Source organism: Pelophylax lessonae, assembly GCF_965119305.1.
Source record: "Pelophylax lessonae genome assembly, chromosome: 4".
NCBI classification, from domain to species: domain Eukaryota; kingdom Metazoa; phylum Chordata; class Amphibia; order Anura; family Ranidae; genus Pelophylax; species Pelophylax lessonae.
Window position 1 is genome coordinate 649,649,069 of NC_138771.1, and position 72,089 is coordinate 649,721,157.

The following is a 72,089-nucleotide window of genomic DNA, read 5'->3' on the forward strand; positions in this document are numbered from 1 at the left end:
CTGGGACACTTGTCATTAGCAAATAGGGTATTTTGTGTAAACATAAAAAGGGGCTTAATTAGTAGCTTAAGTAGCTGCAGGGGGGCTGTTTAATATGCAGGTGGTGTGTGTAGGGGGGGCTGTGTAATATGCAGGGGGGCTGTGTTATGTGCAGGGGAGCTGTGTAATCTGTAGGGGGAGGGTGTGCAATGTAAAGGGGTACAGAGGTATGAGGCTGTGTAATGTAAAGGGGTCCAGAGGTGCGGGGGCTGTGTAATGTAGAGGGGTGCAGAGGTGTGCGGGCTGTGTAATGTAAAGGGGGCCAGAGGTTCGGCGGCTGTATAATGTAAAGGGGCCAGAGGTGCTGGGGGTTGTGTTATGTAAAGTGGGCCAGAGGTGCGAGGGTTGTGTACAGTAAAGGGGACCAGAGTAGTGAGGCTGTGTAATGTAAAGGGGTCCAAGGGAGCGGGGGCTGTATAATGTAAAGGGGTCCAGAGGTGCGGAGCTGTGTAATGTAAAGGGGTCCAGAGGTGCGGGGGCTGTGTAATGTAGAGGGGTCCAGAGGTGCGGGGGCTGTGTAATGTAGAGGGGTCCAGAGGTGTGCGGGCTGTGTAATGTAAAGGGGGCCAGAGGTGCAGGGGCTGTGTAATATAAAGGGGTCCAGAGGTGCAGAGGGCTGAGTAATCTAAAAAGGGCCAGAGGTGCAGGGGCTGTGTAATGAGAAAGGGGCCAGAGGTGCGGGGGCTGTGTAATGTAAAGGGGTCCAGAGGTGCGGGGGCTGTGTAATGTAGAGGGGTCCAGAGGTGTGCGGGCTGTGTAATGTAAAGGGGGCCAGAGGTTCGGCGGCTGTATAATGTAAAGGGGCCAGAGGTGCTGGGGGTTGTGTTATGTAAAGTGGGCCAGAGGTGCGAGGGTTGTGTACAGTAAAGGGGACCAGAGGTGTGAGGCTGTGTAATGTAAAGGGGTCCAAGGGAGCGGGGGCTGTATAATGTAAAGGGGTCCAGAGGTGCGGAGCTGTGTAATGTAAAGGGGTCCAGAGGTGCGGGGGCTGTGTAATGTAGAGGGGTCCAGAGGTGCGGGGGCTGTGTAATGTAGAGGGGTCCAGAGGTGTGCGGGCTGTGTAATGTAAAGGGGGCCAGAGGTGCAGGGGCTGTGTAATATAAAGGGGTCCAGAGGTGCAGAGGGCTGAGTAATCTAAAAAGGGCCAGAGGTGCAGGGGCTGTGTAATGAGAAAGGGGCCAGAGGTGCGGGGGCTGTGTAATGTAAAGGGGTCCAGAGGTGCAGAGGGCTAAGTAATGTAAAAGGGACCAGAGGTGCAGGGGTTGTCTAATGAAAAAGGGGCCAGAGGTGCGGGGCTGTGTAATGTAAAGGGGTCCAAAGGTGCAGAGGGCTGAGTAATGTAAAAGGGGCCAGAGGTGCAGGGGCTGTGTAATGAAATAGGGGCCAGAGGTGCGGGGGCTGTGTAATGTAAAGGGGTCCAGAGGTGCGGGGGCTGTGTAATGTAAAGGGGTCCAGAGGTGCAGGGGGCTGTGTAATGTAAAGGGGTCTAGAGGTGCAGGGGGCTGTGTAAGGTGATCTTCATTTATTAGCAAGTGAGTGCGGCCTTCCATGCATTCACATACATTGAATCCGGCCCTTAAGTGGAAAAAGGTTGCTGACCCCTGCGCTAAGGGGTTGTTTGCTTCTCTTGTTTCTTTTTAGACATGCAGACCAGCCATGCAGGAGGCGTTGTCAAATGTGATCCCCAAAATATTAAAGGCTCACCATAGCATAAAATCCTTAAAACTTTATTCCAAATAATCAAAAATATTGCACTTACATCATAAAAATGTAATTTCACCTTTAAAAACAAACAAGCCCGCCAGCAGATTAGCAGCAACCCATCCTTTCCGGGACTCGAGGACCGCGGTGACGTCAGCACATTGCTCCGCCCGATGGTGGTGACAGGCATTGACATTGGATAGAAGCAGGAAGTTTCACGCCACACCTGCGGAAGTGACGCCCTTGGGAGGAATCGAGAGCCGGATGTGAGATTGTGCTAGGTTACATGCTCGGAGCCTACAGAAGGAGCCTATTATAATAGTAGAAGTAGCCTAGCACAACCTCACATTTGGCTTTCATCGGATTCCTCCCGATGACGTCACATCCGACGGTGCTTTCTACGCTGGTTGCCGTGGACTTCCTGCTTCCATCAAATGTCCATGCCTGTCACCAACATCGCCCAGCTACCCAGACCACCTTATGAAGCCTGCGGGAAATGGGTGAGCCGTTGAACACCAACACATGATTAGCAACTTACATCCTGTCAGTGTTTTTTAATCTTGTCAATAAATATTTAAAGAGTAAGTAAAGTCTGCATTTTTTTTTTCTTTTTTTGTAACCTGCTAAGTAAAGGCATAATGTGCTAGTATGCATCTACCCAGACCACCTTATGAAGCCTGCGGGAAATGGGTGAGCCGTTGAACACCAACACATGATCAGCAACTTACATCCTGTGAGTTTTTTTAATCTTGTCAAGAAATATTTAAAGAGTAAGTAAAGTCTGCTTTTTTTTTCTTTTTTTGTAACCTGCTAAGTAAAGGCATAATGTGCTAGTATGCATCTACCCAGACCACCTTATGAAGCCCGCGGGAAGGGGATGGGCCGTTGAACACCAACATATGATGCACAACTTTAACACTTACATCCTGTGAGTTTTTTCTAATCATGTCAATAAACCTTTATGATGAGGAAGTAAAGTCTGCTTTTTTTTTTATTTCTTTTTTATTAAAAAAGAATAGCGCAACCATGCAAAAGAAATGACTATTAAATATGGAGACAATCCATAAATAAAAATGGGGGTTTAGTCCCACCATATGGCCATATCGTGCTCAAGCCCACCACTGCGTCAAAGTACCCCATTATCAGTGGGTCCTACACTATCCATAGAGAAGGGGTGAATCCAGCCTCTCCAACCCTTGGAGACAACTTGCTGGGATGGATGTGCTAATGCACTACAAAGGACTCCTCCTGTATCTACTTGATGGTGGACTCTGATAGAGTACAGGTGTGTGTGGGGGGTGGAATGCTCAACCACAGAAGTCTGGTCAGACCGAATACATAATAAACAAGCAAAAAATTGGGGGAGCAAACCCTGAACATGTATATCTAAAGCCGGTGCAGCTATGGACCAAGCAACATGTATATTAAAAAAGAATAGCGCAACCATGCAAAAGAAATGACTATTAAATATTTTATTTATGGATTGTCTCCATATTTAATAGTCATTTCTTTTGCATGGTTGCGCTATTCTTTTTTAATATACATGTTGCTTGGTCCATAGCTGCACCGGCTTTAGATATACATGTTCAGGGTTTGCTCCCCCAATTTTTTGCTTGTTTATTTATTTTTTATTACCTGCGAAGTAAAGGCATAATGTGCTAGTATGCATCGTATACCTAAGTGCATCCCATACTAGCACACTAAAAATCGCTGATTGCCGCCATTACTAGTAAAAAATATTAAAAAAAATAAAAAGTCACTAAATCTATCCCATCGTTTGTAAACACGATAACTTTTGCGCAAACCACTCATTATACACTTATTGGGATTTTTTTTTTACCAAAAATATGTAGCAGAATACATATTGGCATATTTTTTTTAGCACTGATTACTGTAGTAATGTCACTGGACCCAAAAGTGTCAAAAATGTCAGTTAGGGGTCCGATCTGTCCACCGCAATGTGACCGCCACCATTTAAAAAAAATAAATAAATAAAAATGACATAAATCTTTCCCCTAGTTTTTAGACGCGATCATTTTTGCGCAAACCAATCAATATACTCTTATTGGGATTTTTTTTACCAAAAATATTATGTAACAGAATACAAATTGGCCTAAAACGATGAAAATTTTAAATTTTTAATTTTTTTTTTATTGGGAATGTTATATAGCAGAAAGTGAAAAATATTGTTGTTTTTTTTTTTCAGAATTGTCGCTCTTTTTTTTGTTTATAGCGCAAAATATAAAAAAAGCACAGGTGATCAAATACCACCAAAAGAAAGCTCTATTTGTGGGGGGAAAAGGAGATCAATTTTATTTGGGTACAGCGTTGCACGACCGCGCAATTGTCAGTTAAAATAAAGCAGTGCCGAATCGCAAAAAATTGCCTGGTCATTAAAGGGGGAAATCTTCCAGGTCCAGAAGTGGTTAAACTGAATTTAAACCCAAGAACAAAATCATATTATATTGTTGCCAGTGGTTTTTTTTTTTTTAATTTAATTTGCAGTGATAATGGTAAAAGGAGAAATAGAGAGCGGGAATCTCCCTAACGTGGACACAAACACCAATGAAAATCTGACAACCGTTCTAATCCTTCTCTACTATTTTTTTTTTTTTGCTATACAAACAAAAAAGACTAAATAAGACCAAAAAATTTAAAACAAAAAAAAGATATTTTCTACTTTCTGTTATAAAACATTTCCAATAAAATCAAATTTAAGCCAAAATGTATTCTGCTACATGAATTTGGTCAACTTGGTTCAAGAAAAAAAAATCCCAATAGTTGTATATTGATAGGTTTGTGTGAAAGTTATAGCGTCTACAAACTATGGTACAGTATATTTGAAAATTGATTAATTCTGATGTACTGACGGCCTTCCTTATTTCTTGATGCCCTTAAAATGCCAGGACAGTACAAATATCCCCCAAATGACCACTTCTTGAAACAAAGACTATCTGAGGTATTTAGTAAGAGGCATGGCAAGTTTTTTTTTTTTTGAAGCTCTAATTTAGTGTCACAATTTTTTGAAAAATAAAGAAATTAAATAAAAAAAATTTTTCACCATTGTTTTTTACATACTGTAACAGTACAGTACCGCATCACCATATGACTGGTGTGGCGGGGATCAGGGATTCTGACTGATTACACTATGTTTAAAAAATAATAATATTCCTAATTTTTTATTCAATTAAAAAAAAAACATTTCTAGAATATTTTGTAACATTTTTTTGTAACTTGTTTCCTTTTTTTTTAACATTTTTTATTCTTTTTTTTGAACATTTTTTCTTTACATAATTTCATCGGAGTAGTTTAGTGTTACCATAGTGACGTTGTAATATTCTGGGGGGTGATCAGCGATGTGTTTTTTACACTTTGATTGCTATTACAGTGATGATCACTGTAACAGCAATGTTTTGAACTGTCATGAATCTACATCCATAACAGCTATGATTACTATTGTGTGCCGTGATTGGCCCACAGCTACCACATGGTACAGGGTTCTGTGATTGGCCCAGGTACCATATGATAGCTGTGGGCCAATCACAACATCACTATAGGAATTACAGCTGTTATGAATGAAATTTACAGCTTTGTTGACATTGTGATCATGTAATCACATAGGGTACCAGGAGCCACAATTCCCTGTGTCTGGTGGATGACATACATATACGTGATCCAGCCTGCCTGTGCCGCCCTGCCACAGTAAATGGCCAGCAATCGGTTAAGGGAACAAAAAAAAGAACTAAAAAGTATCCATACTTTCAATTTACCTCGTGGTTCCAAAGATCATGGGAAATGTTCTGTTTGCCATTGCACAGACTACCTTGAGCATCCTTCATTGATCTGTGCAGGTTTAAAGGCTCCATTTACACAAGTCTCTGCCCCCCCGAAGAACTTGCACTGTAATGTTTCTGCATTTATATATTGTGACAGGAAGTCAGGTAAATCTGTTGGTGTTGTCACAGACGGGAGATACATTTCTGCCTTGTTTAGGCAATTCACCAATTACTATCAGGTGTCGGCTGCAGAGGTAGCCAGAAAGGTTTAAGGACGTTGGAAAGCTTCAGCTATTCAGAATGAGGCAATTAAGGCCTCTATAAGTTATCCAGAGGATGACTACTGATTGCTGCATCCTGAGGCTTTGTGCGTTAAGGAGAGCAGTGAGCTGAGAAAGACTTCTGAAGGTGAGGTGGTGTTGACTTTTTCTGTGTGAAAAGAAAACAAATAGACTATTGGTTTTCTGCTGTATGACCAGCAGTGTCTGCCCAGCAGTAGGTTGGGACAGACACCATAGGAACGTTCCTGTGTTGTGAAGGTAGACGCCCCAAGTGGCCAGGGTTTATTTTATGTTTGTTTGATTTATGCTGTTTGGATGCTTGCACTTGTTTCCAGCAAATTGGAAGAATAAACCATAGACTGTTGTTTTCAACTACTCCTCGGTTGTCTCTCTGTGTAACGAACCCACCCAAGGGGTCACCCACACCCGCTACCGAGCCAACCCCTTACAATAGATACACAAAGTAGGGCCAATTTGATGGAAGCTAATTAACATACTATTAGAAATCCGGATCGTGGGATGTAGCCGACAAAAACACATAGAAGGCAAAACCAACATACAGATAGTATCCCTGATAGAAACTGCACCCATCAACAAGGAATTGCACATAGCCATAACACTGTAAGTTGTGCTATTCTTTTTTAGATATTTTACTTTCTTGAAGACAAAGGCTATCTGTGACGTGAGTCACTTTGGTTGGGGGGCTCATGGAACCCAGATTACTTTAGAGAGGTCAGGAAACTCCTTGTCCAGCTTCCCCGGCCCCTCTTATGTGTAAATCACCCTGTGTCTATTAGGGAACCCCAGTCGGGTCTGCACTAATCAGATTCACTGTACAACCACACTGGACTCAGCTTTTCGTGTTACCCCGGTTATCCTTGGCTCTATATGTGTGGTTTGTGTTGAAAGAGAGAAGGGCCTCTTTCGCTTGGCACAATAATATTTCTGGACAATGTCCCTCAAGATATATATAGAGATAGACAATTTGACTTTTCAGATTGCTTGAGTGTTGTTGGAGTCTCTCATAGACCCTTGCCAGATAGTGAGGTAGTGAGGGTAGGGTTTGCTATTGTTAAGTGAAAACAAATGGTTACTGCCCACACCTGTAACTGGTCTCTGCAGCAAGGAGCATTGGAAGGCATTGCCCTTTCAATGCTCCTTGCTGCAGAGACCAGTTACAGGTGTGGGCAGTAACCATTTGTTTGTGCTATGGATTATATTGACCAGGCAACGCACTGACACCTTTGCTGCCATTGTGCTATAGGCTGGATGTTCAGTGTGCCCCTGTGTCTTTAAGAAGGGGTGGGCTCCCTTCAGGTATATCTGCCCTACACCTGTCCATATAAATGCATGTGCTTCCATTGTTGGAGACTCACAGAATTTAGAGTTAGGACCACAGATAATGGGGGCTCTGTGGCTTACGCATGTATTTGCAAATGTGTGCAACTAAACCCCTGTTTTTAACGCATACTGTTGGACAGGTCAATTTGGTTGGTCGCAGACTGGTCGGTAAGGAAAGCTTAGAAACTTTTTGTTTAGTGTTATTGTTAAGTGCATGTATTCCATTGTTCTGTTGTTTCTATCTGCCTTAGGAGCAACCTATTATGGGATGTATATGTGAATGTGGATTGGCTGCTAAGGGGGAGGAGGGCTGTCCCAAAGTGTTTATCTCTTTGTGCCTGTGTTTGAATAAACAGTTCTTATTCTGGTTGACTCCAAAACTGGTACTGTCTAGTTCTTGGGGGTATCTATAGCCAGATTCACGGGTCTCATGTTCCAGAGCTTAGGAAGCAGCTTCTTGGCGGAGATACCCAGTCGGGGTGTCCGGTTCTGTCACATTTGGTACATTTCGCCTGGAACATCCCACCATTGCCACCAAACGTGATGGACTCCGGACACCCAGACTGGGTATCTCCGTCAAGAAGCTGCTTCCTAAGCTCTGGAACACGAGATCCGTGAATCTGGCTATAGTTGCCCCAAGACCTAAGCAGTACCAGTTTTGGAGGAAACCAGAATAAAACTGTTTATTCAAACACAGGCACAAAGAGGTATACACTTTGGGACAACTCCCCCTTAGCAGCCAATCCACATGCACATATACATCCCATAATAAGTTGATCTTAAGGCAGACAGAAACAATAGAACAATGGAATACAGGTACTTAACAATAACAAACCCCACCTCACTATCTAGCAAGGGTCTATGAGAGACACCAACAACACTCAAGCAATCTGAAAAGTCAAATTGTCTATCTCTATATATATCTCTTGAGGGACATTGTCCAGAAATATTATTGTCCCAAGTGAAATAGGCCCTTCACTCTTTTAACACAAACCACACATATAGAACCCAGGATAACTGGGTTAACATGAAATACTGAGTCTGGTGTGGTTGTACAGCGAGTCTGATTAGTGCAGACCCGACTGGGGCTCTCGGTCCCCCTGTGCCCCTAATAGACACAGGGTGACTTACACATAAGAGGGGCCAGGGAAGCTGAACATGGAGTTTCCTGACCTCTCTAAAGAAATCTGGGTTCCATGAGCCCCCCAGCCAAAGTGACTCCTGTCACACTAGCCATGTATGGAAAGGTGTCTTCATAAGAATGATGGTGGGATAGACATCTGTCTCTATTGACCAACCTCCTTCCCTCTTCTCAATGAGAAGAAGTAAGGATTGGACTTGCCACACATTTGCAGAACCACTGCATGGTAAAATTAGCATAAAATAAACTGGCTCCATCCTTTCTTAAACATTATATTGTCATGTCGAATAAGGGGTGGGATTTGATTTGGCTAACTTAAGAGACTCTAAAAACTTACAACCACAAACTCTCTATATTAGTGATATATGTGAAGTGTTTTCTTGATAACATTTTTCACCTCTTGGTTTCTCATGCTATATATAAGAGGGTTCAGCATTGGTATAATGACTGTGTAAAACACAGAAAACAACTTGTCTTGATTCTCAAGGACACTGTTAGGAGGTTGTAGGTAAATGAATAAAACAGTCCCGTAGCAAATAGAGACGCAAATGAGATGTGAGGAACAAGTACCAAATGCCTTCTGTCTTCCCATGCTGGATTTAATCTGTAGAATCGAAGAAACTATAAAAGTGTATGACACCAAGATAGGCATCAATGAGCCTACACCACAAACAACTGCAAAGAAGAACGTTATTGAATTACACCACAGAGTGCTGGAGCAGGCCAGGGGAAGCAGTGGTGGTACGTCACAGTAGTAATGGTCTATGAGGTTTGGGCCACAGAACTCAAGACTGAACACACAGCTGGTTTGTACTACAGATTGAAAGAAACCAATAGAAAAACTAAGGAAAAAGAGACTCCAGCACTTTCTGTTGGTCATAACTGAGAAATAAAGCAGAGGGCAGCAGATAGCAACATATCGGTCATAGGCCATGCACGAGAGTAAAAGTGCTTCTGTGACGACCAGAACATTAAAGCAAAAGAACTGGACCACACAGCCAAAAAACGATATTAACTTTATCTTGGACATAAGGTCAGCCAACATTTTAGGAGCTATAACTGAGGAGTAGAAAAGGTCCACCAAAGAGAGGTAGCTAAGAAAGTAGTACATTGGAGTGTGGAGGTTGGGCGCTTTAAAGACTATGAACATCAGGCCAAAGTTTAACACCAAGCAAACAAGGTAAACATTCAAGAAAAAAGTAAAGAGAAATGGGGCAAGCTGTTCATTATGTGTTAGTCCAGAGAACACAAACACAATCACTTTTGTTTTGTTTAGGTGGCTCATTGGGCCCTTCTGTACTTCTTTTACTCAAAGGTTGTCTAATGGGATTAGTTAAGGTGACAAATGTTGGTGTTTCTAGATCCAAGGATTCCAGCGACAGTTTATAAAAGTGCAAAACATTCTATTATGGATAGGACCAACTAGTATCTATTCATCAATTGACACCAAACGCAGAGCCAGTCTGTAACAAAGGGAATAGGTTCCATGTAAAGAATAGTTTGGATAGGCTCAAGTTGGTTGTAGATGCATGGACCACTGGAAGGTAACCAAACATGGATGTTGGATAGATGGCAAAGTCTTCAGCTTTTCTCTACAGGAAGGAAAATATTGGCTACTTTTTATAAAGGGTTTTCAGAATTTTGGTAAATGTTTTCTTACAGAATCAATCACTTCTAATGTCTGGAAAAGCTCAATACCACACTTTTGTATAATCCCACAGTCACAAGCAATTCTCAAGCTCATTTTATCAGGTTCTGTAGGCCCAATCTAGGATCTACTTAGAACCATGTCCAAAATGTAATGCCAGACTGAAAATAAAAACCTTAACCACAATTTACTGGGTTTCTGTAGATCTTGCCAGCTACTTCCATTTCGAAAGCCATGTTTGCTTTGCAGTGAGGTCATGTCATCTATGTGTGCAGGCCCTCAAGGAGCAGATACAGATGAGAAAATATATGGTTTCTAATGCTCAGTTGATCCAACAGTGATATTTCCATCTTTGGTAGAAGCTGGAGAATGAAACCATCTGACAGCTTCTTATGTAGCTCAGGGATTCTTTTGGTGAGATCTTCACACTGAGTTCCTTAATCTGCACACTTTCTGCACCCATTATGAGGGGTTCCTGCTATACCTGATGGATTTATTTTAATGTCTTATATACCTTGTGATTTAAAAAGGATGGTGCCAAATTAAAGCTGATTTATACATAAAGGATTGAACAGAACACAACTGTATTAACTTGAAAATTTACATTAACCGTCCAAGTTTTACATGAGCCACGTTGGTGACAAAGCAGATGATTGCCATTCACCATTGTTGTCACTTTCAAGTTTTTACTTTTGCACCATAACAACAATGGTAAAAGGACATTTTTTGAAAATTATGAAGGCTACAGATTCCAAGTTATTGTGTGTTTATTTTCTTGTGCATGTCATTATCACCAGAGGCGTAGTATAGCATTATGTTCACAAGTTGGCAACAACGAAGCAAGAGAAGGCTTTTCTTGTGTTGGAATTTGCACATCAGATTGGCTGTGCAGGAAAGAACGATTCATCAATGTCGCTCTGGCCTCAATCATAGCCAGACCTAACACCCTGCGACTTCTTTCTGTGGGGGTACACCAAGGACTTGGTGTATCCCCCCCCCCCCCGTGCCACAGAACCTGAATGACCTGAGGAGAAATGGAGTCAATATCTGAGGACATGCTGGCACATGTCTGGACAGAACTGGAGTACCGTCTCGACATCTGTCTTGTCACTAACAGGGCTCACATTGAATATTTGTAGTGCAGTGGTAAAACTTGGAGAGTTTCTGTATCTTTTCATGTGAATACAGTTGTGTTAGGTTCATTTAGTTATTATGAATAGATTTGCTTTACTTTTTGAATCATTGTATTTTATAGAATGCAACATAGAATTCTGAAACACTAAACAATATGGAATTATAGTGGGAGGACTTCCTGTTGAAAATCCTATAACATGTGAATCCAGGGGCATACACAACCAGTAAGGCTTCACCTATAACTAAAATAGACGAGAGGAAAAACCATAAAAAAAGCAAGTGAAGTCTAAGCTTAAACTTGCTCCCACCCCATTCAAAGTTCTATACTAACTATGCTGCAATGGAACGATGTGTATACTTACCTAATCTAAGGGTGCTCCAGTCTGGTCAAATGATGATCAGCTCACAGTGCTAGCTTCAGGGGAGAGAAGGGAAAGTGGACAACGGATGTCTCATAGTAAGCCTATGGGTGACATCACTGTCCAGGCACTGCAGCCATTGTCGCTGCTCTCTCCTCTCTCTTGAAACCGGCTGCAGGGGAGACTTTCCCTTACAGGCTTATTAGTATAAGGATTATAATGGAGGTGGGAGCAGGTTTAAGCTTAGATAGGTTTACATTGGACTTCTACTATAAGCTTAGTATGCATGTAGCTTAGTCATTCCAAACCCACCTTTAAGGGACCTTTGTCTATTTTTTGCATAAATAATAATTGTCCGTTAGTAGTGGTAATGCATTTGCAGTAATGATAAAAAAAATGGTCATCTGCAGTTAAGTACAGATGTCTGCCCCTGGACACAATCTATATGGATGTGAGAATACATGCATATACAGTATCTCACAAAAGTGAGTACACCCCTCACATTATTGTAAATATTTTATTCTATCTTTTCATGTGACAACACTGAAGAAATGACACTTTGCTACAATGTAAAGTAGTGAGTGTACAACTTGTATAACAGTGTAAATTTGCTGTCCCCTCAAAATAACTCAACACACAGCCATTAATGTCTAAACCGCTGGCAACAAAAGTGAGTACACCCCTAAGTGACAACGTCAATATTGGGCCCAATTAGCCATTTTCCCTCCCCAGTGTCATGTGACTCGTTAGTGTTACAACGTCTCAGGTGTGAATGGGGTCAGATGTATTAATTTTGGTGTTTTCCCTCTCACTCTCCCATACTGGTCACTGGAAGTTCAACATAGCACCTCATGGCAAAGAACTCTCTAAGGATCTGAAAAAAAGAATTGTTGATCTACATAAAGATGGCCTAGGCTATAAGAAGTTTGCCAAGACCCTGAAACTGAGCTGCAGCACGGTTGCCAAGACCATACAGTGGTTTAACAGGACAGGTTCCACTCAGAACAGGTCTCACCATGGTCAACCAAAGAAGCTGAGTGCACGTGCACAGCATCATATCCAGAGGTTGTCTTTGGGAAATAGATGTATGAGTGCTGCCAGCATTGCTGCAGAGGTTGAAGGGGTGGGGGGGGGGAGGTCAGCCTGTCAGTGCTCAGACCATACGCCACACACTGCATCAAATTGATCTGCATGGCTGTCATCCCAGAAGGAAGCCTGTTCTAAAGATGATGCACAAGAAAGCCCGCAAACAGTTTGCTAAAGATAAGTAGTGATGTACCGAACGGTTCGCCGGCGAACAGTTCCCGGCGAACTTCGCATGTTCGGCGCTGCGGGCGAACATATGCGATGTTCGGTCCGCCTCCTATACATCATCATTGAGGCAAACTTTGACCCTGAATCTCACAGTCAGCAGACACATTCCAGGCCAATCAGCATACCTCCCTCCCACACCCTCTCACCTCCTATAAATAAGCAAGGGCAGCATCCATCTTAGATCATTTCTGTGTTACTGAGAGCAGGGAAAGTGCTGCTGCTGCTGCTTCTGCTGCGGCTGCTGTTATAGCTAGGGACAGTTAGTCAGTGTTCCCGGTCTTGTTAGCCAGTGTTCTTGCTTCACTCCTGCTGTAAGGACAGCACCCCAAAAAGCCCTTCCTAGGGCTGGTATTTGAGGTTTTTTTTGGATATATATACATATCTATTGTCCCCAAAAAGCCCTTTTGAGGGCTAGTATTTGTGTAATTTTTTTTGTTCTGTGATATATATATATATATATATATCTATTGTCCCCAAAAGCCCTTTTGAGGGCTGGTATTTGAGTATTTTATATATATATATATATATATATATATATATATATATATCTATTGTGCACTGCAGTTACCTGCCCGCTGTGTGTGAGAGGCCACAGACCCACCACAGACTGTACTGTGTGCACACCACACTCATTTCGGGTGGCACAGGCACAGTACCTTGCATTTTAAAAAATATTTTTTCTTTTCCTCTGTCATAATTGCAGTGAGTGCTGTGTCAGGTCCACAGAGTGTACTGTACCCACTGCAGTGCACTGCCCACCACTGATATATATACGGTGGCACAGCATCTTGTTGCAAATTGAAAAAAAAAAATATTTATTATTGCAGTTGCCTGGGCTGCCAGTGACTGTCAGGTCCACAGAGTGTACTGTGCCCACTGCAGTGCCACTGCCCACCCACCACTGATAGATACGGTGGCAGGCATGACTTTTGGATTAGTGTCTGGGGGGGTCTAAAAAGCGTACCTGTGAAGTTTCAGCTCTGTAGCATGTCCAGAACCAGAAAAAAAAGATCATATAGGTGTAAAAGGGGTTCCCACCATCCCTGCTCTACTGAAAAATTATCTTTTTTTCTGGTTCTGGACATGCTACAGAGCTGAAACTTCACAGGTACACTTTTTAGACCCCCTAGACACTAAATCACACAAAAAAAGTTCTTAAAAATTGTCATTTTTGATAGAGAGCCAATTATTGGAAAAATAAAAAAACAAAAAAAAACGTAAAAAAAAATTTCTTTGGATTTATTGTCGGGGGGGGGGGGGGGTCTAAAAAGTGTACCTGTGAAGTTTCAGCTCTGTAGCATGTCCAGAACCAGAAAAAAAAGATCATATAGGTGTAAAGGGGGTTCCCACCATCCCTGCTCTACTGAAAAATTATCTTTTTTTCTGGTTCTGGACATGCTACAGAGCTGAAACTTCACAGGTACACCTTTTAGACCCCCTAGACACTAAATCACACAAAAAAGTTCTTAAAAATTGTCATTTTTGATAGAGAGCCAATTATTGGAAAAATTAAAAAAAAAAAAAACTTAAAAAAAAAAATTTCTTTGGATTTATTGTCTGGGGGGGTCTAAAAAGTGTACCTGTGAAGTTTCAGCTCTGTAGCATGTCCAGAACCAGAAAAAAAAATAGAATTAGGGTTAGGGCTAGGGTTAGGGTTAGGGCTAGGGTTAGGGTCAGGGCTAAGGTTAGGGTTATTTTTAGTGCTTAGGTTTAGAGGGTTAGAGTTAGAGGGGTAGGGGTAGGGCTACTAACTCTAACCCTAAGTATCTCACCGTAACCCTAACCCTAGCCCCTAACACTAAACCTAACCCTAGCCCTCTAACCATAACCCTAACCCTTTTTATTTTAATTTTTTTTTTTAATTTTTCCAATCATTGGCTCTCTATCAAAAAGGACAATTTTTAATAACTTTTTTTGTGTGATTTAGTGTCTGGGGGGTCTAAAAAGTGTACCTGTGAAGTTTCAGCTCTGTAGCATGTCCAGAACCAGAAAAAAAATAGAATTAGGGTTAGGGCTAGGGTTAGGGTTAGGGCTAGGGTTAGGGTTATTTTTAGTGCTTAGGGTTAGACGGTTAGGGTTAGAGGCGTAGGGGTAAGGTTACTAGCTCTAACCCTAATTATCTCACCGTAACCCTAACCCTAGCCCCTAACACTAAACCTAACCCTAACCCTCAAAGCCCAGTTCCTGTCCCATTTTGGTCGGTTCTGGTCTGTTTGCGGTTGTTTGCGGTGCGTTAAACGGGGAGTTTGGTCTGTCACTGTGAAGTGGGCGTAACCCTTACACTACCTGATCGATACAACATCATACCTGATCGTATTCACACACTGGATGTTTTAAAGCACGTTATTCCAAACAATTTAGGAATGTTAGGTGATTTATGCCCTTTATGGAATAAAACCCGACTCTGCGTCAACTACGTAATTTTCCATGGGAGTTTTGCCATGGATCCCCCTCCGGCATGCCACAGTCCAGGTGTTTGTCCCCTTGAAACAACTTTTCCATTACTATTGTGGCCAGAAAGAGTCCATGTGGGTTTTAAAATTCGCCTGCCTATTAAAGTCTATGGCGGTTCGCAATGTTCGCCGGTTCGCAAACATTCGCCGATGTTCGTGTTCGCCGTTCGCGAACGGCGATTTTTATGTTCGCGACATCACTAAAGATAAGCAGACTAAGGACATGGATTACTGGAACCATATCCTGTGGTCTGATGAGACCAAGATACATTTTTTTGGTTTAGATGGTGTCAAGCGTTTGTGGTGGCAACCAGGGGAGGAGTACAAAGACAAGTGTGTCTTGCTTACAGTCAAGCATAGTGGTGGGAGTGTCATGGTCTAAAGTTGCATGAGTGCTGCTGGCACTAGGGAGCTACAATTCATTGAGGGAACCATGAATGCTGTAGGGGATTTTTCTTATGCCCTACTAGATACCTTAAATATATATATTAGTCCCTGACTAATAGCAAAGTCCAGTCTGTTCTATGCAAAGGAAACAGAGCTCTGGAAGAATGCTTTGTTCTGTGAAATAAACTCATGCAACCAGTATACAGGTCAAAAGCATTCTTAAGGTTTATTTAGAAGCGTAGTAGTTCTTATACAGAAAAATACACAGGAAACACAGTTGGGAGGGGGGAGAGTGCTCTCAAGAAGCTGAACAATGGGTTAATACAGTAAATGTTTGCTGGATATTGCAAAATATGCCTTGTCTAGACCCTATAGCTTAGTATAACAAAAAGGGGAAGTAAATGTGCGATATGGGCAGGAAACAGAATGTATCTTTAGCTAACATGCTAGGACATTTGGGTGGTTTATAGGTCTGAGTGTTCTGTAACTAAAGCCTTAAAGCAACTTAACAATATATAATGAAATAACTCAAAGAAGTCAGTGTTGTACTAAAATGGTGTGACACAGGTCAAGCTAGAAAATGGTGGCAAGAACAAAATGGAGGCGCACATGCCTGTCACGCCTCTTCAATCCCCTCTAAAAAATCATAATTTCATATACATGACTTTTCCTATCATTTCTATGGTGTCATCAGAGGACACAAGGTCTCCCTGGAAAGGGACAGCAGGTTAGGCAACAATGTCCTTGGCTTCCTTAGTATAATCAAAAAAAAGGACCTAATCCTGCCCACCTAAATGGTAGACTTCGCTTTCTTGGCTTTATAGAACTTTACATATTCCTGATAATCAAGGGGGGTTTGAGTCTGTTGTATCAGCACACCTTGTCCAGCTGTTAGAAATGTGTCAACATTTTCAGCATCTCTGTTAAAATACAAACTTACATAAGTTCCCCCTCTGCTAGCTGAGTCTGGGTTCTTTGTGATTTTAGCAATTAGGCACATAATAAGTTTAAAACATGCATATAAAAATAATAGAAAAAGTAAAATCATCACAATCATCATAGCAATGTCTTTTAACCAGGAAAACACTCCTCCAAAATCAAAGCCCCCCATACTTGCAAAGGTGTCCCAGTTTTTAGCAATGTTGCGGGCCTCTTCTTGCAATTTATTGACCTCCTTTCTGTGTTGAGCAATTATGTCATAGTAATTTGGCACTTCCAAAGTGGTATTGTATATCCAAGTGCAACACTCGGGTAGTCTTCAGTATGTTCACAAAGACCAGTCAGTGCAGCACTCATACTCTCTATAGCTAGATCATGTAATTCCAACTTCTTCCTAATAGCCCTTTGTTCAAGATTTAGCAATTTAATATCATCTGAATTCTTTTCCATGATCTCATCAATGATCCCAGAATAATTATTTAATTTTTTCATCATATCAATTGCCCATCCTGTCCAGGAAGGGAGCCAGGCCCAAGCCAGATCTCCATTGCTGAACAGATCTCGTTTGATTCTATGTCTTAAGGGATATCTTGGATGCGTACTTGCTTCAAGCATGCGCCCATTGTTGTCATTATCCACCACCCCCATAACTGGGACCAATGAAGCTAAGTAACACCACCCTGAGACACGGAGGGGGACCCAGGGGGTAACATTCCTTCCCACAACATACATATATACTTTTTCCCAGTGAAAACGGTCTTTGGGAAATATATTCTTGTAGGCGTCTATTCTGTACTGCGATCACAAGCTGGTCAAATATTCTTTGTATGTCTCTAAGATTTACACATTCACAAAATCACTTAAATGTATCTGGGTCCTTAGACCCTCTTTAAGGTTAAAAACCCTCCTGAAAAGCCAATTGGTGTATGTATATTGAACCTCATACTTTTTTTTTTTTTTTACTCGCAATTTTTACAAGTCATATATAATTATAGATACAGTTTCCATATATGTTAAACCAGCAATATAATACTTCAACACAATATGACAATATTTTCAAATGACATAACAAAATGAAATAACAAAATAATCACGTGATCAACAAACTTATCTACTTACTAAATAAGACTTTTTAAATCACACAAACAAATGATCTTATACTCTAAATCTTACAGGTCAATGCGATAGAGAGATGTAAGCAAGAAAAGGGGTATTTTTTTCCTACACAGAACAGACTGACATATAATATCTTTCCCTGAAAAATATTATTCCGGCTTCCCTGAAGCCTCTATATATATATATATATATATATATATATATATATATAAATCCAGAGCGTCTTCCCAGAGCCGCTCTATTATCCAACACGCTCCCTGAGTGTTTGGTGTATGGTTCAAAGATCAGAACCAGGGCCAAAGGCCAAGTCCCACCGGACAGGCAAACAGATAAAATAAAATATCTCCTTACCCAGTACCGGTGATCCTTGGACCTGTGATGACCTCTCTCTCTCCGTCCCGGTACGAGCCCCCAATCTGTAGGTGATTTTTCTTATGCCCACCTAGATACCTTAAATATATATATTAGTCCCTGACTAATAGCAAAGTCCAGTCTGTTCTATGCAAAGGAAACAGAGCTCTGGACGAATGCTTTGTTCTGTGAAATAAACTCATGCAACCAGTATACAGGTCAAAAGCATTCTTAAGGTTTATTTAGAAGCGCAGTAGTTCTTTATACAGAAAAATACACAGGAAACACAGTTGGGAGGGGGGAGAGTGCTCTCAAGAAGCTGAACAATGGGTTAATACAGTAAATGTTTGCTGGATATTGCAAAATATGCCTTGTCTAGACCCTATAGCTTAGTATAACGAAAAGGGGAAGTAAATGTGCGATATGGGCAGGAAACAGAATGTATCTTTAGCTAACATGCTAGGACATTTGGGTGATTTATAGGTCTGAGTGTTCTGTAACTAAAGCCTTAAAGCAACTTAACAATATATAATGAAATAACTCAAAGAAGTCAGTGTTGTACTAAAATGGTGTGACACAGGTCAAGCTAGAAAATGGTGGCAAGAACAAAATGGAGGCGCAACATGTACTGTGACATACTGAAGCAGAGCATGGTCCCCTCCCTTTAGAGACTGGGCTGAGGGTAAAGGTGATGGACTGGCCAAGCATGTCTCCAGACCTAAACCCTATTGAGCATCTGTGGGGGAATCTTCAAACAGAAGGTGGAGGAGCACAAGGTCTCTAACATCCACCAGCTCCGTGATGTCGTCATGGAGGAGTGGAAGAGGACTCCAGTGGCAACCTGTGAAGCTCTGGTGAACTCCATGCCCAAGAGGGTTAAGGCAGTGCTGGAAAATAATGGTGGCCACACAAAATATTGACACTTTGGGCCCAATTTGGACATTTTCACTTAGGGGTGTACTCACTTTCATTGCCAGCGGTTTAGACATTAATGGCTGGGTTTAGTAACACTTTAACCACTTGCACCTTGGAAGATTTACCCCCCTTCGTGACCAGGCCATTTTTTGCGATATGGCACTGAGTTATTTTAACTGACCATTGCACGGACGTGCAATGCTGTACCCAAATAAAATGTATATAATTTTTTTTTCCACAAAGAGAGCTTTCTTTTGGTGGTTTTTGATCACCTCTGCCATAAACAAAAAAAGATTGACATATTAAAAAAAAAAAAACAACAATATTTTTGACTTTCTGCTTTAAAACATATCCACTAAAAATTAAACAAAAATCAAACTTATTTATCAATTTAGGCCTATGTATATTTTGCTACATGTTTTGCTACAAAAAAAAAAAAAAAAACCCGATAAGCGCATACTGATTGACCGAGACCTTGTAACACTAACGAGTCACATGACACCGGGGAGGGAAAATAGCTAATTGGGCCCAATTTGGACATTTTCACTTAGGGGTGTACTCACTTTTGTTGCCAGCGGTTTAGACATTAATGGCTGTGTGTTGAGTTATTTTGAGGGGACAGCAAATTTACACTGTTATACAAGCTGTACACTCACTACTTTACATTGTAGCAAAGTGTCATTTCTTCAGTGTTGTCACATGAAAAGATATAATAAAATGTTTACAAAAATGTGAGGGGTGCCCTCTTATAAATATATACACTCAATGGTCCTAAAAGAAACATTGACACTGTGAAGTTAAGATTATATCATTCACCAGTCAATTCCTGTTAAAATTGAATGTGTTTTCAAAGTTTGCTTTTTCTTGACACTAAGTGAACCTGTTATCATTGTAACTCTAGACCTTTTTCTTCCATTGATGGCCAAAATGGTACAATAATAAAAAAAAAATTAAAAAAAACAGTACAATTAAAAATAAATAAATAACAATAAAAATAAAAAAATAAATAAAATAAAATACAATGTGAACATCTATGATTTAGAAGTAGTGTGTTGACTTTTTTTTGTTGGAAAAGTAATTTATTTTCCAAGTATTTTATACCTTATTTTAGCATATTCAGTTGGTGGCTGCAATATGCTGTTTGTTCTCTTACCTGTCTGATATATAAAATTATCTTCAAACCATTTAATTGCCGCAAAGGCTCATACTGTATTTATACTAAACCCAATTACTTGGGGAAACAATTTTCAATTCCAGAGAGGATTAATAACAACAATTTTCGATTCCAGAGAGGATAATTAATTAATTCCTATGAATCAAAAATAAGATAAATATACGATTTGTCAAAACAAGATTAATCAGTATTTTTGAATCCTTTAAAGCAGAATAAAAATAAAAAAATCAGCTTAATTGCAGTTGCAAATATACATGTGCTAAACCACTATAAGCTGCAATAAAATTTTATTTATTTTTTATTTCTACTTTATAGGATATCATTGTATTTTTTTAACATTCTTTTTATTTTGTATATGTATACATATAAAATATTGCATAATAATATTTAGTGTTTTCAATCCGCAGCCAACATAGAGATAGAGCTGTACACTTTTAATATAGCCCTGCGGGAGTGGCGGAGACACAGACTGTGGGTTCTAAGTGACAAAAGGATCCAGGAGGACATTCCATCAACCAAAGCCAACCCAAAATAAAGACTTATTTTTGGAGCTGCCACCTAATTGATATATACCTTCAATAGAAACTTATCAGTAAGCCACATATTAAACACAGAACTAAATATAAATCACAAGACTAAACTACACTGGCTTTAAAGTCACTATCCATACTGTATCTATGGAGGAGCAATGTTGTCACTGTAGGACAGGACGACAGAAATCTCCTCCTCTCCTCTTCACCATAACATTGGTTTAAAGCATTCGGTAGTCCTCACAGACAACTGGAAACAATGTAACTGATAAGAATGCAATGCAGGCAGAGCAAACAGATGGTTATAAGCTGACAAAAGTTATATTATATGTTTTATATATCTATCTATCTATCTATCTATCTATCTATCTATCTATCTATCTATCTATCTATCTATCTATATATATATATATATATATATATATATATATATATATATATATATATTTGTATACAGTGGGTACGGAAAGTATTCAGACCCCCTTAAATTTTTCACTCTTTGTTATATTGCAGCCATTTGCTAAAATCATTTAAGTTCATTCTTCTTCCTCATGAATGTACACATAGCACCCCATACTGACAGAAAAACACAGAATTATTGACATTGTTGCAGATTTATTAAAAAAGAAAAACTGAAATATCACATGGTCCTAAGTATTCAGACCCTTTGCTGTGACACTCATATATTTAACTCAGGTGCTTTCCATTTCTTCTGATCATCCTTGAGATGGTTCTACACCTTCATTTGAGTCCAGCTGTGTTTGATTATACTGATTGGACTTGATTAGGAAAGCCACACACCTGTCTATATAAGACCTTCCAGATCACAATGCATGTCAGAGCAAATGAGAATCATGAGGTCAAAGGAACTGCCTGAAGAGCTCAGAGACAGAATTGTGGCAAGGCACAGATCTGGCCAAGGTTACAAAAAGATTTCTGCTGCACTTAAGGTTCTGCAAGAGATGCTGTCAGGAGATGGGAGAAAGTTGTAGAAAGTCAACCATCACTGCAGCCCTCCACCAGTCGGGGCTTTATGGCAGAGTGGCCCGACGGAAGCCTCTCCTCAGTGTAAGACACATGAAAGCCCGCATGGAGTTTGCTAAAAAACACCTGAAGGACTCCAAGATGGTGAGAAATAAGATTCTCTGGTCTGATGAGACCAAAATAGAACTTTTTGGCCTTAATTCTAAGCGGTATGTGTGGAGAAAACCAGGCACTGCTCATCACCTGTCCAATACAGTCCCAACAGTGAAGCATGGTGGTGGCAGCATCATGCTGTGGGGGTGTTTTTCCAGCTGCAGGGACAGGACGACTGGTTGCAATCGAGGGAAAGATGAATGCGGCCAAGTACAGGGATATCCTGGACAAAAACCTTCTCCAGAGTGCTCTGGACCTCAGACTGGGCCGAAGGTTTACCTTCCAACAAGACAATGACCCTAAGCACACAGCTAAAATAATGAAGGAGTGGCTTCACAACAACTCCGTGACTGTTCTTGAATGGCCCAGCCAGAGCCCTGACTTAAACCCAATTGAGCATCTCTGGAGAGACCTAAAAATGGCTGTCCACCAACGTTTACCATCCAACCTGACAGAACTGGAGAGGATCTGCAAGGAGGAATGGCAGAGGATCCCCAAATCCAGGTGTGAAAGACTTGTTGCATCTTTGCCAAAAAGACTCCTGGCTGTATTAGATCAAAAGGGGGCTTCTACTAAATACTGAGCAAAGGGTCTGAATACTTAGGACCATGTGATATTTCAGTTTTTCTTTTTTAATAAATCTGCAACAATGTCAACAATTCTGTGTTTTTCTGTCAGTATGGGGTGCTATGCAGGGCCAGATTAACGTAGGGGCTATTGGAGCTGCAGCTCCAGGCCCCTACCTTTATATAGGCCCCGGGTTGGCCATATTCACTGTTACCGCTCTTCTGTCACTTGTAAACACAGAAGTCTGGCTTCTATGCTCGCTTCCCCAGGCAGCTCCCTCAGAACCTCCCCACACAGCACGAAGGCCGGACAAGGAGGGACAGTTGCCGATGCATGGATGTGTTTATGGGCTTCAGAGACAGCATCCCATGTTGAATTAGGCATGCATGGCTGCACCCTTCCTCTTCTCGGTGCATGCCAAGGCACGGCCCTTAAGGCCCTTCAAAATCCTCAGCACCAAGCCCATGATGCTCTTAATCCGGCCCTGGTGCTATGTGTACATTCATGAGGAAGAAGAATGAACTTAAATGATTTTAGCAAATGGCTGCAATATAACAAAGAGTGAAAAATTTAAGGGGGTCTGAATACTTTTCGTACCCACTGTATATGTATATAGATATATAAATAAATATATATATCTATATATAGATATAATTTTAAATATAAATATTATATATAAATAATATAAGTTATATTTATAGTTATATGAATTTTTTTCACAAATCAAATACAAATATCACAAAAAACTTTCAATGGTCGATCGAACAGACCAGAAGAGAACAAATACAATAAATTCTTTCTCAGGGTTCACATGCCCTTTAGGTATTTTTTATATTATTTTTGTTATTACCCTGCAACTTACATAATGTGTGACTGGTCCAATGTACATACAGCATGCGATTCTAATTTGTACACATTGTAAAAACATGAGCATTGTTAAAACAATTACTACTAAAGAGTTACTAAACCCACAACAGTAAAATCAGTCTGTGTATGCAGTAAAGAATGCTTGCTATATTCACTGTGGAACCTAAGGGGTTAATCTTTTGCATTGTGTATAAAGGCTGTTTGATCCTGTCTCTTCGATCCTCCTCTTCTTTCACTATCTCCAAGAAATAACCTGATATCTACAGAGCCAGGGGACGGGCTGCACATGCTCAGTTTGGAGCGTATTGCAAGAGAGCTTTTTTTTCTTTTTCTTGGGAGAGTGCATGTGATCAGCACAGGGCCAATCAGCACTGTCCAGACATGTCTCCTACAAGTTTTACTAGGAACTGATAGAAGTCACAAGGCTGCTATATACTGCTGATGAAAAAAGGTATTTATCCATTTATATTTACTAAACTAATAGAATTTAATAATAGAATTTAATGACAGAATTTAATAATATAATGTCCATGTTCTGTATACTGTGGGAGACCAGATATATTTTTTTTTTTTTTATAAAAAATTCTTTTATATATGTATCTTTTAAAAAAATCTTTTTATATATGTATTTTGTAACATATAGCCACAGCTTGCTATCATATATATATATCCCTCAGTATTTATCCGGTCTACTTTCTATTATATCTGCTATGGTGTTTTTTGTCTGCTCATGATGGATGATTTTAACTAGCCCAATCTGAGATTTATATACATAGTGCAGAGCGATGTTATTGTCACTGTAATGCTTTTTAATAATTTCATGCTGCCCGCTGTTCCATTCGGACATCCCCTCCCCTTTTGCTTGTCTTTAAAATGGACTTCTCCTGCCCCACAATCCATTGCCCTGCTTTGAAGAAGGAGCGCGGCTGCCGCCTCCCCCCCGGCAGTACGCACGCTCGGAAACGCGTCGCACTTCCTATGACGTCATCGTCAATCGGCGGTGTACCAAGCCTCGTTTCCACTGACGGACTGCGAGCCTCTCCCTCCTGCTCCGCTGCATTTCCGGCTACTAGCGAAGAGGTCCCTGCCTCAGTTGGACGGCTACACAGGCCGGACGATCGTCCATCCCACAGCTCATCCCGGATCATCGGAATGTTTTTTATCTTATCTACATATATTCAGATGTGAGTGCATAATATTTCCGTTCAATAAACATGTTTACAGTCTACACTTAGAGGCGCCTCTGCTTTTGTTTTCTGTCTGTAGCCCTGTGGAACCCCTGGCTTCGGTTTCTTGAAGGCTGCCCTTACCAGTGGACTTTCTCCCTCCTCCATCGCCCATCCAGTGTGGACTCTGACTAATGGTATGACCTATGCGCCTATATATATGTTATATCTCTGTACTTTTTAGCCTAATTAGTGCTGCTTGTCGTACATTAGGTTGGAGCCTTATTGTTTATTTATTGAATTTTTATTGTGCCTATTACATTATTTACACCAGTTGCACCTGTTATTTCACAGTTATTTATCATCCATGGTTCAATATCTTTTTTCATGCTTCCTTTTATTTCTTTATTTCTTTCCATCCTCTTGACTTTTTTTTTTTTTTTTTTCCCCCCCCTCTCCTCATGGAATTTCTTGGAGATATTGAAGCCCACAAATATGGGGTATTAGATGATCTCTATACCACCTTAACTTCATGTACATTTTTAAATAACGCCACCCTCAAAGAGAAAATTAGACACACTTTGTGTTGTAAATTTAAACATCTTGAGAGGTTAATTACTGCTGCCAATCAACAGTGGTGGGACAGATTTTTTCTGCTCCAATATATAAGCACTAAAATTTCCCCTAGAGGATTGAGAGTAGAGAAGGAATGCCCCTTCCCTGACATTGCCAAAGAATGGGCAGGTATAGCAGACTTCTGCGCATCCAAATGGATGGAGATACTCGCTACCCATAGGCTACATAAATACGAAACACTTGTACATGAGGTCCAAATACTTACCACTGACATCTCTGACCTGCATACCATCATCCCCATGTCTTGGCTTACCACTCTTAAACTTAACACCAAAAGAGAAGAGGATAGTCTCATCAGAATGAAACTAGGAAAATTCAGACGTGATCTTGATGATCACAACCAAGACAGGGTCTACACGTGGAAAAAGAAGTTTAGGACACCCCAGGGATCCCCCATTTCAATGCCACCTGCTCCCTGCCCTCAAGGACAGACCAACAAAATTGTTCCCTTAATGAGTCTTTTATTGCCCACTCCCTCTCCTTTCTTCCCTGCTCATCCACGTAGTGCCCTTAGAACGCATCTACACAACAACCGTCCCAGAAATTACAGTAATAAACATAACAATAGACAGTTTGGTCACACTAAAGGTCTTGCTGATCTCAATTCCTTTTACAATAGACGCCCTCAGAATTCCAAGTCCATACTTCCCATTCAGGAGGAACATTCGGACAACAATAGCAGGAATATTCATCCCAATATCACCGCTTCCAAAATGGGGCCTGCCCCAAAACTTGGCTCCACCAATACTATCCCCCGGAGTACTGCTGGTCCCCTCCCTTTGTCCCAGGATATTAGTCACTCCTCATTGCCAGGTGCAGACCACGTACTGATACCCCATACTAATATTCATCCCAATGTTGTGATGTTGGCTTCCGAGAAGTCCCACCCCCCTTCCATTATAGGTCATGTACCTTCACAAGAAATACATGTTGCTCCGGTCACCAATCCTGCCAATCTTCATTTTTTAGGGATCAGTCCTCCACGCTCCCACTCCCACCTAAAAAGAAAATACACAAAAGAGGATGTCGTGGAGGACGAAATAAACTCAAAAAAACCTCACAAATACCCCAAACAGTAAAGATTTACAATCTTTCTACATATACATTGTCAGAAATAGAAACTTTACTATTGAGTCGGGGTTTGAACTTTGCTCCAGTCAACAAACCCAATCCATTCATACTCTTTAAAGATTTGAATAGATACATCAGAAATCTTACTTTAAAGAGATTTTTCCAGATGAAGGAGAGACAAAATGAGCCAACTACTGCTGTTGAGGTTTCTCCCCCCCCATCCATTCCCCTTCTGATTATGAAGGGGATCTTATCGACATCTTGGATTCTTTTTCACCAGAAGATGAATCTTTAAGTCTATTCACTCAACATTTGGCCACCTCCCCACCTGTTTTACATTCCTCTCTTAAACCCAAGTCCACATTCTTCCCAGCTCATGCTAAAGGCCCTTATCTAGAAAGTTTTTTAAGGGTCGTTTTTGCCGATTTTGAAAAATTATGCAAACACCCTTCATCTGCCAGACCCCATAGGTATAATCTATCTCAACCGGAACATCAAGCCCTCCTTAGTTTAACACAGAACACCAACCTTGTCATCAAATCTGCTGATAAAGGTGGTGGGATTGTGGTGCAAGACCGCACCGAGTATGTTGCAGAAGCCAACAGACTATTGTCAGATTCTACCATATACAAAAAACTACCAAGAGATCCTATTTTTGAATTCTCTTTAGAAGCAGATAGGCTTATACAATCCACACTAGCCAATGGAGTTATTAATAAAACAGAGGCAAAGTTTTTTTGTAGAGAATTTTATTCAACACCATATTTCTACCATTTGCCCAAAGTCCACAAGAGGCTGGATAACCCCCCTGGTAGACCAATTGTGGCGGCTATGGACAGTATAACGTCCGGTTTTAGCCAATACATAGACCAGTATCTACAACCCCTGGTACACCAACTACCATCATACATCAGGGATAGCAAACATCTGCTGGAACTTTTGGCTCCCTACACCTGGGAGACTTCATATGTCTGGCTTTCCCTGGACGTCAATTCGTTGTATACATCCATCCCCCACGAATTTGGGTTAAGGGCGTTAGAGCATTTTCTCGCTCAAGACCCACTATTTAATACCAGACAGTCAGCGTTTATCTTAGAAGCTACTGCTTTTTGTCTAACCCACAACTACTTTGAATTTGACAAACAGTTCTATCTACAACTTCAAGGTACGGCAATGGGCGCGAATTTTGCACCCTCGTATGCTAACTTGGCGATGGGATACTGGGAAAACAATTTTATATGGAAATGCAACCCCTTTTCGGCCAACATTGTCTTCTTTGTTAGATACATAGATGACATCATCGTCATATGGGATGGACCCATACATCTCATTGACGATTTTGTCCGCCATTGCAATCACAATCCTTATGAACTTTCGTTTACCTCAGTACTAGGCCAGAATTCTCTAGCTTTCCTGGATCTGGAGTTATATCACCTTGGAGATAAAATATGTGCAAAAAACTATACAAAACCCACAGCAGGCAACTCCTTTCTCCATTTTGAGAGCTGTCATTTCTCCAAATGGATTACAAATATCCCAAAAGGGCAATTCTGTAGACTCAATCAGAATTGCACTCTAGAGTCTGACTACATCGAGCAAGGAGTGACCATGAAAAGGAAATCCCTTGATAAAGCATACCCAGAATCCTTGGTGAATAAAGCTTACGAATTCTATAAGGGCAAAAAACCCCTAAAAAAGACTCCACCGTCATTAGATTAGACCAGTAGATTTACCACCACTTACCATTTCCAGCACAAAAAAATGGAAAAAATTCTGGCCAAACACTGGAATATTCTACAGGAAGACCCCAATCTAAAATCCATCATACCAGAGAGACCAAGGGTGTCATACCGAAGAACACCAAACTTGAAAATAAAATAGCCCCCAGTAAAATAAAATCCATCTCTCCGACTATTTCTGTACCTATTCTAATTCCCCTTAAGGGAATGTTCCAATGTCGGAAAGCTTTATGTAAGATGTGCTCTTTCGTGCAACATGGCCAAACTTCTTTTCACACAAAGGCAAGAGCTTTCAATTAGGTGACTTTATTAATTGTTCTTCAGACTTCGTAGTTTATGGCCTGACATGCCCCTGTGGGCTAGTATATGTAGGTCGTACCATCCGTCCAGTCCGCCAACGCTTTGGGGAACATAGACGTTCCATTGAGCTTGGGAAGGATAAGCGGGGTGTCCCTAGACATTTTGTTGAGGCTCACGAGGGATCTACTTCAGGTCTAGCTGTATGGGTAATTGAGCAAATACCCAGAACCCTTACAGCAGCTGAACGTTTCAAGCGACTATGTGCCAGGGAAACATACTGGATATATTCCCTGGACTCCCTGTCGCCTGGTGGCCTAAACGAGGGTATCGAAATTGCCACTATATTATAAAATATCACACCCATATCTGCTGATGCGTATATGTGTTCATGTGCATGTATGGTTTTGTGTGTGTATGTGCATGAACACATGTACATATTTGTATATGTGCTCTACATAAATTCTTCCCCACGTGTCACACATTTTGCCACCCAGTATGTGTGTGCACGTGTAGTGCCGTGCGTGCTTCCAGCGCGTATGCTAGCATATGTGTACATGCAGGCACATATGGGTGTATTAATTCTAGCAGGCTCACCACACACGCACATATGTGGATCCCATGTGAATTTTATAGGTCTTTTATAAATGGTTTTGAAATGATTTTTTTAATAAGTGTCTCTTTTTTAGAAAGTGGAATCCTTTTTTAAATAGTGGAATTTTCTAAATAAGTGTACAAACCCTATTTACTCTCATCCTTATCCCCACTTGACTCCATATATACTTATATAGATTTTATAACCCTATTGTTCTCCCCTTCCGCCCCCTTCTATTTATTTTTCCCATCCCCCCCCCCTTTTTACTCTTTAGTACACTCCCACTCATTATTTTTATTTGGTACAATTTCTCACGTTATATTGAATTTTCAATCGCCCAACATGGCGAAATAATATATATATATATATATATATATATATATATATTTTTTTTTTTATAAAAAATTCTTTTATATATGTATCTTTTTAAAAAATCTTTTTATATATGTATTTTGTAACATATAGCCACAGCTTGCTATCATATATATATATCCCTCAGTATTTATCCGGTCTACTTTCTATTATATCTGCTATGGTGTTTTTTGTCTGCTCATGATGGATGATTTTAACTAGCCCAATCTGAGATTTATATACATAGTGCAGAGCGATGTTATTGTCACTGTAATGCTTTTTAATAATTTTATGCTGCCCGCTGTTCCATTCAGACATCCCCTCCCCTTTTGCTTGTCTTTAAAATGGACTTCTCCTGCCCCACAATCCATTTCCCTGCTTTGAAGAAGGAGCGCGGCTGCCGCCTCCCCCCGGCAGTACGCACGCTCGGAAACGCGTCGCACTTCCTATGACGTCATCGTCAATCGGCGGTGTACCAAGCCTCGTTTTCACTGACGGACTGCGAGCCTCTCCTTCCTGCTCCGCTGCATTACCGGCTACTAGCGAAGAGGTCCCTGCCTCAGTTGGACGGCTACACAGGCCGGACGATCGTCCATCCCACAGCTCATCCCGGATCATCGGAATGTTTTTTATCTTATCTACATATATTCAGATGTGAGTGCATAATATTTCCGTTCAATAAACATGTTTACAGTCTACACTTAGAGGCGCCTCTGCTTTTGTTTTCTGTCTGTAGCCCTGTGGAACCTGGTGGCTTCGGTTTCTTAAAGGCTGCCCTAACCAGTGGACTTTCTCCCTCCTCCATCACCCATCCAGTGTGTTTATCCATATGGACTCTGACTAATGGTATGACCTATGCGCCTATATATATGTTATAATCAGATATAGTGACTGCAGGATCCTGGGTTTAGCAACACTTTAACCACTTGCACCTTGGAAGATTTACCCCACTTTGTGATCAGGCCATTTTTTCCGATATGTTATTTTAACTGACCATTGTACCCAAATAAAATGTATATAATTTTTTTTCCACAAAGAGAGCTTTCTTTTGGTGGTTTTTGATCACCTCTGCAATGTTTTTTTTTTTTTTGTGCCATAAACAAAACAAGATCGACATATTAAAAAAAAAAAAAAAAAAAAACAACAATATTTTTGACTTTCTGCTTTAAAACATATCCACTAAAAATTAAACAAAAATCAAACGTATTCATCAATTTAGGCCTATGTGTATTTTGCTACATGTTTTGCTACAAAAAAAAAAAACAACCCAATAAGCGTATACTGATTGACTGAGACCTTGGGTAACACTAACGAGTCACATGACACCGGGGAGGGAAAATGGTTAATTGGGCCCAATTTGGACATTTTCACTTAGGGGTGTACTCACTTTTGTTGCCAGCGGTTTAGACATTAATGGCTGTGTGTTGAGTTATTTTGAGGGGACAGCAAATTTACACTGTTATACAAGCTGTACACTCACTACTTTACATTGTAGGGGGGGGGGGGCTAATTCATTAAACCTCCAGCCTAACTCTGCTTTGGCTTGTTTTTTTCTCGCCGCATTGCAATCATTTAACTCCCGCTGTGGCGAACTGGACAGCGTGACAGCAACAGTGAATTCCGCCATCAACGGCGTTGATGTAGGCTGTATTGCGATCGCGGCTTCTCAAATTCTCATACTTATGTCAATGTGAACGTAGCACTCGCACACAGCACTGTGGTCTAGTGGTATCTTGCACATATCCTCTGATTCATGCATCTCACTCTGCTGTAGGTTCTAGTCTGACCATCTCCACCTAAGTTGTGTTGGGGAGAGATATGTTTTTTTTTTTAACTCTGACAGATTGGATCATTTTTATGCCTCCAAAACTTACATCAAGTACATACGCTGTGAAGCGCTTGCAAAGTCACATTATGTACAGCTATTTAATTATCTCATCTTTGTCTAGATTTGAACTCATGGTTGCACGATGCAGAGCAAACCATTATAACCACTACGCCACTTGAGGTCCACCTTAAAACCTCACCTTAAAACCTCACTCTTTTTCAATCGTCTTCTTCCTAGATTCCCTACAATGTTCAGTACCTTAGCTATATGTGCATTTTAGCCTTAACCACTTAAGCCCCGGAAGATTTTACCCCCTTCCTGACCAGGGGGTATTTTGCGATTCGGCACTGCGTGACTTTAATGGACAATTGCGCGGTCGTGCGATGCTGTACCTAAACGAATTTGACGTCCTTTTTTTCCCACAAACAGAGCTTTCTTTTGGTGGTATTTGATCACCTGTGCGATTTTTTGATCATGCGCTATAAACAAAAAAAGAGCGTCAATTTTGCAAAAATAGCAATATTTTTCACATTTTTTTATATGAAATTCCCCCCAAAAAAAATGTAAAAATCAAAATTTTTTTAAATTTTCGGCCAATTTGTTTTATGCTACATATGTTTGGTAAAAAAAAAAATTGCAAAAAGCGTATTTTGATTGGTTTGCGCAAAAGTTATCACGTTTACTAACAAAGGGAAAGATTTTTGTCATTTTTGTTGTTTTTTTTAATGCGTAATGCCGGCGATCTGAGATTTTTTTTGTGGGACTGCGACATTGGGGCGGACAGATCGGACCCTTGACTGACATTTTTGACACTTTTGGGGTTAACAGTGACATTTCTACAGTAATCAGTGCTATACATATGCACTGTTACTGCAAAATTACACTGGCAGTGAAGGGGTTAACTTTTTTTGAGAGGGAGGGGCTGTGTGTGTCCCTAGGGGCGTGATTCTAACTGTGATTGGCTGTGGCTTGGGCTGTAGGAACAATGATCAACGGTCCTACATAGTAGAACCGTATGATCAGTGTTCCTACACAGGGGAGAATGACAGGCGGCTTCTTTACACTAGCCCCTTGACTTTCTCCCTCTGCAGCGGCGATCGCAGAGTGACCGGCGGACATCGGGTCCACCGATCACACGCGCGGGGGGGGGTCCGTGACCACGCGGGAGTGGGAGCGCGCCTCCGGGGGCGCGTGCTCGCTCCCTAGACCCTCACAGGCTAGCGACGTAGACCTACGTCACTTTGCCTGTGAGGGGCTGACTGCCGACGTAAATCGTCGTTAGGCAGCCGGCAAGTGGTTAAGACACTCCTTTCTCTTCACAAAACAGCTCCATTCTGCAGAATAGCTAAATGCTTTGCAACTTAACTACAGTTAACAAGGTCATGGTTTCAAATCCCAACAATCACTACACTTGGATGTATTTTCCCTATCAACCTTTTTTTGTTTTTTTTTGTTTTTGTTTTTTTTTGGGGGGGGGGCTGACATTACCTGAGCACAACTTGTAGCCTATTTATTACTTTCCAAAAGCTTGACAAGCAACAAAGGGCACCATCTCTATTGTTGGTGTCATGGTGTTTGAAAGATGTTTTATTTTTGGGGTGTTTTCTAATGTACATGCTAAAGTCACTCTTTACCCATCTTGTAATCTGTACCAATGCAATTTTTGGACTCACATGTTAAAGATAACATCGAAGTCTCGACACAAACAAACATACATTAATGGTAAAGCAAATGATGTCTTGACACCCTTTTCACACTGGGGTGACTTGTCTGATGACTTAGTTGCCTGACAAGTCACGCTCCATTGTGTGCAATGGAACCCTTCTAAGCAGAGTCACTCAAGTCGCTGCACCGTATAAAAAAGTTACTCCACTACTTGGGTGCGACTTTGGAGCAGCTATTAGTGCCGGGTCACACTCCTGCTATTAAAGACATCGGATGTGATTTGGAGCAATATGCTCATAAAATCACATGCGATGTCTGTGTGGTGCAAATTCAGCCATACAGTTTGTGTGGCTGAATTTGCAACACAATCACAGTGAAATCACACAGGATCCTTTTTATGGTCCACAGCAGATTTGGATTGCATAGTGATTCACAGCAGTGCCATCCGATTCATCTGCGACCTGTCAAATCCCACTGCGATCTGATCTGGGGGTGTTGGTAACTTGCAATTGACACCCCCATGGATTCACATATGCCAGTGTGAGCTGCCTGTGCTGTGAATGCGATCCATTAACACGCAGGCGACTGGCAGTGTTCTCACATCAGTATCAAATGAACACAGACTCATGTCCTGCCTTTTTTTCATATATATATGTGTGTGTGTATATATATATATATATATATATATATATATATATATATATGTATATATATATATATATATATATATATATATATATATGTATATATATATATATATTTTTTTTTTTATTTTAATAGATATATATTTTAATATATATATATATATATATATATATATATATCTATTAAAATAAAAAAATAAAAAAAAATATATATATATATATATACACACACACACACACACACACACACACATAGAGAGAGAATGTAACCATACATACAGGAACAAGTTCACATGCAGGAAGTTTCTACAATGGATAAATGACGTATACTAGCCAGGAAGTGCACGTGTGTGAGCCTACACTATAGAACACTCAACTTTTACCCCCCGCTAGCTAACTGAGAGATATCCCACATTCTAATATGTACATTTTCACACACACACATCTTACCTTACGACTTCGACAGTATAGAGGGAAGGAGCCATGTTTCTCCAAATTGTGAGAGGAACTGTACAACTTCCTGAAACGTGTGCACCTTCTAACAGTGTCGTTTCCGGTTGATTTTGCGAACTTGAGCACGCATTAAAAAAGCGAGCGAATTTGCGAACAAGCGGAAACATTGGACAAACACAATCTGCTAAACACACAATGCATGTCCAACAAACATTGAAAATAATATAACAAACATTTGTGTAGACCAGAAAACATTTTTATTTAAACACATAAGCAAGTTTTTTTGAAGACATTTTAAACATGCCTGCCCACCACCATCAATGTTTATTTAAAGCACAATACACAGCTCAAACATTTCACACATGACATTTTTGGTGAACAGTATCCAAGCCTCAAGCCACACTAGCTTGAGAGATTTTCTAACATAAACTACTTACAAGCATAGCAATAGTATATACATACAACATACATGAACAAAGAGCCAATAAGATTAATATACATGTGCAGATTGACAAACCAAAACACAATTAGCAAAAAATAACCAAAAACTTACAGAGGGTCAAGTATTCATTCCCCCAAATACAGCCCTGGGCTATGTGTCATTAGACATGACAGGCAACGCAGCCAAATCCCACCTCCCACCTAAAAATAACAAAGGCCAAAAAATTTAACATAAAGCAAATCCCCACAAAAACATATACCCACCACAATATGGTACAGGGTGCTGTGATTGGCCCAGGTACCATATGATAGCGGTGGAACAATCACAGCATCACTATATGAATCACAGCTGTTATAAATGAAATTAATTCATAACAGCTTTGTTGACATTGTGATCATGTGATCACATAGGGCACCAGGAGCCACAATTCCCTGTGTCCGGTGGATGACATACATATACGTGATCCAGCCTGCCTGTGCCGCCCTGCCACAGTAAATGGCCAGCAATCGGTTAAGGGAACAAAAAAAAAGAACTAAAAAGTATCCATACTTTCAATTTCCCTCATGGTTCCAAATATCATGGGAGATATTCTGTTTGTCATTGCACAGACTACCTTAAGCATCCTTCATTGATCTGTGCAGGTTTAAAAGGCTCCATTTACACAAGTCTCTGCCCTCCGAAGAACTTACACTGTAATGTTTCTGCATTTATATAGATACACAAAGTAGGGCCAATTTGATGGAAGCTAATTAACATACTATTAGGAATCCGGATCGTGGGATGTAGCCGACAAAAACACATAGAACGCAAAACCAACATACAGATAGTATCCCTGATAGAAACTGCACCCAACAACAAGGAATTGCACATAAGTTGTGTTATTCTTTTTTAGATATTTTACTTTCTTGAAGACAAAGGCTTGCTGTGACAGGATTCACTTTGGTTGGGGGGCTCATGGAACCCAGATTACCTTAGAGAGGTCAGGAAACTCCTTGTCCACCTTCCCCGGCCCCTCTTATGTGTAAGTCACCCTGTGTCCATTAGGGGTACAGGGTGACCCAAGAACCCCAGTCGGGTCTGCACTAATCAGACTTGCTGTACAATCACACACCATTTCCTGTTACCCCGGTTATCCTGGGTTCTATATGTGTGGTTTGTGTTGAAAGAGTGAAGGGCCTCTTTCGCTTGGGACAATAATATTTCTGGACAATGTCCCTCAAGAGATATATAGCGATAGACAATTTGACTTTTCAGATTGCTTAAGTGTTGTTGGAGTCTCTCTATTGTTCTATTGTTTGTCTGCCTTAAGATCAACCTACTATGGGATTGGCTGCTAAGGGGGGGGGGGGGTGAGTGTCCCAAAGTGTATATCTCTTTGTGCCTGTGTTTAAATAAACAGTTCTTATTCTGGTTTACTCCAAAACTGGTACTGTCTAGTTCTTGGTGAAACTATAGCCAGATTCACGGATTTCGTGTTCCAGAGCTTAGGAAGCAGCTTCTTGGCGGAGATACCCAGTCGGGGTGTCCGGTTCCCTCACATTTGGTGGCAGTGGTGGGATGTTCCAGGCCAAATTTACGGACTCCAGACAACCTGACTGGATATCTCCGTCAAGAAGCTACTTCCTAAGCTCCGGAACACGAGATCCGTGAATCTGGCTATAGCTACCCCAAGAACTAAACAGTACCAGTTTTGGAGAAAACCATAATAAAAACTGTTTGTTCAAACACAGGCACAAAGAGATAAACACTTTGGGACAACCCTCCCCCTTAGCAGCCTATCCACATACACATATTCATCCCATAATAGGTTGATCCTAAGGCAGACAGAAACAAAAGAACAATGGAATACAGGTACTTCACAATAACAAACCCCACCTCACTATCTAGCAAGGGTCTATGAGAGACTCCAGCAACACTCAAGCAATCTGAAAAATCAAATTGTCAATCTCTATATATCTCTTGAGGGACATTGTCCAGAAATATTATCGATCCAAGCGAAAGAGACCCTTCACTCTTTCAACACAAACCGCACATATAGAACCTAGGATAACCGGGGTAACAGAAAATGATTAGTCCGGTGTGGTTGTACAGTGAGTCTGATTAGTGCAGACCCTGGGGTTCTTGGTCACCCTGTACCCCTAATAGACACAGGGTCACTTACACATAAGAGGGGCAGGGGAAGCTGAACAAGGAGTTTCCTGACCTCTCTAAAGTAATCTGGGTTCCATGAGCCCCCCACCCAAAGTGACTCCTGTCACACTAGCCATGTATGGAAAGGTGTCTTCATAAGAATGATGGTGGGATAAACATCTGTCACTATTGACCAACAACTTCCTTCCCTCTTCTCAAGGAGAATAAGTAAGGATTGGGCCTGCCACACATTTGCAGAACCACTGCATGGGAAAATTAGCATAGAATAAATATGCCCCATCCTTTCTTGAATATTATATTGTCATGTCAAATAAGGGTTGGGATTTGATTCAGCTACCTTAAGAGACTCTAAAAACTTACAACCACAAACTCTCTATATTAGTGATATATGTGAAGTGCCTTCTTGATAACCCTTTTCACCTCTTGGTTTCTCATGCTATATATAAGAGGATTCAGCATTGGTATCATGACTGTGTAAAACACAGAAAACAACTTGTCTTGATTCTCAAGGACATTGTTAGGAGGGTGTAGGTAAATGAAAAAAACAGTCCCGTAGAAAATAGAGACGCACATGAGATGTGAGGAACAAGTACCAAATGCTTTCTGTCTTCCCTTGCTGGATTTAATCTGTAGAATGGAAGAAACTATAAAAGTGTATGACACCAAGATAGGCATCAATGAGCCTACACCACAAACAACTACAAAGAAGAACGTTATTGAATTACACCACAGAGTGCTGGAGCAGGCCAGGTGAAGCAGTGGGGGTACATCACAGTAGAAATGGTCTATGAGGTTTGGGCCACAGAACTCAAGACTGAACACACAGCTGGTTTGTACTACAGATTGAAAGAAACCAATAGAAAAGCTAAGGAAAACGAGACTCCAGCACTTTTTGTTGGTCATAACTGAGACATAAAGCAGAGGGCAGCAGATAGCAACATATCGGTCATAGGCCATGCACGAGAGTAAAAGTGCTTCTGTGACGACCAGAACATCAAAGCAAAAGAACTGGACCACACAGCCAAAAAACGATATTAACTTTATCTTGGACATAAGGTCAGCCAACATTTTAGGAGCTATAACTGAGGAGTAGAAAAGGTCCACCAAAGAGAGGTAGCTAAGAAAGTAGTACATTGGAGTGTGGAGGTTGGGGGCTTTAAAGACTATGAACATCATGCCAAAGTTAAACACCACACAAACAAGGTAAACATTCAAGAAAAAAGTAAAGAGAAATGGGGCAAGCTGTTCATTATGTGTTAGTCCAGAGAACACAAACACAATCACTTTTGTTTTGTTTAGGTGGCTCATTGGGCCCTTCTGTACTTCTTTTACTCAAAGGTTGTCTAATGGGATTAGTTAAGGTGCCAAATGTTGGTGTTTCCAGATCCAAAGATTCCGGCGACAGTTTATGAAAGTGCAAAACATTCTATTATGGATAGGACCAACTAGTATCTATTCATCAATTGGCACCAAACGCAGAGCCAGTCTGTAACAAAGGGAATAGGTTCCATGTAAAGTATAGTTTGGATAGGCTCAAGTTGGTTGTAGATGCATGGACCACTGGAAGGTAACACAATCTTTTACCAAACATGGATGTTGGGTAGATGGTGAAGTCTTCAGCTTTTCTCTACAGGAAGGAAAATATTGACTACTTTTTACAAAGGGTTTTCAGAAAGGTGGTAAAGGTTTTCTTACAGAATCAATCACTTCTAATGTCTGGAAAAGCTCAGACCACGCTTTTGTATAATCCCACAGTCACAAGCAATCCTCAAATTTATTTATCAGGCTCTGTAGGCCCAATCTAGAATCTACTTGGAACCATTTCCAAAATTAAATCCCAGACTGAAAATAAAAACCTCAACCAAAATTTACTGGATTTCTGTAGATCTTGCCAGCTACTTCCATTTCGAAAGCCATGTTTGCTTTGCAGTGAGGTCATGTCATCTATGTGTGAAGGCCCTCAAGGAGCAGATACAGATGAGAACATATATGGTTTCTAATGCTCAGTTGATCCAACAGTGATATTTCCATCTTTGGTAGAAGCTGGAAAATTAAACCATCTGACAGCTTCTTATGTAGCTCAGGGACTCTTTTGGTGAGATCTTCACACTGAGTTCCTTAATCTGCACACCTTCTGCGCCCATTATGAGGGGTCCCTGCTATACCTGATGGATTTATTTTAATGTCTTATATACCGTGTGATTTTAAAAAGGATGGTGCCAAAGTAAAGCTGATTTATACATAAAGGATTGAACAGAACACAACTGTATTAACTTGAAAATTTACATTAACCGTCCAAGTTTTACATGAGCCACGTTGGTGACAAGGCAGATGATTGCCATTCACCATTGTTGTCACTTTCAAGTTTTTACTTTTGCACCATGACAACTATGGTAAACGGGCAATTTTCGAAAATTATGAAGGCTACGGATTCCAAGTTATTGTGTGTTTATTTTCTTGTGCATGTCATTATCACCAGAGGCGTCGTATAGCATTATGTTCACAAGTTGGCAACAAAGAAGCAAGAGAAGGCTTTTCTTGTGTTGGAATTTGCACATCAGATTAGCCGTGCAGGAAAGAATGATTCATCAATGTCGCTCTGACCTCAATCATAGCCAGACCTAACACCCTGCGACTTCTTTCTGTGGGGGTACACCAAGGACTTGTGATACTGACCTTCTGATTACGCTCCTTGCCTCCTAAATCTGCATTTCCGCTCTCTGATTATTGAAGACTTCTGCTCGTCTGACCATGTTTCTGGCTTCTGTTTCTGTAGGCCCTGTGATGACATCTGCCACAAGGTTCAGCTCTCCAGCTCCTGCCTTGCTGCATGATCCAGTTCCTCTGTTGGCCAGGACTTACTGCAGGCACCTGTGCCACTCTGCGTCCAGTCATACCCTGTCATCAACCTCGGGGAGGAAACAGGACAGGACAGGGGGTGAACGGGAGAGCCCTCTCATCAGCTTGACCTCTATCAATTGTGTGACAGGCACACACCTGTAGGGCTCTATGAGGTGGACAAGTCTCTCTTATGTTTATTGCTTGCCCTATTTTCTTCAAAACCAACTCAATATGAGATGTAGAGCAGACCCCAAGCTGGTCCTGCTGTTTGTCTCAGATTCTATACCCTATTGCAGGGATCCTCAAACTATGGCCCTCCAGCTGTTACGGAACTACACATCCCATGAGGCATTGTAAAACTCTGACATTCACAGACATGACTATGCATGATGGGAATTGTAGTTCCTGAACAACTGGCGGGCCATAGTTTGAAGACCCCTGCCCTATTGGGTGCACAGCACAGCGTTCCCCATTGGGGATTTCCCTTCACCTCCATCTCCGGTGACGACTCAAAGGTTTTGGACTTTCCATCACTTTCTGAACCACTGAGACAATGGTCAGCAAAAGCAAAAGTGAGGGTAAATCTCCCCAACGGAGGACAATAGTAAAACTTGATGGAGGTTTTAACTCTTCTATATTCCAAAATTAAAAACATTAACATTTTGGCTTTAGAAACAGTTTTAAAGTTTCTTTTCAATCCAAAGTAAATATTCATATTGTCCCAGTTTCCAAGTATAATAATCCAGTTCTACGAGGGCTGTACAAAAAGTGGGCATCATTTTTTTTATTAATTTACATAGATTATTTACATTTCACATATTGGTATTGTAAATCTTCCTCTATAGTACGTCTTCTTCTTCTTCTTCTTCTTCTTCACTTTAGGTAAATAATAGATTCCAAGCTGAAGCAATGTGTTTTCATTGAGTTGTTGATGAAGGAGGGGGTGCAGGTTGCCCGACATCCATAGAAGGCTACAAAATATTTACAGAGATGACACTATTGACAAGAATCATCAATGACAAGACATTTCGCTTGTCAATGGTGTCATCTCCATAAACATTCTGTAGCCTTCTGTTGATGTCAGACAACCTGCAGCCCCCTTCTTCATCCAGAACCTAATGACGGCACATTGCTTTTTCTTGGAATCCCTTATTTACCTGCAATGAAGAAGAAGAAGAAGAAGAAACATTACTATAGAGAAAGAGTTTCTCTGCCAACATGTGAAATTTGAATGAAATATGTAAGTAATAACAAAGTTATCCCCACTTTTCTGTTACTTTCAGTATTGCCCTCTTATAAATATATACACTCAATGGTCCTACAAGAAATATTGACACCATGAAGTTAAGATTATACCACTCACCACCAGTCAATTCCTGTTAAAATTGAATGTGTTTTCAAAGTTTGCATTTTCTTGATAATAATTGCACCTGTTAACTCTAGACCTTTTTCTTCCATTGATGGCCAATACGGTACAATAAAAAAAACACAGTACAATTACAAAATAAATAAATAAATAACAATAAAAAAACAAAGAGCCTTTTTTATATAAAAAAATTTAATTAACAATAAAAAAACAAAAACAAAGAGTCTTTTTATATTTAAAAAAAAAAAATATATATATATATATATATATATATATATATACATACAATGTGAACATCTGTAATTTAGAAGTAGTGCACTGACTTTGTTTTTATTGGAAAAGTAATTTAGTCATTTAGAGTCCTCTTATAAATATATACACTCAATGGTATTAAAAGAAATATTGACATCGCGAAGTTAAGAATATACCATTCACCAGTCAATTCCTGGTAAAATTGAATGTGTTTTCAAAGTTTGCATTTTCTTGATATTAGGTGAACTTGTTATTATTGTAACTCTAGATCTTTTTCTTCCATTGATGGCCAATACGGTACAATAAAAAAATGGGGATAAAAACAACAATAAAAAAGTACAAAAAAAAAAAACAATTAAAAAAAAACAAAGAGCCTTTTTATAAAAAAATAAAATAAAATACAATGTGAACATCTATAATTTAGAAGTAGTGTGTTGACTTTTTTTTATTGGAAAAGTAATTTAGTAATTGAAAGCCCTCTTATAAATATATACACTCAATCGTATTAAAAGAAACATTGACATCGTAAAGTTAAGGTTATACCATTCACCAGTCAATTCCTGTTAAAATTGAATGTGTTTTCAAAGTTTTCCTTTTCTTGATATTAAGTGAATCTGTTATCATTGTAACTCTAGACCTTTTTCTTCCATTGATGGCCAAAATCGTACAATAAAAAAAAAAAAAACGAATAACAATAAAAAAAACAAGGTACAATTAAAAAATAAATAAATAAATAGCAATTAAAAAAAAAGAGCCTTTTTATATAATATATATATATATATATATATATATATATATATATATAATGTGAACATCTGTAATTTAGAAGTAGTGAGTTGACTTTAAATACAATAGGAGGGGCAAAGTGGGACTTTAAAGGTGCAAATGATGGAGAAAAATCTGGATTCTCATAAAAATCACATTTTATTTGTACATAGAGGACTAGGACAAGACAGACAGAACTTCAAAATAGTAAAAAACAGAGTGCTTTCTTGTTTTTTTACTATTTTAAAGTTCTGTCTGTCTTGTCCTAGTCCTCTATGTACAAATAAAAAGGGATTTTTATGAGAATCCAGATTTTTCTCCATCATTTGCACCTTAAAGTCCCACTTTGCCCCTCCTATTGTATTTACCTTTATCTAGGGATGTGGTGCTCTTAATTTTTCTCATCTCTGGCAATATTCAAAAGAAATTTTAGTGCGTTGACTTTGTTTTTATTGGAAAAGTAATTTAGTAATTTAAAGTCCTCTTAAAATTTAAAGTCCAATTAAAATTAAATGTGTTTTCAAAGTTTGCATTTTCTTGATATTAGGTGAACTTATTATTGTAACTCTAGACCTTTTTCTTCCATTGATGGCCAATACGGTACAATAAAAAAAAAAAATGGGAATAAAAACAACAATAAAAAAAACAATTAAAAAAAACAAAGAGCCTTTTTATAAAAAAATAAAATAAAATAAAATAAAATGTGAACATCTATAATTTAGAAGTGGTGTGTTGACTTTTTTTTATTGGAAAAGAAATCTAGTAATTTAAAGCCCTCTTATAAATATATACACTCAATCGTATTAAAAGAAACATTGACATCGTAAAGTTAAGGTTATACCATTCACCAGTCAATTCCTGTTAAAATTGAATGTGTTTTCAAAGTTTGCATTTTCTTGATATTAAGTGAACCTGTTATCATTGTAACTCTAGACCTTTTTCTACCATTGATGGCCAAAATGGTACAAAAAAAAAAAATTAATAACAATAAAAAAAACTAGGTACAATTAAAAAAAAAAAAATAATAACTATAAAAAAAACAAAGAGCCTTTTTATATATATATAAAAAAAAATACACTGTGGAAATTTATACTTTAGAAGAAGTGCATTGACTTTGTTTTATTGGAAAAGTAATTTATGTTCCAAGTATTTTATACCTTATTTTAGCATATTCAGTTGGTGGCTGCAAGATGCTGTTTGTTCTCTTACCTGTCTGATAAATAAAATTATCTTCAAACCATTTAATCTCCGCAAAGGCTCATACTGTATTTATACTAAACCCAATTACTTGGGGAAACAATTTTCAATTCCAGAGAGGATTAATAACAACAATTTTCGATTCCAGAGAGGATAATTAATTAATTCCTATGAATCAAAAATAAGATTTGTCAAAACAAGATTAATCAGTATTTTTGAATCCTTTAAAGCAGAATAAAATAATTAAAAAAATCAGCTTAATTGCAGTTGCAAATATACATGTGCTAAACCACTATAAGCTGCAGTTAATTCATTTATTTTTTTATTTCTACTTTATAGGATTTAATGGTATTTTTTTTAACATTCTTTTTATTTTTTATATGTATACATATAAAACATTGCATAATAATATTTAGTGTTTTCAATTTGCAGCCAACATAGAGATAGAGCTGTATACTTTTAATATAGCCCTGTGGGAGTGGCGGAGACACAGACTGTGGCTTCTAAGTGACAAAAGGAGCCAGGAGGACATTCCATCAACCAAAGCCAACCTAAAATAAAGACTTATTTTTAGAGCTGCCACCTAATTGATATATACCTTTAATAGAAACTTACCAGTAAGCCAAATATAAAACACCACAATACTAAAACTACACTGGCCTTAAAGTCACTTTTTCCATACTGTATCTATGGAGGAGCAATGTTGTCACTCTAGAACAGGACTACAGAAATCTCCTCCTCTCCTCTTCACCATAACATTGGTTTAAAGCATTCGGTAGTCCTCACAGACAACTGGGAACAATGTAACTGATAAGAATGCAAAGCAGGCAGAAAACGCAGAAGGTTATAAGTTGACATATATATATATATATATATATATAATTTTAAATATAAATATTAGATATAAATCATATAAGTTACATTTAGAGTTGGGCCCCTTTCACACATGCTGTCTGTTTGTCCGTTTTTCATCCATCCGTGGACGGATGAAAAACGGACATCAATGTATCTCTATGTAAAAACAGATGACAACGGATGATCATAAGTTAACATCCGTTTTCATCCACTTCCGTCAATGTCCGTTTTTTTCAAAGAATGAATGCCCTATTTTTCATCCGTCAAAAAAACGGATCAGACGAAAAACGGATAACAACGGATGAAAAAAACGGATGACAACGAATGAAAACGGATGACAACGGATGAAAAACGGATGACAATGGATGAAAAACAGATAACGACTGACAAAAAACGGATGAAAACAGATGAAAAACGGATGAAAAAACGGATGACAACGGATGAAAAACGGATGAAAACGGATGAAAAACGGATGACAACGGATGAAAACGGATGAAAAACGGATGACCACAGATGAAAACGGATGACGACGGATGAAAACGGATGACAACGGATGAAAACGGATGAAAACAGATGAAAAACGGATGAAAACGGATGAAAACGGATGAAAACGGATGAAACCGGATGAAAAACGTATGAAAAACGGATAACAACTGACGAAAAACGGATGACAACTGACGAAAAATGGATGAAAAAACGGATGGAAAACTGATACATTTTGACGTGACTGAACTGATGAACTGAACGGACCGTATGTGTGAAAGGGGCCTTAGGCCCCTTTCACACATGCTGTCTGTTTTTCATCCATCCGTTGACGGATGAAAAACGGACATCAATGTATCTCTATGTAAAAACGGATGACAACGGATGATCATCAGTTAACATCCGTTTTCATCCACTTCCGTCAATGTCCGTTTTTGAACGTATGAATGCCCTATTTTTCATCCGTCAAAAAAAAACGGATCGGAGGAAAAATGGATGACAACGGATGAAAAACGGATGACAACAGATGAAAAACAGATAACTGATGAAAAATGGATGAAAAACGGATAACAACTGACGAAAAACTGATGACAACTGATGAAAAATGGATGAAAAACGGATAACAACTGACGAAAAACTGATGACAACTGATGAAAAATGGATGAAAAACGGATAACAACTGACGAAAAACTGATGACAACTGATGAAAAATGGATGAAAAACGGATAACAACTGACGAAAAACGGAAGACAACTGATGAAAAACGGATGAAAAATGGATGAAAAAACGGATGGAAAATGGATGAAAAACGGATGGAAAACTGATACATTTTGACGTGACTGAACTGATAAACTGAACGGACTGTATGTGTGAAAGGGGCCTTATATGAATTTTTTTCACGAATCAAATATCACAAAAAAACTTTCAATGGTCGATTGAACAGACCAGAAGAGACCAGATACAATAAGTTCTTTCTTAGGGTTTTCATGCCCTTTAGGTATTTTTTATATTAAATTCGTTATTCCCCTGCATCTTAAAATAAAGTGTAATATAAATAATAAAGTTGCGCTAAAGGTTCAAAAATGAAACAAATGAGTGTCCATATATAAGTCCAAAGTTATTGAAAACGGTGATGTGTAGAACCAATAAATGGTCAATCCAAGCTCCCAATGGTATTCTGCTTACCAGAAAAATGAATAAATAAAGCAAAGAATCCAAACAGGAGTCTTGACAGCTTGACTGACGATGACATTAAAAGGATATATTATGTGCTATCAGAACACAAAAATAAATGAACATAAATAGGCTGATAAAGGTGTGTATCAAGATGAATGGACCCCGATAGGTGAAAAGGCACATATAGCTACTCCTTACCAGAAGGTGATCAAGATAATTATAAATGCCACAAATGACAAACGAGTGTGTTATCCTCCACCGATCATAACGCCTCTTACCAGACTCCCAATAAAACTGCACTTGTAAGGGTCCTGGTGTTAAGGAGGTAACTTTGGCTCCACATGTATTGCTCAAGGAAAAAAGGCCAAAATGGATATCCCCACCATAAAACAAAAGGAAGCGCCATAGTGTAAAATCCAAGAGACTATTTATTAAATAAACAAAGAAATCTACTTGCATGCAGGACAAAGGATAACGCATATATTGTGAGCTGCCGGCCGGAAGGCTGCGCTCGTCCGCACTTCCTGGACGCTCAACGGGATGACGTCAGCACGCCGTGACCTTACGCGTTTCCTCACAGATGACGTTCTCAAAGGTGCAGAAGGCATGCTGACGCCATCTATTTATGGAACAACAAAACACAACATCCGGAATCAGCGATGCAGAAGCAGCCATTTTACCCATGGGAATTGACCGGAACCAGTAAAGGCTGAAAGATCACCAGAATACCGGAACAGTTATATCGGCCATATTAACATAGGCAAAACAGGAAAGGAGAGACGGATACTAAAGGGGAACATACACTGAAATTAGGTTACTCCCAGTAAACCGACCCTCGGCAAGATAATTACATCCAAATAGATAATCTGAGTGGCTAATATTAATAACACCCCATATATTAAAAATGCTGGTTACGGGGCATAGAATCCCCAGAACACAGGGCACAGCCAGGGGCATGCACAAGGCGCTGCCTGGCGAGGGAGATCACAGGCTGGGGGGGAGGCTTGGATCGGGCACGGCTTCAACAGGACAAATCACATACACAATATGCAGGTACAAGTCACGGAGGTGTGCCAAGGGAAACAGGGAAACCAGCGACTGTGGCTGCACCATAGGCGGCTGTCTAGTTCGCCTAGTGGTAGCACCAGCCCTTGATATACTTTGACATTGGCTTTTCTCTGTGACCTCTCATCAGTTCAGTCTCAACCAGGTGTTTGACAGCATCCCATCACTATAAGGAATAAGTCCTGCGAGCGACCCTGAGGCTCTAAATCGATCAGTTATTTGCCGCAGACACTCCACTTCTCATAATAGTGTGTTTAATTGAAATAAATATATAGTGTTTCGCAAATAAAAAAAATTATAAAATTAATTAATTTGTGCTTAAATTATTAAAAACCCAAAATATTTATATGTGACATAATATTAAAGTGCTAATAAAGTGGTAAATATAATATAATACTCATAGAAAAGAGAAAATAAATAGATATAAAAGTCCAGTGTGCAAAGTGCAAAAAGCCAATAAACAAAGTCCAAAAGAGATATCCCCCTGAGGAAGACACGACGTGATCCCTGTGTCGTCACGCGTAGGGGAGGGGACAGGACGGACGGAGCGATACACTATTTGTCTAGGTGAGGCTGACAGCTATCGGCGCACGCTGTGGAGACCGGCGGCGCTGTGCAGTCTCTCCCACTATACCACCGCGATTTCCACCATTTACTTGATGCTATTGTCCAAGTGCATGTGTTGCACCTACAAATGTGAGTGAGATTTATCCACCTTTATTTAATAAAAGCTGATTGTTTAAGGATTTCATACACTATTGCAAGTGTTTTTGTTTGCATATATACTGCATTGATTGACGCTGCAACTCCTGTGAATGAGAGGAGCCCTGAAGGATATGGATGGATGATCTTTTTGGGATAACAATCTATGCGCTCTTTTTAAGGATTTGAGGTGAGCACCCATTCACAAGGGGGTGCACGGCTGGCTGTCCACTGTGACACTCTGGTCACTTCTCTCTGGGAGCACAGATCACTTTAGGATTACATTTTGGACTTTGTTTATTGGCTTTTTGCACTTTGCACACTGGACTTTATATCTATTTATTTTCTCTTTTCTATGAGTATTATATTCAGGGCTTTTTTTCAGCGGGAACGCGGGGGAACGCAGTTCCGGCACCTCCAGAACTAAATGTATGTAATGGCAAGGGGTGCTGGGGTGTGCTGGAGGGTGTATTGATGCTGGCTAATAGGGAATCTATTTTTGCAGAGGATGGGGATCTATTGTTGCTGGGGAGGTCTTTTGTTGCTCATGTGGGATTTATTGTTGCTGGGGTGGGTCTTTTGTTGCTGGGAGGGACTTATTGTTGAGGGAGGGGTCTTTGTTACTGGCTGCTGGAGGGTCTATGGATGCTGGCTATTGGGGAATCTATTGTTTCTGGAGGGGATCTGTTTGCTGCTGGAGGGGATCTATTTGTGCAGAGGAACTATTGTTGCTGAGGAAGTCTGTTGTTGCTGGTGGGGTATCTATTATTGCTGGGGTGGGTCTTATGTTGCAGGGGGTCAATCATTGCTGGGAGGGATACACTGTTGAGGGAAGGTTCTAATGTTGCTGGCTGCTGGAGGGTCTGTTGATGATGGCTGTTGGGAGTCCATTGTTGCAGGGGTGGATCTATTGTCGCTGGGGTGTCCATTGTTGCTAAATCTATTATATTGCCTTTCTTGTTATCATTAATTCTCTAAAAGGGGTGGTACTAGGAGGTGGGTAAGAGATAGAACTAAGGAACGGTGCTCGGAGGTGGGTAGGGGACGGAGTCAAGGGGTGACTCAGAAGGGAGGAGTTCCTGCACCTATTCTCTGAGAAAAAAAGCCCTGATTATATTATATTTACCACTTTATTAGCACTATTGGCACTTTAATATTATGTCACATATAAATATTTTGGGTTTTTAATAATTTAAGCACAAATTAATTAATTTAATAATTTTTTATTTGCGCAACACTATATATTTATTTCAATTAAGCATCCCATCACTGGTGTCATTGAGATTTGGAAAGCGCCACCCAGGCATTGGTGTCAGTGGGAGAAGTAAAAGCCCTTCAGCAATGTTGTAAGTAAAGCCCCGTACACACGTACCGAATGTCAGCCGAACGATCGGCCGTCTTATGTCCGGTGCTGTCCTGTCGGCTGAAAACTGCAAAAGACTGCACACGAATTTTGTCGGCCAACAACAGCCGACTGCAGAAGTGATGTCATGTGATGGTTAACTTTCCGTGTGTTTTTTCTTTTCTGAGCATGCCCAATCTGCTGTTTGTCGGCCGAATTCTGTACTGACTGGCGAACAATCGGCCGTTCTGGTGACGGCCAACAAAAATTTTAAAGTCTGCACGACAGATTCTGTTCGGCCGAAAATGCGCTGTCGGCTGTCGGAAGCATCATACTAACAAGCCTACAATCGGCCGATCGGTCGTCGGCCGAATATTTACGGCCGACATTCGGTACGTGTGTACGGGGCTTAAGTGTAACAAAAGACACCTGGGCATTGCTTTTCACCTACCTCTGTGTATGTCCGGCACCGCTCTTTGTTATGACTGGGACTATGCAAGCACCATTGGGCATGGGATTACTCCTCCTTCCTGTGAATGTGAAATATTGATGTGTGCTGGAATGGAGCGGCTCCCTCTCACATGCAAGCCTGTCATTGCAGGGGCCATTTTATTTCCACCATATCTACAGATTGGCTATTTTGGGTACTGCTGGTTTACACTTTCACAGCTTACAGTATAGTATGTTTAATAGTTACATGCCAGCAAGTTTAATTTTCTATTAAAGCAGAACTATAGGCAACATGTTTTTTAATTTTTGATAGAGGATGGGAGAGTTCTAACCCCAATCAAATGTTTATTTTTTGCCCTCTGTGTCCCATTGCGGAGATTCCCCTTGACTTCCTGTCCCATTGCCAAAACAGGAAGTGAGAGGAAATCCCTGCAAATTAAGGGAATTTCTTGGGGACCCCCCAAGGTCACCAGAACTAGTGTCCCCCATTGGAAGATTTCCCTCTATTACTTTTCTAGGGACAAACCAAAATTTGGGATTTTCTTTATTTTTACTTTTAATGATAATGGTAAACAGAACAAATAGAGAGGGTGAATCTTACCTAACGGGGGAAAAGCTGACAGGTGTTGTAATCCCTCTTCATTCTATCCAAAACTAAAAAAAAAAAAAAGTTTTGCCTTTAGTTATAATTTAAAGCGTAACTCCACTTTTATTGAGAAAAAAACATTTCCCTCTGGGTGATCTCTGTACATTACAAGGATTTTAACAAACTTTGTTGCAGATTCCGACCTTTTGTTATTCTGAAGAAATCAGTGTTTGTTCCTCTGTGCTGAGTGGGTACAATGGGAGTGGTATCATAAATATCTATCAGCTGTGGCAGCTGCAGGGCTCTAATGAGGGAAGTTGCTGGGCCTGCATCCCTTTAGACGTGTTCCTTTTGTGAGTATCTTACCATAAATGATATTTTTGTTGCAGGGGATGCCAGAAATCTGACTTATATCTTAGGCAGACTTCTGGGAAAATTGGTGAGCCAATCGCACAAGCAGGAAATGATGTTTCTGGGGTGTGGTCAGTATACATTCTGTGTACAGAACGGCTCCAGGCAGCCATATTGCATTGCATTTTCAGAAAATTACAACAGCTGCAGATTGAAAAGGAAAGGTCATTTTTAATAATATTCAATTAAAATATGATTTGTGTCACAACTGTATACACTATATTGTTTTTTCTTTATTTGCTATTTTTTTTTCCCCCCTCACGAAAGTAGAGTTACCCTTTAAGGCCTCAGCTTTACCATTCATTTAAAGTTCCTTGTATTAAAAATGTATCATACTTCTAATCAAATGTAACAATTTTTTTTTTTTTTTTGCTGTAGTTTCTAATCCAATTTTTTAAAAATGTGAAATTAGAACAAGAATAGAGAGAATCACTAAGGACACATGTTCCAGTGACAGCCGTCTAAAGGTAACCAAACACACATTACAATCTGACTGTACAAATTCCTTAAACCCCTTAGTGCCCGCAACTCCCAGCCCTTTAAGGGGTTTTAGATGCCGGGAGGCGGGATTTCTGATCATGTGACCGTTGTGATTGGCTGTCACATGATCAGAAAGCTCCCGATCCCTAGTATACATCGGGAGATTTCTGGTACCTGCTGGCTACCGTGTGGGAGTGGGATCTCAGTTGTTTTAACCACTTGCCAACCAGCCACTGTATGACAGTTATACGGCAGCAGGTCGGCAGATTCCCGTGAATCGCTGTACCTGCTCCTATGGGCGCCCACTTGCCAGCAGGGAAGCCGAGGTGCCGGGCTGGCAGCCGTGATTGCCGCCGGGCACCCGCGATCGCTCCCCGTAAAGAGAGAACGGCGGTCTGCTGTTGTAAACACACCAATATGGAGTATCCACCAATAATAGGTTATCATCCGCCGCTGGGACTGCACACAGGATCTCTTCACTACAAGGGACACCACAAGGCAACCGATCCCAGCCTGAATACCTAATACCATCTCTATTACCAGATGCACCTCTCAGCAACCTAGAGGAGAGAACCAAATATGGAATGACTTACTTTATCTAGGGACCACACTCCCTCTCTATTGACGGAGAATCAGCAATACGTTCCCCGCCAGAAAATCTTTCTTGAATATATACACCAATAAATTAAGAGGACCATACCAGTTACCTTTTGAACTTCAGTGCAACAGGCACATCTCCAACTATATATGCTGAGACAATTGCCATAAGAGACAAGTGCGACCCCCCTTTGGGCATCCTCGTTGGGGCCACATTTGGGAAGACCCACACCCTCAGGGACCAAGAGGTGCATACATCGGCACTCGACATAGCGGAACCCCTTTCTTACTCTTTTTCTCTTAGCAGCAGTGACTCACTTGTCGCACCCCCAACAACCCACAGGAAATCATAAATCTCCCCACTTTCAGACCCCTGAAGAAAGGTCTGCGTGCCTGAAACGCGTCGGGTGGGAGGATTTCCTTCAAGTAACCAACATATACCTCTGAGTATATGCATCACCATTTTTTTCATTTTTTTTCAGTTATATATATATATTCTTTGAATATCACATCATTTATGCTTTCTGTACAACCTTATGCAACACTTTAGATCTATGTAAGATCTATTTTACTATTTGTTAATAAAATTATTTAACTTTTATACATTTGTGGAAGTGTGTTTGCCGGTAAAGTCCCACACCCTAGGGGGACCCCCCATTCTGTTTGTCCAATAATAGGTTTGAACGATTATATTATGCTAACAACTACTCTCTCCATAGAGAATCCTACCCTCAAGGAGACCGTGACCATAATGGAGGGTGGGGAAGTCCCTCCTGGACCCCCAAGCATTTTATAGGAGGCTACCCTAGGAGGGGACATGGAACTTATCCAGGTTACGAAAATTACAGGGGGGGATTTTCAGAGAGGATATGGAGGTCCCCCGGAAAAGGGGAAAGGAGGATCCCAATTAAGAGGGAGAGAGAGAGGTCAATATCCTGAAGAGAAGAGGTAAGGGGATTGGAGGCCATGGTATCCCCTGGCACCATCCCAACACTATGGAAAAGAAACATTTTCTTTTTTTTTAATTCACTAGAGGTACTCACATATTCCTGGTGATTCCAGCACACCAGGCTTCATCTGATATTCAATATTAAAATATGTTCCCCAAAGAGCCACACAATCACTGTCTCCCATGGAATCCTCATTCCTTGTGAGGGTACGGGTATCACCACCATCCTTGCCCCTCCCCTATGCGTGTCGACACAGGGACCACGTGTCTTCCTCAGGGGGATTTCTGTTAAATTTCATGCTACCTAATTTTTAGTGGTAGCAATGTGGGAAGGCCTCTTTACCCTTTGTCAGTCACCAAGGTGGTACCCTGCTGGGTGTGGGGAAGGTTCTTTGACTCTAAAGTGGCTGTAGGCCAGGATATATTAATTAGCCAGTTCTGAAAGTTGGATCAGGATTTCTGACACCAGCTTATCATCCCAATACAGTGAGTCCAAACACTACATGACAGTGGTGTTTGGACTGGGCAATATTAAAATATGTCCTGATGCACCCCGTGATGCACCTCCTTCCCTAAATAACATAGAAAATTGCAAAGGTATGGGACTTGGGACTTTAAATGAGGTGCGAGACGCCCAATGATGAAATATAAAATGCAAGTTTATTGGAACATACAATGTCAGCAAGTAAACACAGACAAGTACCGTATTATCAAACAGATTTTTGATGTTATACATAGTATATTATATATTCATGGTCAAATTCAGTATTCCTTAGAACAATCCATGGTAGGTATGAAAATGCATCCTGGTAGCCCGACGTGTTAGGTGAACAACTGTTCACGAAATTATGCAATACATCATTTATATGAAATAAAACAGTTTGTGGCATGTAATAAAGATAGTAGATAATGTTATACTAATGCAAAACACTAAGGGGTCACCAAGGGGCCCATACTTACAAATCTGTTAAAAAGAAATCGCATGCTCATGTTCCATTGGCTGCCGCTGGGAATGTCTATCCCGGGAGCTGTTGACCTTGGATCCACGAGGGCCCGGTAGGACAAACAGGGCCATACGATAAGCACAAACCAACATAGTGTGGCATCCACGGTGATAGCTATATCCCCGTGGATGCCACACTATGTTGTGCAATTTTCAGAAGGTGGAATTTTCCCCAAAAAAATGTTTTCTTTTTTTCTTCATTTATATGTATGTTTTTTTTTTCTGTGGAGGCGTATTGAAGGTAGTTTTCTTTTATTTTTTTCTTTGTATTTGTATTTTTTCCCTTTGTTGTATGTATTTGGTCACTATTGGTGTACCCAGGGCTTTTTACTGCAGGTCCTCTCTCCACTCAACTTACCTCTGAGCACAGTCTCTTATCTCCGCCCCCATCCACCTCTTAGTACCGCTTCTTTTAGAGAATACAGAGCCAAATATCATTTTGTGGTGTTAAGTAATTTGTGTGAAATTGTTTAATGACAATACACCCTCCCCCCCAGGAACAAAATACACCCCCAGCAACAATAGATCCCCACCAGCAACAATAGATCTACTCCAGCAACAAAAGACCCCAGCTGGCAACAATAGATCCCCCAGCAGCAAGCATCAATAGACCCTCCCCGCTCAACAATGGATCCCCCCGACAATATAAGAACCCCAGAACAAAATATCTCCCACTGGGAACAACAGATCCCCTGAAATGGTAAATCCTCCTAGCGCCAATTGACCCCCCAGCAATATTGCAACTTCCAGCTACAATAGATACCCAGCAGCCAGCATCAATCGACCATCCCCCATCAACAGTGGATCCCCCAACAACATAAGAACCCCAGAACAAATGTTCCTCCACAGGGAAAAATAGATCCCCCCTGCAACAGTAGATCCCTCCAGCAACAATTGACTCTCCCAGCAACACTGCAACCCCCAGCTACAATAGATCCCCAGCAGTCGACATCAATAGACCCTCCAGCCTCTTTTTCCAGTACATACATTGTGTGATGGAGGTGCCGGAACTGCGTTTCTCATCTTTTCTGCAAAAAAAAAAATGCCCTGGGTGTACCGTTTTGTATATATTTTATTTTACTTTTCATTTTTTTCTCTCTCCGTTTTGTTTTTTTTCTGTGAAAAAAACCCATAAAATAATGAGGCTAGAGGCAAAGGTCATTAAGCTTTTTGGGTTTGCTAGGAGATGAGCTTTAACCCGCATTCACAGGATTGGCTAAAATAAGCTTATCTCATTCGTATGAATATCTATACAATTTTATATTTAGTTTTCCAGGAAAATTATGTTATGAAAAACACATTGTCTGTCCAATTTATTCAAGTTTTCTGGTTTTCTAGGAAAACCACTAACGTCCCTAACCAACAAGCATGCAGCGGGTGAAGTCAGAACTTTCTCTTAACACAGATTTCTGTTGACCACATCTTGAACTAGGTACACTAAAGCTGGATAGGAGTCATGCTGTCAGGTACGTTTGTTGGGACTTTTCTGCACCAATCTTATGATGACATTTTTCACCTCTTGGTTCCTTAAGCTGTAGATAATAGGATTCAACATTGGGGTGACCACCGCATAGAAGACAGAAGCCACTTTGTCTTGTTTTTCCTGGCCAGTGGACGATGGATGAAGGTAAGTACAGTAAACTGTAACATAGAAGATGGTCGCGCACATAAGGTGTGAGGAGCAGGTGCTAAACGCTTTGTTCCTGCCATCCACAGACTTTATCCGTAAGATGGAAGATATAATGAGGGTGTAGGAGACCAGGATGGTTGTCAGAGAACTTAAGGTAAAAAAACACACAAAGAATAGGGTAATGGAGGTGCAAGTATGGCTTTCAGAACAGGACAGCCTGACCACTGGAGAGATATCACAGTAAAAATTGTCTACAAGGTTTGATTGACAGTATTCCAGACTGAAGAGGCAACCGGTCTGTGCTGATGAGTGCCCAAAGCCAACAGAAACAGTAAGAAGGACAAGACCAAGACATTTCTTCATCGTCATTATTAGTATGTAGTGTAAAGGGTGGCAGATAGCAACATATCGATCATACGCCATGATTGAAAGGACAAAGACCTCTATACTGGCCAGAGCAACATAAAAGTAGAATTGAAGAGCACAACCAATAAATGAGATGAATTTCTTGTCAAACAGGAGATCAAAAAACATTTTGGGAGTAACAACTGAGGAATAGAAGAGATCCACCATAGAGAGATAACTCAAGAAGTAGTACATTGGGTTGTGAAGGCTGGGTGAGATTTGTACAACTGCAACCATTCCAATATTTCCGCATATGGTAATCATGTAGACCAGCAAAAAGAAGATGAAGAGGTACGGGGCCAATTCTCTGTCATCAGTTAGACCAGAAAGTTCAAAAACCATCACTTGTGTCTTGTTGGCGTTGTTCATGGGCTTTTTGCTCTGTGACGTCTGAAATAATTATATAGGTTATGATCTACTGACAAGTTACACGAACTGGATATGTTTGTCTTACAGGACATCTAGTCAAGGGCATAGCTACTGATCATGGGATCATATACCAAAATTTTGCTGGGACCCTCTCAGAAAACTTCCTACTGTTGTTAATCCTAAAGCCCCGTACACCCGATCAGATTATTGGACGATCTGTCGTCCGTTTTTTGTGGCATGCTAGTCTGATGTGGAAAGTGAAGAGGTTATTTTCATACGAAGATTTTCCCGTACGACAGAATTCTACTTCAGAAGTGATGTCATGTGTTGGATTGCTTTGTATGTGTTATTTCCTCTCTGAGCATGCCTAGTCTTGCTCATAAGATTTTTCCCCTTCGAAATCTGTACTAATGAGACGAAAATCGGACGTGTGTTGACGGAGGACAAAAATTTTATAGCCTGCACATCAGGATTTTGTCAGCCGAAAAGTCGGAGTCGGCTGTGGAAAGCACCATACTAACAATCCGAAAATCGGCAGATCGGTCGTCGGATGAATTTTCCCTTCCGAATTTCTTATCGTGTGTACAGGGCGTTAGTAAGTTTAAGTCAAGGAAAGGGAGAAAAAGAGCTCTCAAAATAGTCAGTACATTACTTGGGAGGACTGTTTTAGGTATACAGGGTAATTTCAGTGCTGGCTAGGATGGCTAGAAGCTCTGAGGGCAAGAAATCTGCAATACTAAGGCAACCAAACAAATTCCTCTTACTACATGGCCTGCAAAATGTATGTGGCTATCAACAACTGTTCTGAAGCCTCCTTCTCATTATTTGAACTCAGCTCTTGTCCTGGGAGTATAAGGTCGGTGTTAAAAATAGGAATGAACTTAGTGTTCAGTCCGAAGATCAGTTTGGACAAGACCCTGGCTGTTAGGACGTTAGTTTAGGTGGTCCTGCCTGGACGATTGTGACAGCTTACAGCTGTCAATGGTTGCTAATGAGCAGCAGCCGTTGTGTCCTTACCGGCCACTGATGTCACCCAGCCAATTTACTTACACGGCCGGAAATCCCTGTCCACTTATGCAAATGAGTGGGGAATGAACCCTTGCCTAGGAAGACGTCATCTATGACGAAACGCGCCGGGAAGGCGTGCTGACGTCACCACGTGATACCCGGAAGTCGGGCGGTTGCATCCTGTGGATTCTGCCGTTTACAGAGCTGTTTTCTTTTATATACATGTGAGTTTTATACCTTTTTTAAATAAATATTTGTTGCTACATACTTCACTATGGTGGCCCTTATCTTTATATGGTGAATTGCGGGGGGAGTTGGCTGCCCGTGCTGCTTCTGATTACCGTGGTACATACCTATTTGGCTCGGCTTCAAGTGGAGACTCGTGAGGGATCTTTTGGAGCGGATTGGTTTCAGAACCCCCATGATATACTTTGAAGGGCTTAATTATACACTCCATCTGGTAAGCGCATTAGCGTGGCTTTTGGCACTTTGACACCGTGGAGGAAGATTCATATAACTGTGGTGGAGGATTTATTTTCCCTACACATTCAACACTTACTGTTTTGGACTTTCTTTTCCTTTATATATTTAAGGCTCGATTTGGTTTGGCTACCTCATTTATATACGGGGGCTCGCATTACCTTATTTAAGGTTGTGATCCTCTGTTACTTGATTGTATATTGTTCTTTATCCTTTGTTGCTTGATTGCTTATTGTTACTCACATCACAATATAAGTATATGTTGCATTAACATACATCACCATTAGCGCAGCTTTATTACTGATACTGTTGTTTTGGTGTTTCCCACTGTAGCTGCAGCTTTTTATTTTCATTTTATTTTGTGTTTAGCGCGGTTATTTTTGTTATTATTGCCTAAATATGGTCAATGGTTGTCAAGGGTTGTCAAAGCAGAGGCTGCTTGCACCTGTTACTTCCTTACCAACCACTGTCGTCACCTGGCCCTTTCACTGACATGGCTCGGACTCCCTGGACACATAATCAAATTGGCAGGGAATGGAGTCTTACATCATTGCCCAATTATGGCCACATACAATGTCCCATCTCAGGGGTGGGGGGGGGGGGGGGGGGGGGCAATGCTTCATTCACCTATTTTGTTTGGATGAAGCAATCTTAATGTTTTTTGTGTATGGTCAGCATTAGGCTACAGCTATAGCAGAGACTCTGCCGATACATAAATGGCCATTATCAGTGGCTGACAGGCCACCATATGCTGGCATTCATAAAAAGTATGGGTATGCATGTCCTTCCACTGTCTGCCCTCCACTGTCATTTGTCTTCTCTATTAAAGACTCTATTGTCTTCTCAGTTCTCACAATGCCTCCTTTGCTCCCCCCATGCCTCCTACTTTCCATAAAAGCATCATCCAGTCCTCTAATGCAGTGGTTCTCAATTCCGGTCCTCGGGACCCACCAACAGGCCAGGTTTGCAAGATAACTAAATTACATCACAGGTGATCTCATTTGCTTCTCAGTGATTGCAGTATTCTAGTCTGCATCCCCCCAAGGTAATACTTAAAATCTGGCCTGTTAGTATTACCTTGGGGGATGCAGACTAGAATACTGCAATCACTGAGAAGCAAATGAGATCACCTGTGATGTAATTTAGTTATCTTGCAAACCTGGCCTGTTGGTGGGTCCCGAGGACCGGAATTGAGAACCACTGCTCTAATGTATAAAAGACGTAGTCAGTCAGTAGCATAAACACAACAGTTTTTATTTTTCTGAATCCCTATAAAATTGTTAGTGCTCCCTGCAAAGAATACAGGTCATACCCACCTCTCCTGCTGTCGGCACACTGATCTTTGCTTTATTGAAGAGATAGGGCCGCTTGAAGAATCCTCAGAAGCTAACACTTACCTACACCAAAAATGAGATATCTGATGCTTCAGGAAGTCAGTCCATGGCACAGGAATTGGGGGAACTCAGAAGTAAATAATTCTTGCAATAAAAGTCATTTTAACTGCACATATTCTTCCAACCCAAGAACCAAAGAGAAAACTCCATCTCCTCAAATCATCCATCTATACAATGAGGGAAACAATTTGTTACCATAAAGTGTAACTAAACCCAAGAACAAACCGTTTAACAAACCGAAGAAAGTTCAAAATAGATACATTGAGATCTGTTAGTGACTCCTTTTATGTCAGCGGTTCTTCGAATATAAAGTGCCAAGCATTCCATTGAAAGAAGGACAACCCTGCCTTGTTCCCTGACAAATAGTTCTGGGGGTTGGCTGAGAACTGAGTAGTTTCAAATTTGCTAGAGGGCTTGTAGGGCTTGGATGAAACTTCCTGCAGAGTTGTATAAAGTACTCGAAACCCATACTTGGGTAAAAGTACAAGTGCTCTATCAAAAAGTGACTTGAGTAGAAGTGGAAGTGCTCTATCAAAAAGTGACTTGAGTAGAAGTACTAAAGTATTCAACATTTTTTGTACTTAAGTATTGCAAGTAGTTTTTTAAAAAATGTTGCTACTCAAGTACTGAAAGTAAAAGTACAAGTACTGTGTTATGTAGTTATTAAAGAAAGATGTCAAAAGTTTGAACATCATATTGTTTTTTATTATTTCAAATGCAGCTTTTATTTATACATACAGTAGCTTTTATTTTCGTATGCGATGATAATACAAATGTTTTGAGCTTCATGAAACCTGCCATCTACTGTTCTGGCAGTGGTAATTTTTATAATTGTAACGAGTAACTATGCAGCACAAAAAAAAAAATATCGGAGTAGAAGTATTGAAATCATTGAAAAAATGTAGTGAAGTAAAAGTGGAAGTAGGAGAAAAAAATTCTACTCTAGGAAAGTACAGATACTGCCTTTCGGTACTTAAGTACAGTAGTGAAGTAGTTCTACTTAGTTACTATACATCTCTGACTTCCTGACATGTCAAAGGTTTACTGACATGGAAGACCAGGAGACGCTGTTGAAGGCCTTTTTCTTTTTTTTCTTTTTTTTTTTTAATAATCTTTATTTTTCAAAAGGCAAAGTACAGAGAAGTAGAATAAATACCAAAGAATCACCAACATAAAACAGTACAGTGCAATGGCAGATCATAAAACAGTCAGTGATCACAGATATAGGGGGCAGGTTTGCTTAATATGTAGTAGTGATCGCCCAATATCGTTTTTCTAATGCTGATACCGATATTTTGGTCATCGGATATCGGGATTGGCCGATATTTTCGGACACGTAAAACATTTTTTTTTTTTTCTAAAGGTACTACTTGTGGAGGGTTCTGGGGGTCTAAAAGACCCCAAACCCCTCCTCGGCACTGAAAAGCATTCAAAACACCAAGTTTGGCTGTTTTGAATGCTGTCAGTTTTTTTATTTGGCGCTGAGTACCCAGAAATTATGTCATCACTTCCGGGTTTTTTACATGGAGACCGGCGCATGCGCACTTGCGGCAGGGATACCGGCTTTCACGGAGACACATCTTCATGCTACACCGGGTCTTCTCTTCAGGGGTGGCAGTGGAGGTGGCCGGTGGGACGGGAGACCCGGGGGAGCCATGGAAGGCGGGGGGGGACGTCCCCTCCCGCTCCTTGTAATGACAGCCGAGCGGCTTCTCAGCCGCATCGGTTGTCATTACAAGTCAGCCGACCGTCGGCTATGGACACCGGTACCGGGGTGATGCCTCTAGCTGCAGGGATCACCCCAGGACATGCTCTTTCCCTAAATATCGGCAATATCGGTAACGGTATCGCAATATCGCTAGCCTCACCCCTGAGGTCCAGCACGTTTTCCAAGCACAATCATCTCAATCATCCGGAAGCTCATCAGAATAGAGCATCCAGCCCGTCCATATGTCCATGAACAGGGACCGCTTACCCTTGAGCATCAACACCCTCCGTTCCGCACCCATGACCCCATTCACCTCAGCCAGAGTGGGACAAGTGATCTGTTTCCAGTGCCTCGGAATTAGACACTTGGCGGCGACGGTCAGTTTCTGAATCCAAAGGCTCACAGCATCCCAGAAAGGTCTAAGTAGGGGACACTCCCACCATATGTGGAGGAATGTGCCCTCTTGGCCACATCCCCTCCAGCATCTGGGGTCTGCAGTAGGGAACATCTGTGCCAGCCTAAGGCCTTTTTCTAGTTTTAGTACATGAATACAGGAGTTTCTAAGAGTTGTCTGAGTGATGGTTTGGATTAAATAGTTTATCTGGGCCATGTAGGCTCAAGTCAAAGCAGAGAAAAAAAAAGGTATGCTCAACCTCCTTGTCCGATCCCAGCTTTCAGGACGCTGGTACAAGGACAGGACACAGATGTGTTAGTCCACAAATGAACATCAATAAAAGAAAAAAGAAAATTGTGCTCGGAGGGCAAATATAGCTGCTAGCACATCATCTGACAAACATTTACCCAGAATTAGTGTAAAAATCGTTGCAGTGCGACAAGTAATACAAATTAATGAATTATAAATAACATAAGTGCATCAATCATACACCTAAAAATAATGCGTGTGTGGAATCACAAGAAGAAAGAGTCAGAAGACTTAGTGATTAAAAAAAGATAAAGTCTAAAATAGATACTGTATGCATAAAAAACCGCGGTGACAGTCCAAAGGTCAATCCAGAAATCACTGAAAAAATCTTGGTGTATTCAAGAATAAAAGTCCATGATCTGTGAAGTCACTCCGTGATCCACCACCATATAAAAATCATGCACGCTCACCAGAGCAAGTGGACTCTCATACACTAGGAAGAGTCAAACAGGCCTGTGTGGTCCCAAACCACCATCCTATGGGCTAGACCTCCGCTCATAGCGGACCTTTTTTTACAGTAGGCTATAAATACTACTTGGTCTTTGTCTACTAGAGAGCCAGTCCTTAGGCTATTTCCTTGGACCAGGGTGAATAATTTGAGGTCTGTATTTTATGGGCCAATTCATGACTTCGTATTACTTGCAGAGCTGCACCGATTTTTACACAAATTAACATCCACTTTAAATCCACACATGATTGAACTAGAAACCAAAAACATATCACGATCTTGATCATGTGTGATTTATTAGCCTGTTTTAACAATGCACTTTTAATATGGATCTTCAGTGGATTGCCCACTTTTTTTTACAGTAGGCTATAAATACTACTTGGTCTTTGTCTATTAGAGAGCCAGTGAATCTCCTTAGGCTATTTCCTTGGATCAGGGTGAATAATTTGAGGTCTGTATTTTACGGGCCAAATACATTCAAGGTGCATCAACACAAAAGGAGATTCAAAACTTTTAGTTGGTTTTCTTTAGAAGAAAGAAGACCAGGGAAGAAAAGCCTGCCTGCCAGAGCGCTAACCGCATGTGCTAATACGAAGGTTGGAAACTTCTACCAATAAACTGCATTGGCACACGCTTTTGAGTGGCAACATGCAAATACTGGTGCAGTTTTGCACACATCCAATTCCAGAACTGGTGCCAAATGCCCTACTTAAGAAATAAATAAGTAATTGCTGGATAATCTTCAGCTAGTCTACGATCCTTGTTCCTGTGTATCCTGATCCTATTACTATGATTACCTGTTACAGCCTCGGCTTGCCCCTGGACTTCTGTCTGCCTGACTCCTGATCAAGATCTTGGCTCATTGAAGGACTGTGCTTTAATTTGATCTTTTGTTTATGACCCTGGCCTGGCTCCTGACTGCTCTACTGTCTCTAGCTGTACTGCATGACCTCAGCCTAGGTCCTGACCATGTCTCCCTGATACATTCCTTGTTGTATACCTGTGTATGACCTCAGCTCAGCACCAATGTCTCTCTTCTACTTATCTGTGCATGACCTCGGCTTGGTTCCACACATTGTCTCCCTGGTCCATTCCTTGTCGCTTACCTGTGTATGACCTCAGCTCAGCTCCAATGTCTCTCTTCTACTTATTTGTGCATGACCTCGGCTTGGTTCCACACATTGTCTCCCTGGTCCACTCCTTGTCACATACCTGTGTATGAGCTCAGCTCCAATGTCACTCTTCTACTTATCTGTGCATGACCTCGGCTTGGTTCCACACATTGTCTCTCTGGTCCATTCCTTGTCGCTTACCTGTGTATGACCTCAGCTCAGCTCCAATGTCTCTCTTCTACTTATCTGTGCATGACCTTGGCTCGGCTCCACACATTGTCTCCCTGATCCATTCCTTGTTGCTTACCTGTGTATGACCTCAGCTCAGTTCCAATGCCACCCTTCTACTTACCTGTGCATGACCTTGGTTCGGCTCCACATATTGTCTTCCTGTTCCATTCCTTGTTGCTTACCTGTGTATGACCTCAGCTCAGTTCCAATATCTCTCTTCTACTTACCTGTGCATAACCTTGACTTGGCTCCACACAATGTCTCCCTGATCCATTCCTTGTCGCATAGCTGTTTATGGCCTCAGCTTGGCACCACACAATGTCTCCATGATCCATTCCTTGTTGCTTACCTATTTATGACCTCAGCTCAGCTCCAATGTCTCTCTTCTACTTACCTGTGCATGACCCCAGCTCAGCTAAACACAATGTCTCCCTGATCCATTCATTGTCGCTTACCTGTGCATAACCACAACTCCAATGTCTCTCTTCTACTTACCTGTGCATGACCTCGGCTCAGCTCCACACAATATCTCCCTGATCCATTCCTTGTGGCTTACCTGTGTATGACCTCAGCTCAGCTCCAATGTCTCTCTTCTACTTACCTGTGCATGACCCCAGCTCAGCTAAACACAATGTCTCCCTGATCTATTCATTGTCGCTTACCTGTGCATGACCTCAACTCCAATGTCTCTCTTCTACTTACCTGTGCATGACCCCGGCTCAGCTCCACACAATGTCCCCCTGATCCATTCCTTGTCGCTTATCTGTGTATGACCTCAGCTCAGCTCCAATGTCTCTCTTCTACTTACCTGTGCATGACCTCGGCTCAGCTCCACACAATATCTCCCTGATCCATTCTTTGTCGCTTACCTGTGTATGACCTCAGCTCAGCTCCAATGTCTCTCTTCTACTTATCTGTGCATGACCTTGGCTCGGCTCCACACATTGTCTCCCTGATCCATTCCTTGTTGCTTACCTGTGTATGACCTCAGCTCAGTTCCAATGCCACCCTTCTACTTACCTGTGCATGACCTTGGTTCGGCTCCACATATTGTCTTCCTGTTCCATTCCTTGTTGCTTACCTGTGTATGACCTCAGCTCAGTTCCAATATCTCTCTTCTACTTACCTGTGCATAACCTTGACTTGGCTCCACACAATGTCTCCCTGATCCATTCCTTGTCGCATAGCTGTTTATGGCCTCAGCTTGGCACCACACAATGTCTCCATGATCCATTCCTTGTTGCTTACCTATTTATGACCTCAGCTCAGCTCCAATGTCTCTCTTCTACTTACCTGTGCATGACCCCAGCTCAGCTAAACACAATGTCTCCCTGATCCATTCATTGTCGCTTACCTGTGCATAACCACAACTCCAATGTCTCTCTTCTACTTACCTGTGCATGACCTCGGCTCAGCTCCACACAATATCTCCCTGATCCATTCCTTGTGGCTTACCTGTGTATGACCTCAGCTCAGCTCCAATGTCTCTCTTCTACTTACCTGTGCATGACCCCAGCTCAGCTAAACACAATGTCTCCCTGATCTATTCATTGTCGCTTACCTGTGCATGACCTCAACTCCAATGTCTCTCTTCTACTTACCTGTGCATGACCCCGGCTCAGCTCCACACAATGTCCCCCTGATCCATTCCTTGTCGCTTATCTGTGTATGACCTCAGCTCAGCTCCAATGTCTCTCTTCTACTTACCTGTGCATGACCTCGGCTCAGCTCCACACAATATCTCCCTGATCCATTCTTTGTCGCTTACCTGTGTATGACCTCAGCTCAGCTCCAATGTCTCTCTTCTACTTACCTGTGCATGACCTCGGCTCAGCTCCACACAATGTCTCCCTGATCCATTCTTTGTCGCTTACCTGTGTATGACCTCAGCTTACCTCCAATGTCTCTCTTCTACTTACCTGTGCATGACCTCTGCTCGGCTCCACACAATATCTCCCCTATCCATTCCTTGTCTCTTATTTGTGTTTGACCTCAGCTCAGCTCCAATGTCTCTCTTCTACTTACCTGTGCATGACCTTGGCTCCACACAATGTCTCCCTGGTCCATTTCTTGTCATTTACCTGCGTATGACCTCAGCTCAGCTCCAATGTCTCTCTTCTACTTACCTGTGAATGACCTATGCTCAGTTCCAATGTCTCTCTTCTACTTGACCTCGGCTAACCCTTGGCCTTGACACTGCTGTCTTCCATACCTGCCCTATAGGTCATGCCCTGCATCATCCCACCACTGGTGTATAGACTGCCAGCTGCAAAGTCTCCAAAAGCTTCTTGATGTCCTAAAATGCTAGGATGTTGCAAACACCCCAAAATGACCCTTTTTCAGGAAGTAGAGTTCCTTGTCCTCTCACAGCCAATCGGTTTGCAAAATAGAATAAAAAGTATCACAGACAGTATTCATCTGTGTTGTTGCAAGCTATGAGGAAGACTTAGGCTTGTATGTTATGATAACTTTCATAAGAAGGAGCGATCATGTGCTGGCTTTTGATTTCTATGGATTTGTGTTGTTGTAAGTGCACTAATATGGCTACAATCAAATCATATATGCAATCATTTGCTTGATCTCCTCATACATAAAATTATGGGGAATGTAGGCACTTTGATAAGTAAATAATACATACATACACATCTTTATATCAGAATAAAAAAGGGTTTAGGAAAAGGGACAACAAGCTTGGAGACCAAAAGATGGGCAGTGTGTCCAAAGAAAGGACAGTTAGGAGCTGTGCCAATGCAAAAACAAGATGGCACCTGTAACGGAACAGGGCACCCCTGAGCGGGTACCTCCGTTGACAGATGCTCCTAGTGCTTTCCAAGGGCTCCAAGCACTCCATCAGACACCGTAACCACTTCAGACTCCACGAACTGCCGCAGCTTGGTTAGGGTTTCGTTGTCTCCTAGCCACCCTGGACCTACGACAAGGCTCCAGGTTCCTGTGGGTGAACCTCTCTTTCCCCAGAGAGTGCAGCACGAACAACCTCTTACACAAGCTCTTACAAGAGCTCAGTGATTATCCAAGGGAGTATGGAGGACATAGCAATCCCTTGCAGCAGATTCCCCCAATAAGAGACAGAACTCTAGATTGAGGGAGAAGGAACTCTAGAACAACTTTATTGAACAAGACTTATATACAGAATTTGGAACATCCCGCCCCCAACAACCGCTTTCCTATTGGTCAATTGTAAAGTACCTGTGGTCCTCCTTAGCCATGCAAATGCGGACTTGAAAATGAGTCAGCAGGGATTGGTCCGATAGCTTGACCAGAAGGACTGCCATGTGTAATGAGACAGAAGCCCCCAGGGGGCAATCAATGTACACAATAGCCAGACACAAAACAATGGGAGGTCATTAGCACGTAACACTGAGACAGGGCAATCCACATTCCCTCCCAATACACAAACAAAAGGAAAACCTTGCTGACATTGAAAGATATGTAATATTCACAGCATTTAGGAATTACAGATTTCATGGCAAATGTGAATAAATCTTAATATTTCTATATGGAGATATTGCTGTCAAACAGGGGCGGACTGACCATTCAGGGATTAGGGCACTGCCCGAGGGCCCAGGGTCAGTAGGGGGCCCCATGAGAGGCTACACACTACAGAAAGAAGCCAGGAACTTCCATGCAGGCTATGCTGTGGTAGATATTTAAATGCCCACTCTGTGGCTGAGCTGCAATTTGTAGGTGGGGCTTTGTGTGGCTTGAGTGTGGACACAGGGGGCCCCATGATCTCTGATTGCCCGGGGGCCCCATGAGTTGTCAGTCCACCCCTGCTGTCAAATATGAAGCAATCCAAACCATTACTTATCTGTCTTTAAATTCCAGTGATGGTGAATACTGTCACAGCACCTCTCAAATATTTAACATCAATAGTTTTGCCTAATGAGCAATTATATTCTCAGCGCTCTTGTCGGCTGCTTAGATGCAGTCCTTGATGACCACCTCTATTGGCAACTATCAACAACCCATATGCCAAGTATGCATGCTACTTTGTACTTTACACACCCTGTCATCAAATACAGGGGTTTTCAGACCAGAGCCATAAGGAAAGCAGTCTTGCCTCTTTCGCCTCCAACCTGGTATGTGACACTGTCATATGCCAGCATGCTGTAGAGAAGGACCCTTGCTCTCTTTGTGTGGAAGCTTTGGTCTCTCTGCAAAGGTCCGACAGCCAGAGCTCTACCATCAGTAGAGAGCATAAGCTTTTCCATGTCAGATTCTACAGAAACTTTCCGGCAGTGTACAGCAGATCTCCTGGCCCTTCGCCACAGGCTATGGTTATTCCTTACAGATCCCTACAGCCATACGGAGTACATAATGGTGTAGGGGTTGGCAGGAGTAACTACAGCAGTCAGCGGGAAACATGCTGTCTGTGACATCCAGAAGTGTTGGAAAGCAGTGGCGCTGAAGGTTCTGCAAAGGAGAAAAGTTTTAACACACCAAAAGCCGGAAAGGTGAATTTTTATCATTTTTTTTACGCGGTGCGCTCTATTTTACATTGGTTAGGGAGTGATTTGGCCCCTTTGAAGTAACACGTAATAATTTAATTGTTTCCAGTCAAAACATTTTTGACTTAAAGACCAGCATTTTCTTCCCGCCCAGGATATTTCTTATGCTGACCATTCAATATATGAAAAATCGGCTGAAATTTGGTCATTTAGACAGTTCATTCATTTTTCGGCCAGTTAATGGGCACAAATCGGTAATCAATTGTGAAGTTTTTGAGCGAAAAAAACTAAGGACAAGTTTGGAAATTTTCTGCCGAACGAACAATAAATTGAAAGGTTAATGTGTTTCTCGTCCAAACTGTTTGCACTAGGTATATGAAAAATGAACAAAAAACTGATTCATTTATGTCTATTGAACGATTTATCGATCATTACATGATGGCACAATCGTCTGCTCTCATTGCCGAGTGTTCATTTTTCGAAAATGATTTTTCGTATCATGTATGGCAGCATTCGTTTTTCAGTACTGTGATAGTTTGACTAACAATTAACTAGGGATTGACCGATAACGTTTTTTCATTGCCGATACCGATATTTTGGTCATCGCGTATCGGTATCAGCCGATATTTTCGTACATTTAAAAAAAAATTATTTTTTTTACTTGAGAGGTACTCTTGTGGAGGAATCTGGGGGTCTGAAAAACGGCTTTCATTGGGTCTTCGGCGGCTGTGCAGGCTGGTGGGACGGGAGACCCAGGCGAGGCGGCGGGAGGGGGGGGACGCCCCCTCCCGCTCCTTGTAATGACAGCCGAATGGCTTCTCATTGTCATTACAAGACAGCCGACCGTTGGCTATGGACGCCGGTACCGGGGTGATGCCTCTAGCTGCATCACTCCGGCAAGCACTTTCCCGAAATATCGGCAATATCAGTAACCTCCGGGGCCGATTCTGATATATCGGGGAAATTGCATATCGGCCCTCGATATATCGGCTATGCCGATAATCGGTCGATCCCTAAACTACACTACATGAAAGTTGCATTTGAGCCAGATAGACCCTTCTTTTTGTAGTATTTAATAAACCACCAATTTTTGCTTCATAAAATTTCCCTAACTTTCTGTTATAAAACTTTTCAAATTAAAATGTTTTTCTTTATAACTGTAAACCAAATGTGTATATGTGTATATATATATATATATATATTGTCGAAAGTATTGGGGCGCCTGCCTTTACAAGCATTTGAACTTTAATGGCATCCCAGTCTTAGTCCGTAGGGTTTAACTACCTCAATACCGGGCACTTAAACCCCCTTCCTTCCCAGACCAATTTTCAGCTTTTAGCGCTGTTGCATTTTGAATGACAATTGCACGGTCATGCAACACTGCACCTAAACCAAATTTGTGTAATTTTTTCCCCACAAATAGAGCTTTCTTTTGGTGGTATTTGATCACCGCCAGGTTTTTTCTTTTTTGGTGCACAAATAAAAAAAGACCGAAAAGTTTGAAAAAAAAAAAAAGTTCTTTTGTTTAGGTTATAAAATTTTGTAAATAAATACGTTTTTTCCTGCACTGATGAGCACTGATGATGCCGCACTGACAGGCACTGATGAGGAGACACTGATGGGGTGGCACTGATGGGGTGGCACTGATGGGGTGGCACTGATGGGCACTGATAGGTAGCACTGATATGCAGCACTGATGGGCACTGATATGTGGCACTGATAGATAGCACTGATATGCAGCTTTGGTGGGCACTGATAGGCAGCGCTGATGGGCACTGATAGGCAGCACTGATGGGGACTGATCGGCGGCACTGATGGGCACTGATAGGTGGCACTGATGGGTGGCACTGATGGGCACTGATGGGTGGCACTGATGGGCACTGATGGGTGGCACTGGTGGGCACTGATAGGCAGCACTGGTGGGCAATAATGGGCACTGGTGGGCGGCACTGATAGATGGCAATAACGGGCACTGGTGGGCAGCACTGATAGATGGCATTGGTGGGCAGCACTGATAGGGGGGCACCACTGGCAGGCTCTCTGAGCCCTGTTTGCCATTCCTGGTGGCCATGGTGGGCATCCCTGGTGGTCATGGGTGGGCATCCCTGGTGGCTCTAGTGGCACCCCCTCCCCCCAGGGCTGCACTGGTAATCAATCATCTGATTACCAGCACAGACCCTCCCTGTGATCAGTGAGTACTTAGAAATACTCACTGATCCCCCTGGCTGCAGCACCGATCCTCTCCTCTTCTCCTCACTGACAGGATCTGTCAGGAGGAGAAGAGATCGAAGCCGTTACAACGGCTGTATTGACATTACATGACGGCTGTGATTGGACACAGCCGTCATGTGATCAGGAGGGCCAATCACAGGGCCCTCCTGCCGCATCTTGTTGCTCTGTGTCCTAGGGACACAGGCACATCGACATCGCGCCGCTGCGCATGCCCGCGGCGGCGCGATCTCTCTCCTTCTGAAGGACGTTCCGGAACGTCCGATCAGAAGGACAAGACTCCCACCCGGCCGTATATGTACAATGGCCCGGGTGGGAGGTGGTTAATATTGAGTTGGCCCACCCTTTGCAGCTATAACAGCTTCAACTCTTCTGGGAAGGCTGTCCACAAGGTTTAGGAGTGTGTCTATGGGAATGTTTGACCATTCTTCCGGAAGCGCATTTGTGAGGTCAGGCACTGATGTTGGAGAGAAGGCCTGGCTCGCAGTCTGCGCTCTAATTCATCCTTAAGATGTTCTATTGGGTTGAGGTCAGGACTCTGTGCAGGCCCAACAAGTTCCTCCACTCCAAACTCACTCATCCATGTCTTTATGGACCTTGCTTTGTGCACTGGTGCGCAGTCATGTTGGAACAGGAAGGGGCCATCCCCAAACTGTTCTCACAAAGTTGGGAGCATGAAATTATCCAAAATGTGTTGGTATGCTGACGTCATAAGAGTTCCCTTCACTGGAACTAAGGGGCCAAGCTCAACCCCTGAAAAACAACCCCACACCATAATCTCCCTCTTCCAAATGATTTGGACCAGTGCACAAAGCAAGGTCCATAAAGACATGGATGAGCGAGTTTGGGGTGGAGGTATATATATTCTGTAGGCGTGGATGTAAATTTCTATAATAAAAAAGAATGCAGAGCACCCTTATTTCAAATGATATAAGTTGATGATGATGTCGGTTTGCAAGTTTCTAACATTTACTGAATCAGCATTTTCAGGATCTGAGGGGTCCCAATGCCCAGTTACCCCCTCTCTTATGTTGGCGCTGAGCACCAGGGCCCCTAAGATCCTGGGGTCCATCTATATAAGCCTTTCTCCACCTTTTAACACGTAGGAACCCTTGTAATGGGGTTATTATTATTATTATTATTATTAATACTTTTATTAGGCAATATTCCTCCCATTGACACCAAAGATGGACACTGTTCTCCCACTAAAACAAATAATGGGGCACCATTCCTCCCATTGACACCAATGATGGGGCACTATTCCTCCCACTGACACCAATGATGGGGCACTATTCCTTCCACTGAGACCAATGATGGACACTATTGCTCCTACTGACACCAATGATGGGGCACTATTCTTCCCACTGACACCATTCCTCCCCTGAATACCAACGATGGGGCACTATTCCTTCCACTGACACCTATAATGAGGCACTATTCCTCCGACTGACACCAATGATGGGGTACTATTCATCCCACTGACACCAATGATGGGGCACTATTTCTCTCCTTAATACCAATGATGGACACTATTCTTCCCACTGATTCCAATGATGGGGCACTATTCCTTCTACGGACACCCACAATGGAACACTATTCCTTTGACTGATATAAATGATGGGGCACTATTCCTCCCACTCACACCATTGATGAGGCGCTATTCCACCCACTGACACCTGGGATGGGGCACTATTCCTTCCACAGATACCATTGATCAGCCACTTTTCCTCCCCTTAATACCAATAATGGGGCACTATTCCTCCCACTGACACCCATAATGAGATACTATTCCTCCCACTGACACCAATGATGGGGCACTATTGCTCCCACTGACACCAATGATCGGACACTATTCCTCCCACTGACACCAATGATGGGGCACTATTGCTCCCACTGACACCAATGATCGGACACTATTCCTCCCACTGACACCAATGATGGGGCACTAGTCCTTCTACTGACACCATTGATGGAGCACTATTCCTCCCACTGATACCAATAATGGGGCACTATTCCTTCCACTGATACCAATGATGGGGCACTATTCCTTCCACTGATACCAATGATGGGGCACTATTCCTCCCACTGACACCAATGATGGGGCACCATTACTCAAACTGACACCAAGGATAGGGCACTATTCCACCCACTGACACCTGGGATGGGGCACTATTCCTTCCACAGATACCATTGATGAGCCACTTTTCCTCCCCTTAATACCAATAATGGGACACTATTCCTCCCACTGACACCAATGATGGGGCACTATTCCTCCCACTGACCAGTGGCGGCTGGTGCTCAAAATTTTTGGGGGGCGCAAAAAGAAAAATGTAATAGGTATTGCTTTGCATCAAAAAACGCAGTAAAAAATTGCGTGACTTTGAAGTCATGGTACAGGCATGGCACAGGTGATGGTATAGGCATGGCATAGGTGATGGTACAGGCATGGCACAGGAGATGGTATAGGCATGGCACAGATATGGTATAGGCATGTCACAGGTCATGGTACAGGAGATGGTATATGCCCCCTTTCAATGCAGTGACCAGCGTACATGCCCCCTTTCAATGCAGAGACCAGTGTACATGCCCCCTTCAATGCAGAGTTCAGCGTGCGTGCCCCCTTCAATGCAATGAACATTGTGGTGTGCCCCCTTCAATGCAATGAACACTGTGCTATGCCCCCTTCAATGCAATAAACACTGTGCTGTGCCCCCACAATGCAGAGTTCAGCGTGCATGCCCCCTTCAATGCAACTGTGCTGTGCCCCCTTCAATGCAATGAACAATGTGCTGTGCCCCCTTCAATGCAATGAACAATGTGCTGTGCCCCCTTCAATGCAATAAACACTGTGCTATGCCCCCTTCAATGCAATGAACACTGTGCTGTGCCCCAACAATGCAGAGTTCAGCGTGCATGCCCCCTTCAATGCAATAAACACTGTGCTGTGCCCCCTTCAATGCAATGAACACTGTGCTATGCCCCCTTCAATGCAATAAACACTGTGCTGTGCCCCCACAATGCAGAGTTCAGCGTGCATGCCCCCTTCAATGCAACTGTGCTGTGCCCCCTTCAATGCAATGAACAATGTGCTGTGCCCCCTTCAATGCAATGAACAATGTGCTGTGCCCCCTTCAATGCAATAAACACTGTGCTGTGCCCCCTTCAATGCAATAAA

At 41.5% G+C, this 72,089-nt stretch overlaps 3 protein-coding genes across 3 annotated transcripts; all 3 read right to left on the minus strand.

Annotated features, from left to right (window-relative positions):
• Positions 1–8,634: 8,634 nt before the first annotated feature.
• Positions 8,635–9,564, minus strand: LOC309553031 (olfactory receptor 8D1-like; the record flags this gene model as incomplete). The annotated part of the gene is made up of 1 exon (XM_082253931.1): positions 8,635–9,564. The coding sequence occupies one exon, from the start codon at positions 9,562–9,564 to the stop codon at positions 8,635–8,637; it is 930 nt and encodes a 309-aa protein (XP_082110057.1).
• Positions 9,565–36,586: 27,022 nt separating this feature from the next.
• Positions 36,587–37,516, minus strand: LOC309553032 (olfactory receptor 8D1-like; the record flags this gene model as incomplete). Its single annotated transcript, XM_082253932.1, has 1 exon — positions 36,587–37,516. One exon carries the CDS (start codon positions 37,514–37,516, stop codon positions 36,587–36,589), a length of 930 nt encoding a protein of 309 aa, XP_082110058.1.
• A 16,674-nt stretch (positions 37,517–54,190) lies between these two features.
• Positions 54,191–55,132, minus strand: LOC309553034 (olfactory receptor 5AP2-like; the record flags this gene model as incomplete). The annotated part of the gene is made up of 1 exon (XM_082253934.1): positions 54,191–55,132. The coding sequence occupies one exon, from the start codon at positions 55,130–55,132 to the stop codon at positions 54,191–54,193; it is 942 nt and encodes a 313-aa protein (XP_082110060.1).
• Between the last annotated feature and the right edge of the window lie 16,957 nt (positions 55,133–72,089).